We start from the raw sequence: 72089 nt of genomic DNA, 5'->3' as shown, positions 1-72089 counted from the left end.
AACAAAGCTTGTTACCCCTATAGAATTTATTCTTGATACACATGGATTACTGTCCCAAGTTCTCGATACTGCTGGTTCTTCGACTAGGTAATAGTTAAAGAACAGGGTTAGGGTTTGCTGGGGAGTCCAAAGCAACTATTTTATGTGCAGCAGTGACTTAATTTTCTATTTCCAACGTATAGGTTACTACAGTTCTATTTCATCTACGTAAAACAAAAATAGTTATTTTTCACGCTATGCAACTGTATATGTCTATTTACAGTAAGAAAGATCTCTTTAAATTGGAAAATGAGAAAAAAAAAGTTTGAATTAATTTTTATAAATTTGGCAAAGTACTTTAAAAATTACCATGTAAGAGTCCTATTGGACACTGTTCATTTAGTCGTCAATTAAAACTGACTCTAACATTGTACCATTATCCTAGTGGACACTGTTCAATGAGTCGCCAATAAAACTAACTCTTAACATTGTACAATTACTCCTTTAAATTTCCTGATTAAAAAAAAAAAAAAAAAATCTGAATTGCCGGTGGCCCCCTTCATGAAAGGAAGGGTCGTCTTAGATATCAAAGACAGGAAGCTTCGAAGTCATTTGTCACACAAGGAATAAGGAAAATAAATTCGCCAATACAAAACGCGGTTTTAGTTTAATTTGATGTCTCTTTTTCTGACTGTTCTTCTTCTTCCTCCTCCTATTTCTAGTCCTCTCAAGTCTTTTGCATTTATAACGTTTATAGTCACTGCAGTGTGGTGTGGTCTAAAGTCTGAACCCACAAAGCCAATAAGTTCAACATTATGGATTACTCTTTCATTATCCTCTTATTTTCACTCACTCCTAAGCGTGGGTGTATTGTATCCAATGAGAATTCTACTCAAAAGTGGGAGGAGATGATGGATTGTTGTGACCTTCAAGCAGGGTTTGGATTGGAGGGTTGAAGAGTGAGCAAAGAGAGCTTCATGGAAGCCAAAGAAATGGTACTTGTCGGAGAGTGAGCATCAAGAGTAAAAAATTTATATTAGGGAGTAGACGGAGCAGATGAAAGATGCTGCTGCAACATTTACAGGTCTCTTTCCATGGAGTGGGTGATTTGAACTGTTCTTCCTTTTTCTCCTTGTAGCAGTAATGTTAACCAAAACATTATTATTTATTATTATTTTTTTTTTCTTATGTTCAAATTAAAATTCTTATGAACAATTTCTACCATTTTCCTCGAAACTGTATAGAATGTGATTGATGTTAATTTCTAAGCCTTAATTGTCCTAGCAAGTTAGTGTGAATGTGTAAGCTTGTCGAGGAGATTTTCAGAAAGTTTCCATGTCTAGTAAAATTATCTAGCAGTCATTTAGACTTTGTTCCATTAACAGCTGAGAGGGAGAACTTGTAATGTCTGTGTCAATATATATATATATGTGCATATATGTATATATTTGCGTGTGTGGTGTGATTTAAAACAAAAAGAAAAAGGGAAAAGAAAAAGGAAAATGGGTGGGACCCACATGTACTTAAAATGGTCATGAGACCACTTTTTGTTCTAATTTTTTTCATTTTTCCCGTAAGCTTCTCTCTCATTCCAGAAGCTCTCTATTTTTTTTTTCTTTTTTTGGTTTCAATCTTCAAGGCTTGATTGCTCCCTCATCTCTTAGTATTTTTAAGTACCATTTGAGGCAAAACTAAGCCCACGATGAGCTCTACGCATCCATACCATCAATTTCAGTTTTTGTACACCCTTTGGATTTCGAAATTCAAGACCTACTTTTAAGGATTTTGTGCAAATTTGAGGTAGGGGCTCTTAATCCACAAGTTTCTTGCTCCTATGTGAATTACATCTTCTAATTTGATGCTAGACATGTTTACTTATGCTAGTTGTAGTTTAAAGAAATTATAGCATGTGTATGTGGTTATGTGAGAACTTGTTTTAAATGTTTTATGTGAAATTTTTTGCTTATGTGATGATTTATATATGTTCGTTGTGCTAGATACATTGTTATACAAGAGCATGTTATAATCCCTTGAGAAATTCTTGCGAAATTATGTCTTGCTTACTTAAATAGAGTGAATGTGAAATGATGATTAAATTCATGGTATTGATGCACTTATGCACTTACATTGGGCATGAAACGGGAAGAATGAGTTTGAAATGAAAAATGAGATTTTGGGAAAAATGATTTGATGAAACAGTTTTGAAAAAAGCCCGGTCGCCACGGGGGTACCAAAGGGCTGGAGTGTTAATATAGCCTAGAGGGGACTAGAGAGTCGCCCTAGCGTGGTTGAACTAGCTGGGCCCCATAATGACGCCGCGGGGGTATCAAGGGTCAGGGACACTAGCCAATCCTCCTCTCGTGTCGCTGCGGGGTCACCAAAGGGCGGGTTATATTAACAGTTTGAAAGTGATGTTTGAGAACAGAAAATGGGGAGTGACATTGGCATGCATTTGCATTTCATGGCATCGTGTGGGTTGTACTTGAGTTTAGTTGGAATGTTGTATTATTTCTCGACATTGTATGATCCTCATTTCCTATTGGCTTATTCTTTGTATGGATTCACAGGGACACAAGAAAAGTGTCTTAAGCGTCACCTACTGAGCATATTTGCTCACCCTACTATTTATATTATTTTTTTTTAGGTCTTGGAAATGAACCGGTGGACGACAATCCACCTCAAGCATGAAAGTTGTTAGAAGGTTGTTTGCTATTTTGTATTTTGACCGTTTTATGTATATTCATAGTTGTGGGGATGTAACTAAGTTAGTATTTATGACCTTGTAACTTAAGAACGAACTTATCTTTTGTTTGATGTAAATGAAACTAATGGAATTATGGTATATGTTTCCATGCAATTGTATCATGTAACGTTGTAAGACAGGGACTTTAAATATTAATCTTGTATTTTGGGACTGTAATTATGATAATTTAGATTAATTGGTGTGTGGATGTTCCACCATGAGAGGAACTTTGTTGAGGTGTAATGAACGGATGAATGGGATGCTGGATGATTTTATGTGTTTTGTGTATTGGGACAAGTTGTTGAAGGCCCATTTTTAGGGGAGGTTATGCCGAATTTTTTTTAAATTTTGGCATCAGCTAGGGTCGTTACAAATTTGGTATCAGAGCGACGGTTCGAATACCATTAAGACGACGGGTAGAGGCTTACCTAGGGTTATCTGGGAAGTCATTTGCATTGTTATTTCCTTGTTTGGAAAAGTGTTTTGCTATTTGAAAAATCATGCTTAACTACTTACTTGCTTACGTGCTTATGTGCTTATATGCCTATATTATTGTCTTCATTGCATAGTATTACATGCTAAATGTTTGTACAGTATCTTTTTGCGTTGGGTTGTTCACGGTTGGACCTTAGTGTTATTGTTATTAAATTGTTTCATTTGTTTTATAGAATGATGTCACGGCGTGAGGAAATCAGGGAAGTTGGCCCTAGACCGACTAGGGGTAATGTTGGCGAGAGCTCTAGCTCCAATCCGTAGGAGCTAAATGATGAGGACACACTTCTTAGGGACTTGATTCCCCTGAGAGTTGTCCCCACAAGGAGGGATAATGTTGAAGTACCCGTCGAAGTGGGTGAAGGTTCTGTGGCACTGGAGTTGAATCGTTTGTTGCAAAATGTCGTGAGGGCAACGATTGCTGCTCAGTCGCAGTTGGCACCATAACCTACAGTTTAAGTTGAGGAGACGCCAGCTCAGAAGCATCTCAAGATTATTAAGGGGTTTTCTCAGTTGATGCCAGTTATGTTTGAGGGCGGTGCAGATTCAATGATAGTAGATGACTACAAGGAGCAAGTTGAAACTCAATTGATTTCAATGGATGTGACGGAGGATCATTTGAAGATCATCCTAGCTACTTATAAGTTTGCTAAGGATGCCAAATTATGGTGGAAGTTGGTTACGAGCCGGTACAAGGTAGAAGAGATGAGTTGGGACAAGTTTAAGAAATTGTTTTATGAAAAGTACTTTTCGCTTTCCAAAAGATGGGAGTTACAAGACCAGTTTCATAACCTTATCCAAGGGAGCATGTCAGTGGCAGAATATGAAAACAAGTTCACTTCACTTTCTCGCTTTGCTCCAGAAATAGTGAAAGATAAAGTTAACAAGACTCGGAAGTTTGTTTCTGGTCTTAATGATCGGATGAGGCCGTTAATCACGGCACAGTTCATTAAGGTTTACTCTGAAGCAGTGGAAAGGGCTTTGATGCTGGAAGCTGATAATAAAGAGAAGGATGCAAAAAGAGAGTAGTTGAAGCAAAAGAGGGGTGCAGGGCCATCTTCAGAAGGATCTTCTTGGAAAAAGAACAGGGGCGGTCCATCTCAGTTTCAGGGACAGTAGTTTGCACGATCTGCTCCTACCACTCCGTTGCCATCTGGGATTGATAGGAGTGCAGTTGTTTGCTTTCAATGTCAGCAGCCTGGGCATTACAAGTCCAGTTGTCCCATGAGATTGACTTCAATTTCTTCAGCTCCGAAGGCTTGTTATGGGTGTGGCCAGTAGGGTCATTTGATTCGGGACTGTCCGAGTCAGGAAGCAGGCACCACTAGTGGCAGAGGGTCACGGCAAAGGCCGTCACAGTCGGCTACTGTTCAATCAGGTTTCAGACCACCGCCGTCACCACCACAGCTTGCCTTGTCTTCTCAAGGTTCACGACCAGTTAGGAGGGATACTCCTACTGTGTCGGTACAACAGTCTGGTGTTCAGATTAGTAATTCACAGGCACAGGCACCGCAGGGGCTTGTCTTTGCCCTTGCACCGACTGACGCATCTCCTGGATCTTCAGTTCTCTGAGGTATATTTCCAGTGTTTAGTTCTTGGGCCCGTGTTTTGTTTGATTCTGGTGTATCTCATTTTTTCATTTCATCATCATTTGCACTTGCATCGGGGTTAGAGGTTAGTTTTATGGATCGGGCGTTGTGTGTTGATACACCAGTTAGAGTTTCAGTGTCTTTGAGCCGAGTCGTGAGGGACTGTTCCATTGTGATAGCCGGGCGGACTTTTGTGTTTGACCTTATCCTCCTGGAGATGACTAGCTTTGATGTCATTCTCGGGATGGATTGGTTAGTTTCCTTTCATGTCACGATTGACTGTTACAGAGGAAGGGTTGCAGTTTGTACTCCCGAGGGAGACTGTTTCTTTATTTTGGGAGATCGGAGTGATTCCCACATTTCATCATTTTATGGAATTCGTGGACGGAGTCGTGGTGATTACTTTTTGGCTAGCCTTATAGCCGAAGAGGAAGATGTTGTGGAAGAATATTATCCTGCAGTTGTTTGTGATTTTCTGGATGTGTTTTCGGAGGATTTGACAGAGTTGCCTCCACATCGAGAAGTGGAGTTTACTATTGACTTGATGCCCGGTACCGCGCCGATTTCTATGGCACCGTATCGTATGGCACCAGTTGAATTGGAGGAATTAAAAAGACAGCTTGATGATTTGAGGATGAAAGGTTTCATCCGACCGAGTGTGTCACCATGGGGCGCACCGGTCTTGTTTGCTAAGAAGAAGGATGGTTCTTTGAGGTTGTGCATCGATTATCGGAAGTTGAATCGCGCCACCATCAAGAACAAGTATCCTTTGCCAAGGATAGATGATTTATTTGATCAGTTGAGGGGTGCCAGTTGTTTCTCCAAGATTGACTTGAGGTCTGACTATTATCAGTTGCGGGTTAGGGATGAGGATATCCCGAAGACAGCATTCCATACACGGTATAGACACTATGAGTTTCTTGTTATGCCTTTTGGCTTGACTAATGCTCCAGCGGCATTCATGGACTTAATGAACCGCGTCTTTCACGATTACTTAGACCAGTTTGTGGTAGTTTTCGTGGATGACATTCTTGTGTATTCATGATCTCGGGAGGAGCACGAGATCCATTTAAGTATTGTTTTACAGATTTTGCGGGAGCACCGGTTGTATGCCAGATATGAGAAATGTGAGTTTTGGCTACAAGAGGTGAAGTTTTTGGGACATGTTGTTTCAGAAGGCGGAGTGTCAGTTGATCCATCAAAGATTGAAGTTGTTTTGAATTGGGAGCAACCCAAGAATGTGTTTGAGATCCGTAGTTTTCTTGGTCTAGCGGGTTACTACTGGAGATTTGTGAAAGATTTCTCCCGTTTAGCAGCGTCTATGACCCGTTTAACCCGGAATGGGATTAAGTTTGCATGGAATGAAGCCTGTGAGTCATCTTTCCAGGAATTGAAGACAAGATTGACTACTGCTCCAGTGTTGGTGGTACCTGAGCGTGGCTTGGGTTATGTGATCTATTGTGATGCTTCACGTGATGGTTTAGGGTGTGTGTTGATACAGGATGGTAGAGTAGTGGCTTATGGGTCTCGACAGTTGAAGACTCATGAGTACAACTACCATACTCATGATTTGGAGTTGGAGGCAGTTGTGTTTGCTTTGAAGTGTTGGAGACACTACTTGTATGGTGAGAGATTCGAGATGTACTCGGATCATAAAAGTTTCAAGTACCTTTTCTCCTAAAAGGACTTGAACAATAGACAGAGAAGATGGGTTGAATTCTTGGAAGATTATAATTTTGACTTGTAGTATCATTCGGGCAAGGCAAATGTGGTAGCAGATGCCTTAAGCCGAAAATCTAGTGGAACTTTGGCCTGTCTGGCTATTTGGAAGTGGAAGATGCTTAAGGATTTGGCAGAGATGGGATTGTATTGTTTTGATGACGATGTTGACAGTAAACCAGCATTCTTGTTTAGTCTTGTGGCTTAGCTTACTCTTGTTGTACGAGTGATTGAGTCACAGAGACAGGACCCAGATTTAGATGCCATTCACGCTTTGATCTTCAGTGGTGAGACAGTGAAAGATTGAGCCTTGTATGCTGATGGGGTCTACGGTTCAAGAGTTTGTTGATGGTTGCTACGGTTTGTCGTGAGGACGTCTTACGGGAGTTTCACATTTCCCGCTTTGCAGTTCATCCAGGTGGTACCAAGATGTATCACAATTTGAGACGTTAGTATTGGTGGAACGGGATGAAGAAAGATGTTGCACAGTTTATGGCTAGATGATAAGTGCTTAAATGTTGCACATTTCAGCACCTAAGTTAGGGTATTTCAGTCTTTGCATCTATCTTAAGTTTATGTTTTAGTCCTAATTTATGTTTATGTGTATTTCAGGGCAATAAAGTTAAAATGAGCTAAGAACGGTCCAATTAAGCCTTTTTGGAGTTAAGCAAAGATTTTCAGAAAATGGCACAAAGCGGTCAATCTCGGGCCTTTGATGATGTTCCCAAAGATGGAGAAGCAAACCAAATAGCCCGGGGCAAAAATGGAGCTGAATAAGGCTTAAAGGAATTTTTCAACTCTGGGGGATCGATCCCCCAGGGTGGGGGATCAATCCCCCAGGACTTGGCAACATTGCATATTTTTATTTTAATGTTTGGGCTTATTTTGTAACCTAGTGGGCTTTAATAGGTTTATTACTTAAGCTCAGTGAGGCCCATTGTTTTTAGGGTTAGTATTTATTAGTTTAGTGATTTATTATTTCAGGAAGGATTAAGTTTTGATTAAGTTTTTTTAGTTTTCTGTACCGTGATATTACGCTCTCTCTGGGAAAGAGGAAAATCTAGGGTTTGAAGAACATTTTTACAGAGGCTTTGTCTACAATTGAAGGAAGAAGAAGAAGGAGCCAAAAGATGGAGATGAAGCTTTTTGACACCTGATCATCTTCTCCATGAGCTAGTTCTTCACTTAGGGCTTGGATGAGCCCTAAGTTCATGTAACCCTAACCTTTGTATTTCTTTTCTTGGGGAATTATTATGTTGTAATTAAATTATATGGCCTTGTGATTTCTTTATATATACATGCTTGATTTGATAAATTAGGGTTTGTATTGATGAATTCTTCCATTGAAATCTCCAATTGATTGTATGTCTATGTATGATTAATTAGGGATTTTATTCTTCATTAGATGATTAGAACTTAATTCTTTCATTAATTCTATATGTAATTTGCATGTCTATGTGTGATTACTTTAGGATTATATTCTACATTAAATACTTCTTGTAGTTGTGTTTAGTGATGGCCATAACATGATACTTATTTGATACAATTGTCAATTAATTTGATGGATAAAGGCTTAATCTTGATGGGTTATTCTACAAATTAGCTTTCTTGTTATTAGTTAATTGTAGTTAAGTAGGCAATTTGTGCTTGATTATGTTAATCCATGCTTCTAATTACAATTAGTATTATTCTCTTGATTGATGTGTGCTCTTATTTGATACATTTGTGAATGTGTATGGTGGGTTATGACGTAGTCTTGAATGGGTTCTACACTTTAGTTTAATTGTCATTAAGTAGACAACTCATTCTTGATGTTGATAATCTATGCTTACAATTGTGATTTGTGATGATAATGTGGCTACATCTATAATTACACTAATGAATTCCCCATTAATTGAAAGCATATGGTTAATTGCATGAGCTTAGTGGTGAATCCTAACCCTAAGGCTCTCTTCATATCTCTTTAATTATTAGTTGAATTTAATTTAATTTACTTGCATTGTCATTTCTATTTCCATGCTTTCAATTGAATTATAGTTTAATCACTCCACCAAAATCTTTTTGTCTCACACTCTTTCTCTCTCTTTTCTCTCTTTTACAATCTAATTAACTTTAAAACCAAGTTTAATCCCAACACGTGTTCAATCCCTTGGGTTCGATCCCTTCTCACTTCATACTACATAGTATAAGCGTCTAGCGGTTTATAAATGTAAACTATGATGCCCGCTTGATACCATTTCCAAAACCAAAGTGTTGTGCATTATTTTGTGCACATGCTTGCGTCGCATCACTAGATGCCTTACCTGTCAGCAGGTGAAGGCCGAGCATCAGAGACTAGCCGGTTTGTTGCAACCATTACCTGTAGCGCAATGGAAATGGGAGCATATTGTTATGGATTTTGTGATAGGTCTTCCAAGGTCACAAAGGGGCAATGAGTCCGTATGGGTCATCATTGACAGATTGACCAAGACGGCTCACTTTTTGCCTATTAAGGCAATAGATGATGTAGAGAAGCTTAGTGTACTTTATGTGAAGGAGATTGTAAGGTTGCATGGAGTTTCAGTAACCATTGTTTCAGATAGGGATGCTAAGTTCACTTCGAAGTTCTGGGAAGGACTTTAAGCAGCGTTTGGCTCAACGTTGCACCTGAGTACGGCATTCCATCCACAGACTGACGGTCAGTCGGAGCGTACTATCCAGATTTTGGAGGATATGCTTCGGGCATGTGTGCTTGACTTGGGTGGTAGTTGGGAGGATCACCTTCCACTTATTGAATTTGCCTACAACAACAGTTATCGGGTGAGCATTCAGATGGCTCCATTTGAGGCGTTGTATGGTAGACCTTGTAGGTCTCCTGTTTGTTGGACTGAGGTAGGCGAGACAGCCGCCTTAGGACCCGACATTGTACTCGAGACTACTAAGAAGATTAAGTTGATAAGACAGGGTTACTTACAGCTTAAAGTCGACAGAAGAGTTATGCGGATAAGCAGAGACGGCCGTTATCCTTTGAGGTGGGAGACCACGTTTTTCTTCGGATTTCTCCACGGAAGGGTTTGATGAGATTTGGGAAAAGTGGCATGTTGTCGCCACGATTCATTGGACCGTTTGAGATCTTAGACCGAGTAGGAGAGGTTGCCTACAGACTTGCTTTGCCACCACAGATGGACATAGTCCACAATGTTTTCCATGTATCGATGTTACGAAAGTACGAGCCAGATCCATCTCACATTTTGAGTTGGGTTGATGTAGACATTGATGAGGATGTTTCCTACGAGGAAGGACCAGTTCAGATTCTTGACACACAACAAAAGGTGTTGAGGAACAAGACGATACCAATGGTGAAAGTCCTTTGGAGACACCACGGAGTCGAGGAGGCTACTTGGGAGCTCGAACAGGAGGTTCGCTCTAAGTATCCAGAGTTATTTTTTTCCCTAGGTATGGCTTGATTTCAGGGACGAAATCTTTTGAAAGTTGGGGAGAATGTAATGTCTGTGTCAATATATATATATATATATATGTGTGTGTGTGTGTGTGTGTGTGTGTGTGTGTGTGTGTGCATATGTGTATATATTTGTGTGTGTGGTGTGATTTAAAACAAAAAGAAAAAGGGAAAAGAAAAAAGGAAAATGGGTGGGACCCACATATACATAAAATGGTCATGAGACCACTTTTTGTTCTAATTTTTTTCATTTTTCCCGTAAGCTTCTCTCTCGTTCCAGAAGCTCTCTGTTTTTTTTTTTTTTTTTTTTTTTTCTTTTTTTGGTTTCAATCTTCAAGGCTTGATTGCTCCCTCATCTCTTAGTATTTTTAAGTGCCGTTTGAGGCAAAACGAAGCCCACGATGAGCTCTACGCATCCATACCATCAATTTTAGTTTATGTACACCCTTTGGATTTCGAAATTCAAGACCTACTTTTAAGGATTTTGTGCAAATTTGAGGTAATCCACAAGTTTCTTGCTCCTATGTGAATTACATTTTCTAATTTGATGCTAGACATGTTTACTTATGCTAGTTGTAGTTTAAAGAAATTATAGCATGTGTATGTGGTTATGTGAGAACTTGTTTTAAATGTTTTATGGGAAAATTCTTGCTTATGTGATGATTTATATATGTTCGTTGTGCTAGATGCATTGTTGTACAAGAGCATGTTATAATCCCTTGAGAAATTCTTGCGAAATTATGTCTTGCTTACTTAAATAAAGTGAATGTGAAATGATGATTAAATTCATGGTATTGATGCACTCATGCACTTACATTGGGCATGAAACGGGAAAAATGAGTTTGAAATGAAAAATGAGATTTTGGGAAAAATTATTTGATGAAACGGTTTTGAAAAAAACCCGGTTGCCGCGGGGGTACCAAAGGGCCGGAGTGTTAATATAGCCTAGAGGGGACTAAGGAGTCGCCCTAGCGTGGTTGATCTAGCTGGGCCTCATAATGACGTCGCGGGGGTACCAAGGGTCAGGGACACTAGCCAATCCTCCTCTCGTGTCGCTGCGGGGTCACCAAAGGGCGGGTTATATTAACAGTTTGAAAGTGATGTTTGAGAACAGAAAATGGGGAGTGACATTGGCATGCATTTGCATTTCATGGCATCGTGTGGGTTGTACTTGAGTTTAGTTGGAATGTTGTATTATTTCTCGACATTGTATGATCCTCATTTCCTATTGGCCTATTCTTTGTATGGATTCACAGGGACACAAGAAAAGTGTCTTAAGCGTCATCTACTGAGCATATTTGCTCACCCTACTATTTATATTATTTTTTTTTAGGTCTTGGAAATGAACCGGTGGACGACAATCCACCTCAAGCTTGAAAGTTGTTAGAAGGTTGTTTGCTATTTTGTATTTTGACCGTTTTATGTATATTCATAGTTGTGGGGATGTAACTAAGTTAGTATCATGGCCTTGTAACTTAAGAACGAACTTATCTTTTGTTTGATGTAAATGAAACTAATGGAATTATGGTATATGTTTCCATACAATTGTATCATGTAACGTTGTAAGATAAGGATTTTAAATATTAATATTATATTTTGGGACTGTAATTATGATAATTTAGATTAATTGGTGTGTGGATGTTCCACCGTGAGAGGAACTATGTTGAGGTGTAATGAACGGATGAATGGGATGCTGGATGATTTTATGTGTTTTATGTATTGGGACAGGTTGTTGAAGGCCCATTTTTAGGGGAGGTTATGCCGATTTTTTTTTTAAATTTTAGCATCAGTTAGGATCGTTACAGAACTCATAGAAAACTAATAATAATAAAATGGGCATTATTCTGTGCCTAGTTGATAAAGCATTCAATTTTTTGAGCGAGTGTACCGTGTTCCAATACTCCTCCCTCTAATTTACATAAAAAAATAATAATAATAATAAAATCAAGTCTGGCATTAATAAAAAAAAAAATTAAGAATAATTAGTGGCACATTTGATGCTCATAAATATCATTTTTATTTATAAATCTATTATTTTTTTGTTGTAGAATTCATGCCATCCAGATTAACTAAAGATTGTCAAATAAATCGAGTTATTCAACATAATCGCTCCTTGGACGACCAGTACATGGTAGTGATGAATTATTTTTCCAGAAAGTTAGTTACTTGCGTCTCAGAAGAAATATCAAAGTGTAAAGACGTGTTTAAATGTCACACTAAAAATTTCATTGGGTAAAAACACGCTTTCTACTATTTTCCCTCCAAAATGTGAAGAATGTGAGCATGTCACTTTCATAAATCAATTCAGTGGAATCTGAAAGAATATTCAACCATAAAATTTTCCTCATTGTGGAAGGACATTTGTTGGTATTGAATTAGACAAAAAACTACCTAGACAAGTCCTGCAAGCTGCATTTGGAGAATGTTCAACTAGTGGACTTCGTCAATTATTGTTCCGCTGCCTTTGGAGACTCGTCATTGGATGTTTCTATTTCCAACATTTAGGCTACTCTATTTCTATTTCATTTACGTAAAAATAATAATAATAATTATTGTTATTTTTCATGCTATGCAACTGTATATTTGTATTTACAGTAAGATCTCTTTAAATTGGAAAATAGAAAAAAAGTCTGAATTAATTTTTATAAATTTGGCAAAGTACTTTAAAAATTACTGTGTAAGAGTCCTATTGGGCACTTTTCATTGAGTCCAGTCAATAAAAACTGACATTGTACCATTATCCTATTGGACACTGTTCAGTCTTTGAGTCGCCAATAGAAACTGACTCAACATTGTACCATTAGTCCTTTAAATTTCCTAATAAAGAAAGAAATCAAGCCTATTTGAATTGCGGGTTAGGTCATGTGGGTCGTCTTAGATATCAAAGAGGAAGCTTCAGTTTAATTTGATGTCTCTTTCTCTGACTCTGACCACACTGTTCTTCTTCCTCCTATTCCTATTCCTCTCAAGTCTTCTGCATTTATAACGTTTACAGTCACTGCCGTGTGGTGTGGTCTAAGGTCTGAACCCACAAAGCCAATAAGTTTAACATTATGGGTTACTCTTTCATTATCCTCTTATTTTCACTCACTCCTAAGCGTGGGTGTATTGTGTACAATGAGAATTCTACTCCTTTCATGGTTTTTCTTGATACCCTTATTCACAATCTTGTTTGGCATCAACGCGAACTTTGTTTCTGGCCGATGTCTCAACTATCAGCGATCGCTGTTGGTCCAATTAAAGAACAGCCTTCATTTCGATTCTTCATTTTCCACCAAGCTCATAAACTGGAATCAGAATCAGAGCACCGATTGCTGTGGTTGGAGTGGTGTGACTTGCGACAACGCTACTGGTCGTGTGATAGGTCTCGACCTCAGCAGCGAATCAATCTCTGGTGGAGTCGACAATTCCAGTGCTCTTTTTAGTTTTGAGTCTCTTCAGAGTCTCAATCTGGCTAATAACAGTTTCAACTTTACACAAATTCCACTGAGAAACCTCACCACTTTGACATACCTGAATTTGTCAAACGCCGGATTTGCTGGCCAAATTCCAATGGAACTTTCAAGCATGATGAGGTTGGTTACTCTCGACCTCTCAACCTTTTCCCCTGGTAGTGGTACTATTAGTCCTCTGAAACTTGAGAATCCAAATTTGTCAAGGCTTATTCAGAACCTCACCAAACTACTTGAACTTCATCTTAATGGTGTAAAGATATCGGCACAGGGAAAGGAGTGGTGCCAGGCTTTGTCATCATCGTTGCCCAATTTGCGGGTGTTGAGATTGTCCAATTGCAATCTTTCAGGCCCTTTCGATTCTAATCTCTCCAATCTACGCAATCTCTCAGTGATCCATCTGAGTGAGAACAATCTGTCGACCACAGTTCCAGATTTCTTCACAAATTTCACAAATTTAAGAGTGTTGCGTCTCAGCAATTGTAATTTGCAAGGAGTGTTCCCAGACAACATCTTCCAGGTACCAGCTCTACAGACGCTTGACTTATCAAACAATCAATTACTGAATGGTTCTTTGCCAGAAATTCACCAATATGGATCACTCCAAAATTTGGTTCTTAGCTATACGAATTTTTCAGGGAGATTACCAAACTCAATTGATAACTTTACGATACTGTCCAGGATAGAGCTTGTCAATTGCAACTTCAGTGGATCAATTCCAAATTCAATGTCAAACCTCACCCATCTTGTTTATTTGGATTTCTCTTCCAATAACTTCACTGGTCCAATCCCAACATTTCAGAAGTCGAAAAATCTCACCCACATAGACATGTCTCGCAATTATTTCACGGGTCTAATTCCTTCCACTCACTTCGATAGCCTCTTGAATCTTACATACATCGATTTGCGTTACAATTCACTCAATGGGAGTATTCCATCATCTTTGTTGACGCTCCCATCTCTGAAGAAAGTTCAGCTTTCATTTAATCAATTTGGTGGTCTACTTAATGGACTTCCAAATGCCTCGTCCTCTATATTGGATACACTCGATTTGAGCAGTAACAAATTATCAGGACCCATTCCCACATCTTTCTTTGAGCTGAAAAGGCTCAACATCCTCTTACTTTCGTCAAACAACTTCAGTGGCCCTATAAACCTGGAAAATTTTGCAAGGCTCCCTAATCTCACTGCACTTGACCTTTCATACAACAGCTTGTCAATTGATACAAGTGGCAGTAGTTCAACCTTGTCTTCCTTACCACAAATCTCCAAATTAAGATTGGCTTCTTGCAAATTGCAGAGTTTTCCTAACCTCAAGTACCAATCAAGACTTTATATATTGGATCTTTCAGACAATCAAATTCGTGGAGAAATACCAAACTGGATCTGGGAAGTTGGGATTGGAACTCTAGCTTATCTGAACCTCTCTTATAATCTACTAGTGGATGTGCAAAAGCCTTATAATGCTCCTATGAGTCTCACTGTCCTTGACCTACGCTCAAACCAGCTCCACGGAGAGATCCCAATACCACCTGGGTTTATTACCTATGTGGACTACTCGAGCAATAATTTCAACTCTTCTATTCCAGTTGATATTGGTAACAATCTTGCTTATTTCTTCTCTCTTTCGAATAATAGCCTTACTGGAGCCATCCCTCAATCAATATGCAATGCAATCTATCTCCAAGTTCTTGATTTGTCTAATAATGGTTTGAGTGGCACAATTCCTTCATGTTTGATTGAAAGCAGTAGCGTGACTCTTGGTGTATTGAATCTACGGAATAACAAACTTAGTGGCAATATATCAGGGACATTTCCAAGCAATTGTAATCTGAAGACTCTAGATCTCAATGGGAATCTTTTGGAAGGACAAATTCCCAAATCCTTGGCCAACTGCTCAATGTTAGAAGTTTTAAACCTTGGGAATAATGAGATAAATGATACCTTTCCGTGCTTCTTGAAAGATTCATCAAGTTTGCGTGTTCTAGTTTTGCGGTCCAACAAGTTCCAAGGAGGCCTTGACTGTTCAGGGTACAGCAATGGCAGTTGGCCAAATCTCCAAATAATTGATCTAGCTTTCAACAACTTCAGAGGTAATCTGTCACAAAGATGCTTCTTAAATTGGGGGGCAATGATGGTTGAAAAGGATGATGAACTACCAGAGCTCAGTCACTTGCGTTTTGAATTTCTACGACTCAATCACTTCTATTATCAGGACACAGTGACAGTTGTCAACAAAGGGTTAGAGATGGAGCTTGTGAAAATTCTAACCATCTTCACATCCATTGATTTATCGAGCAACAATTTCCAAGGAAGTATACCAGATATTGCTGGACAACTCACATCACTTTACGTTCTCAACTTGTCACACAACGCCCTCAGCGGCTCAATCCCAGCATCAATAGGAAACTTGAAACAGCTCGGATCATTAGACCTCTCGAATAACGTGCTGACTGGGAGGATCCCAACGCAGCTTGCAAGTCTTACATTCCTTTCAGTCTTGAATCTGTCATATAATCAATTGGTTGGACGGATCCCAGCAGGCTACCAATTGCAAACATTCTCTAACACCTCCTTTGAAGGAAACAAGGGATTGTGTGGGTCTCCTTTGAGCACAAATTGCAGTGAGGTACCATCACCATCATTACCAACGTTTAAAGATAAGCATTCATTTCCTGAATCTGAGGTATATGTAAGTGCTGAATTGGGATTTATTGTGGGCTTGGGAATTATCATCGGGCCACTTCTAATTTGTAGAAGATGGAGTTTTTGGTACTTCAATTATGTTGACCGAATTTTCTTGAGCAATATCATCCATCAGCAAGAGCAGAGAAGAAGAAAAAGAAGAGCTTACAGAAATCCAATTCAACCACTAAGGGCTGGTGAATAGAAGTAATGCAAGCAGAGTTCTGGTCATTATTTATTTATTTTCTTTCTTTTGTTCACTTTTTGGCTAAGACGGTTTCAAAACACATTGATAACTACAAATCTTTCTTAATTTCTTTTTCTTTTACATTTAATATCTCTAATCTATTTTATTTTTTATCTGGTCTGGCTAGGTGGAGACTGTTTTCTACAATGAAGAATACGGAGCACAACAAAGGCCTCCTACCATCTTTCTCCTCTATGATGCAATCTTCATACTGTCCAACAACGATTTATAGGGCTTATTTTGTGCATTTTGGATGCCTCATGGCAATAATAGAGATAACAGGAAAATGTTTGATTTCACATTTAAAATGCACTAGTTTTTCTACTTCAGAGTGAATAAATGGGTCGTTGTTTTTACTAGTTTTTCTACTTCAGAGTGAATAAAGATGAAAATGGGTGAAGGTACAAATGCTATGCATTGCTTATTTCTTCATTGTACTGTCAAATTTTAAATCCTGCTCCTACGATGTTAACACAATTAATATGTCATAACTTGAAATGAAAGATTTCAATAAAATGTAGGTCCACAATTAATATCTTGAAATCCTCACTAAGAACTTGCACAAAGCATTCACTTATTTGAAACTAGCCAAACATTTATTTAGTTAGTACATGCAACCAAAAGTTGCAGCTTTAAAAAAACTATTATACCATGTATAACCTATAATTAGTGAAATACTAAAAGAAAATCACTTCTTTGTTCAATATAAGGAAATATTCATTTCTCATTTTCTAAGTGTGTGTGTACATGTATTACAAAAGAAAATCTTAGTTAACAATGCAACTCTGGAAAGTTGAGCAATTCAAATAGTACAGTTGTGTATATATATATATATATGTATGTATCAAACAACAATCATGCAACATAAGTTAGAAAAAGATCTAATCTTGATTGATAAAATTAGAATGAACCCCATAAATAAGAAGAAAGTGAAATGAATGAAAGATCTAAATAAAACCCTAGAATCGACAGTATGCTTTGCAGATGATGGGGTCAAACAGAAGTGATGTGTCTAATTTTAGGGAAAATCCAATTACATTGCATGGAGATTCACTCGATATATACAGGCAGAGAACTGAGCTTAGTGAGGTAGCAAAATTAGCTTGTTATTCAAGCACCAAACAGACCCACACAAGTTGGATAAGTATTGATAAAGCTTTATACCCGAATTTCTTGACCAAGAAATATGAGTAGCTCCTGGTGCAACTTCAATGAATAAAATTGCTTCACAAGTTCCAAAGGCAGTTGCATGCAAGCTGTGGAAAGAAAATTCTATGTATGCATTAAATGAGAGCAAAGTGTCGTGAGACTTGCTGGTGCATTTTTTTCAAATGCTGGGCCAAAGGTGAGCTTCCTCCAAATCGAGAAATGAATTTGAGCCACAAAAATAATGTGAATGCATTAATTTGCATTTTCACTTTATTCAACATGAATCAATTTAAGTTTATCCACATAGAAAGAAGTATTTCTTCTCCCTTTCAAATAGTAGCCTCACTGGAGTCATCCCCGAATCTATATGCAATGACAGCTACCTTCAAGTTCTTGATTTGTCAAACAATTATTTGATTGGAGCAATACCATCATTTCTAGTCGAGATGAGTACCAAATCTCTTGGGGTACTGAATCTGCAGAATAATGAACTTAGTGGCAATATTTTAGGGTCATTCCCGCACAGTAGTGCTTTAAAGACTTTTGATCTTCATGGGAATCATTTGGAAGGGCGAGTTCCACAATCTCTGGCCAACTGCAATATGTTTGAGGTTTTAAACCTTGGGAACAACGACATTAGTGATTTCTTCCCCTGCTTTGTAATGTTTGTGTTATGCATATATATATATATATATATATGTAATTGTGTGTGTGTGTGTGGAGTGAATTTAAAGGCAAAAGATAAAGAGAAAAGAAAATAAAAGAATAGGTGGGACCCACCACCATCACCTTAAGCCCTTAAGACCACATTTGGTCTGTAGCTCTCTTCTCCCGCTGCTCTCTCTCTCACACCCTTTCTGTTTTTTTTTCTTTTCTTTTCCAATAAAATTTTAGAACTTAATTTCTCCCTCATTTCTTGGCGGATTAAGGTGCCGTTTGAGGCAAAACGAAGCCCACTACGAGCTCTACGCATCCATACGAACAATTCCAGATTTGGTGCCCTCCTTAGAGTTTGAAATTCAAGACCCATTTTAAGGGTTTTGTGCAAAAGTGAGGTACAGGTTCTTAATTCCCGTTTTTCTTGCTCCTATGTGAATTACTCCTCCTAATTTGTTGTAAAGCATGCTTGATTATGAATTAATTGTCTTGTGAATGATGTAGATGTTATATGAGAAGTTGTGATTAAATAGGCTATGTGAATTGTAGATGAACGTGTTTATTTGGTTAATTTCTTGTCTCATTGTTGATATAACATGCCTATATTGTTGTAAAATTTGTTAGAAATTATATGTGATGTCATGTGTAATTTTTCCTCAATATTTGTAGAGTATGTTCAAATGTGAAATATAAAATCCCTTAATTCTATGACATTGTGAAAGCAAGACATACATGCATACCATGGGTCATGATTGGGAAGATTGTTTAGAAATGAAAAAGGGGGATTTTGGGAAAGTGTTTGATGAAAAGTGTTTTATGAAAATCCGGTCGCTGCGGGGGTACCAAAGGGCCGGAATGTTAATATAGCCTAGAGGAAATTAGGGAGTCGCCCTAGCGTGGTTGAGCTAGCTGGGCCCATAATGACGCTGCGGGGGTACCAAGGGTCAGGGACACTAGCCAATCCTTCTCTCGTGTCGCTGCGGGGTCACCAAAGGGCGGGTTATATTAACAGTTTGAAAGTGATGATTTTTGAGATGTGAAAATGGGGAGCGACATCGACATGCATTGCATTCCCATTACATTATATTGTTTATATTTGAGTTGATTGTTATGTGATAAGATTCTGGCATAGTATGACCCCCATTCCCATTGCTCTATTCTTTGGTTGAATTCACTGGGACACAAGAGGCGTGTCTTAAGTGCTACCTATTGAGCTTTATGCTCACTCTATTATTTAATAAATTTTTTTCAGGAAACGGGAAAGAAGTAGCGGATGACTTTCTACCACAGGCCTAATTTGGATTGGAAGACTTTTTTTGCTATTTTTGTATTTAGTCCCATATTTTTGTAAAAACTTAGTTTGTTATATTCGGTATAGAGGTTTGTGGACTCTTGTTATTATACTTATACCTATAGGCTGTAACTTTTGTATGAGCTGTCTAAATGTTGTAAAATATGGACATTTGATATTAATCTTGTAGTTTGGGACTGTAAATATGTTATTTGGATGATATAGTATGTGGTTGTACCACTATGGAATGAACTAAGTTAAGGCATGATGAATGGATGAAAGGGATGTTGGAATGTATTATATGTTTATTGTGCTGGGACAGGTTTAAAATGCATTTAAATATGTTGTGGTAGGCCTATTTTTAGGAGAGGTCATGCCGAATTTTTTTTTAAATGGTATCAATTTAGGGTCGTTACAAATTTGGTATCAGAACGATGGTTCAAATACTATTAGGACGACGGGTAGAGGCTTACCTAGGGTTGTCTGGGAAGTCATTTGCATTGTTATTTCCTTATTTGCAAAAGTGTTTCGCTATGTGAAAAAGCATGCTTAACTGCTTACTTGTTTACATGCTTACTTGCTTATATGCTTATATTAATGTGTTTATTGCCTAGTCTTGCATGTTAAATGTTAGTATAGCATCCTTTTATGAGTTGTTCACGATTAGACCTTAGTGTTATCGTTATTGAAGCGTTTTATGTGTTTTTTTAGCACGATGTCATGGCGTGAGGAAACCAGGGAAGTTGGCCCTAGACCTACTAGGGGTGATGTTGGCGAGAGCTCCAGCTCCAATCCGGAGGAGCTAAATGATGAGGACACACTTCTTAGAGACTTGATTCCCCCGAGAGTTGTTCCCAAAAGAAGGGATAATGTTGAAGCACACGTAGAAGTGGGTGAAGGTTCTGTGGCACTGGAGTTGAATCGTTTGTTGCAAAATGCCGTGAAGGCAACGATTGTTGCTTAGTCGTAGTCGGCACCACAACCTACAGTTCAAGTTGAGGAGACGCCAGCTCAAAAGCGTCTTAAGATCATTAAGGGGTTTTCTCAGCTGATGCCGGTTATGTTTGAGGGCGGTGCGGATCCAATGGCAACAGATGACTACCTAGATCAAGTTGAGACTCAACTAATTTCTTTTCAGGAGTTGAAGACAAGGTTGACTACAGCTCCAGTGTTGGTGATACCTGAGCGTGGCTTGGGTTATGTGATTTATTGTGACACTTCACGTGATGGTTTGGGATGTGTGTTGATGCAGGATGATAGAGTAGTAGCTTATGGGTCTCGACAGTTGAAGACTCACGAGCTTAACTACCCTACTCATGATCTGGAGTTGGCGGTAGTTGTATTTGCCTTGAAGTATTGGAGACATTACTTGTATGGTGAGAGATTCGAGGTGTACTCGGATCATAAAAGTCTCAAGTACCTTTTCTCCCAAAAGGACTTGAACAATAGACAGAGAAGATGGGTTGAATTCTTAGAAGATTACAATTTTGACTTGCAGTATCATCCGAGCAAGGCAAATGTGGTAGCAGATGCCTTAAGCCGAAAATCTCGTGGAACTATGGCTTATTTAGCTATTCGAAAGTGGAAGATGCTTAAGGATTTGGCAGAGATGGGATTGTATTGTTTTGATGACGATGTTGACAGCGAGCTGGCATTCTTGTTTAGTCTTGTGGCCCAGCCTACTCTTATTGTATAAGTGATTGAGTCACAGAGACAGGATTCGAATTTGGACGCCATTCACGCTTTGATCTCCAGTGGTGAGACAGTGAAAGATTGGGCCTTGCATGCAGATGGGGGTTTACGGTTCAGGGGTTTGTTGGTAGTTTCCACAGGTTGTCGTGAGGACGTCTTACGGGAGTTTCACACTTCCCGCTTTGCAGTTCATCCAGGTGGTACCAAAATGTATCACAATTTGAGACGTCAGTATTGGTGGAACGGGATGAAGAAAGATGTTGCACAGTTTGTGGCTAGATGCCTTACTTGTCAGCAGGTGAAGGCCGAGCATCAGAGACCAGCCGGTTTATTGCAACCATTGCCTGTAGCGCAGTGGAAATAGGAACATACCGCTATGGATTTTGTGACAGGTCTTCCAAGGTCACGGAGGGGCAATGAGGCCGTATGGGTCATCATTGACAGATTGACCAAAACGACTCACATTTTGCCTATTAAGCTAACAGATGAGGCAGAGAAGCTTGGGGTTCTTTATGTGAAGGAGATTGTAAGGTTGCATGGAGTTCCAGTAACCATTGTTTCAGATAGGGATGCCAAGTTCACTTCGAAGTTTTGGGAAGGATTTCAAGCAGCGTTTGGCTTAGTGTTGCATCTGAGTACGGCATTCCATCCACAGACTGACGGTCAGTCGGAATGTACTATCCAGATTTTAGAGGATATGCTTCGGGCATGTGTGCTTGATTTGGGTGGTAGTTAGGAGGATCACCTTCCACTTATTGAGTTTGCCTACAACAATAGTTATCAGGCGAGCATTCAGATGGCTCCATTTGAGGCGTTGTATGGTAGACCTTGTAAGTCTCCTATTTGTTGGACTGAGGTAGGCGAGACAGCCGCCTTAGGACCCGACATTGTACTCGAGACTACTGAGAAGATTAAGTTGATAAGACAGAGGTTACTTACAGCTCAGAGCAGACAGAAGAGTTATGCGGATAAGCGAAGACGGCCGTTATCCTTTAAGGTGGGAGACCATGTTTTTCTACGGGTTTCTCCATGGAAGGGATTGATGAGATTCGGGAAAAGTGGCAAGTTGTCACCACGATTCATTGGACCGTTTGAGATTTTGGACCGTGTAGGAGAGGTTACCTACAGACTTGCTTTGCCGCCATAGTTGGACAGGGTCCACAATATTTTCCATGTATCGATGTTACGGAAGTACGAGCCGAATCCATCTCATATTTTGAGTTGGGTTGATGTAGACATTGATGAGGATGTTTCCTACGAGGAAGGACCAGTTTAAATTCTTGACACACAACAGAAGGTGTTACGGAACAAGACGATACCAATGGTGAAAGTTCTTTGGAGACACCACGGAGTCGAAGAGACTACTTTGGAGCTTGAACAGGAGGTTCGCTCCGAGTACCCAGCGTTATTTTCTTCCTCAGGTATGTCTTGATTTCGGAGACGAAATCTTTTAAAGTTAGGGAGAATGTAATGTTTGTGTTATGCATATATATATATATATATATGTAATTGTGTGTGTGTGTGGAGTGAATTTAAAAGCAAAAGAAAAAGAGAAAAGAAAATAAAAGAATAGGTGGGACCCACCACCATCACCTTAAGCCCTTAAGACCACATTTGGTCTGTAGCTCTCTTCTCCGCTGCTTTCTCTCTCACGCCCTTTCTGTTTTTTTTTTTTCTTTTCTTTTTCAATCAAATTTTAGAACTTAATTTCTCCCTCATTTCTTGGCGGATTAAGGTGCCGTTTGAGGCAAAACGAAGCCCACTATGAGCTCTATACATCCATACGAACAATTCCAGATTTGGTGCCCTCCTTGGAGTTCAAAATTCAAGACCCATTTTAAGGGTTTTGTGCAAAAGTGAGGTAGGGGTTCTTAATTCCAGTTTTTCTTGCTCCTATGTGAATTACTCCTCCTAATTTGTTGTAAAGTATGCTTGATTATGAATTAATTGTCTTGTGAATGATGTAGATGTTATATGAGAAGTTGTGATTAAATAGGCTATGTGAATTGTAGGTGAACGTGTTTATTTGGTTAATTTCTTGTCTCATTGTTGATATAACATGCCTATATTGTTGTAAAATTTGTTAGAAATGATATGTGATGGCATGTGTAATTTTTCCTCAATATTTGTAGAGTATGTTCAAATGTGAAATATAAAATCCTTTAATTCTATGGCATTGTGAAAGCAAGACATACATGCATACCATGAGTCATGATTGGGAAGATTGTTTGGAAATGAAAAAGGGGGATTTTGGGAAAGTGTTTGATGAAAAGTGTTTTATGAAAACCCGGTCGCCGCGGGGGTACCAAAGGGCCGGAGTGTTAATATAGCCTAGAGGGAACTAGGGAGTCGCCCTAGCGTGGTTGAGCCAGCTGGGCCCCTTAATGACGCCGCGGGGGTACCAAGGGTCAGGGACACTAGCCAATCCTTCTCTCGTGTCGCTGCAGGGTCACCAAAGGGCGGGTTATATTAACAGTTTGAAAGTAATGATTTTTGAGATGTGAAAATGGGGAGCGACATCGACATGCATTGCATTCCCATTAAATTATATTGTTTATAGTTGAGTTGATTGTTATGTGATATGATCCCGGCATAGTATGACCCTCATTCCCATTGCTCTATTCTTTGGTTGAATTCACTGGGACACAAGAGGCGTGTCTTAAATGCTACCTACTAAGCTTTATGCTCACCCTATTATTTAATAAATTTTTTTCAAGAAACGGGAAAAAAGTGGCGGATGACTTTCTACCACAGGCCTAATTTGGATTAAAAGACTTTTTTTGCTATTTTTGTATTAAGTCCCATATTTTTGTAAAATCTTAGTTTGTTTTATTCGGTATAGAGGTTTGTGGACTCTTATTATTATAATTATACCTATGGGCTGTAACTTTTGTATGAGTTGTCTAAATGTTGTAAAATATGGACATTTGATATTAATCTTGTAGTTTGGGATTGTAAATATGTTATTTGGATGATATAGTATGTGGTTGTATCATTATGGAATGAATTAAGATAAGGCATGATGAATGGATGAAAGGGATGTTGGAATGTATTATATGTTTATTGTGCTAGGACAGGTTTAAAATGCATTTAAACAGGTTGCGGTAGGCCCATTTTTAGGAGAGGTCATGCCGAATTTTTTTTTAAATGGTATCAGTTTAGGGTCGTTACATGCTTCTTACAGAACTCATCCAGTTTGCGCATTCTTGATTTATGTACCAACAGGTTCCAAGGAGACATTCGCTGTCGAGGGGGTGACAACAATAGTTGGGCAAATCTCCAAATTATTGACCTAGCTTCCAACTACTTCAGTGGTAATCTGCCAATAAAATCCTTCATGACCTGGAGAACAAAGATGGTTGACAAAAATGATACACAATCGAAGCTCAATCACCTGCATTTTGAATTCCTACAACTCAATAACTTCTATTATCAAGATATAGTGAGAGTTACCAACAAGGGACTAGAAATGGAGCTTGTGAAAATTCTAACTATCTTCACATCCATTGATTTTTCAACCAACAGATTCCAATGGATGATACCAGAAACAGTTGGAAATCTCACATCACTTTATGTTCTCAACTTATCACACAACGCTCTCACTGGCCCGATCCCAACATCAATAGGAAACTTGAAACAGCTTAGATCATTAGATCTCTCCGTGAATAAGCTAAATGGTTTCATTCCGACACAGCTTGCTACTCCTACATTCCTTTCATTCTTGAATCTGTCATATAATCTACTGGTTGGATAGATCTCGGCAAGCCCAAAAATTCAAACATTCTCTAAAACCTTTTTTGAAGGAAACAAGGTATTATGTGGACCTCCTTTGAAGACAAATTACAGCAAGGCAGTGATATCACCATCATCACCAACATTTAAAGATAAACTGTAATGTTTCTGTTTTTCGCCATTTCATTTTTCGGAATTTTCTGATTTTTTTAGGATATTTTTGTCTTTTCTCGTTTTGCGTGCCGGACATCGTGGGGTGTGCCGAGTGTGTCTGAGAGTTGAGTGGGACATTTCCTTGGGTTCAGGACTCTTGGAAATGCACCGGTTGCCATTTCAACATTTTTTCGTTTTCGGGCCGGAAGGTTTCAGGTGGGACCTGCTACCGGGGTTGTTTCTCGGATCCATTGCATTTCATGTATTGTAATTTTATGCATAATTTTATGGTGGTGCGTTAAATTGAGTGGTTGTAGTTTAATTTATATAAATGTATATATTTATATAATAATGTTAAAAAAAAAAAAACAGAAGTGGGATTTTTACTCATTGGTAGGACCCACCACCAATTAACCATTTTAATTGGCCAAGAGGCCATTTCATGACCTCAGTTTCTCTCTCTATCTCACGCCTTTCTCTCTCATTCTCTTCTCTCATTTTTCTTTTTCTTTTTACTCAAATTTCAAGCTTTGTTCTAGAGTTCGTTATTGAGAATTTGATAGTGCCATTTGAGGCAAAGTTAAAGAGCTCGTCAGAATCTTCGTTTTGATCGGAGCAAATCACCATTTGGCCAACCTTAGGGATTTCAAATTTGGGGCATAAATTGGGGCTTTTCTTCTTGCTTTGAGGTAGGGGTTTCTAATATACAATCTCTTTGGTTTTTGTGAGTTAATTCCTCAAAATTTGTGGTTTAACATGCTTAATTTGTGAAAATTTCATGCAATATTACTTATGCGTTGTGCAAAATATGTGATTATGTGTTATTTGGTATATGATGATGAAGCATGCCTAATTGATGATAATTTTATGCTCTGTGTGCCTTAATGTTAAATTTTGTGATTAGAAAGTATGAAATATATTTTAAAAATTTTTGAAAAGCCTGAGTAGGGTTGGATGTTGACTTGAAAGGCATGAATTTCTCTATTTACACGACATTGAAATATATGAGACATTCATGCATGACATTGGGTAATGAAATGGGGAAATTTGAATTGAAATGGAAAGAAAATGGTTTTGGGAAAAGTTTTGATGAAAGGTTTGCGAAAAACCCAGTCGCCTAAGAGTTGCCTAGGGTCCGTGGCGTTAGTGCGACCTAGAGGGGATTAGGGAGACTGCCCTAGCGTGATTTTGCCATTTTCCAATTTTTGGAATTTTCTGATTTTTCGAGAGCATTTTCGCTTTTTGCTATTTTGCGTACCAGACACCGTGGAGTGTGTCAGTTGTGTCCGGGAGTTGGTTGGGGCATTTCATTGAGTCCAGAACTCTTTGAAATGCAAGGTTTGTCATTTTTACTTTTTTCCATTTTTAGGGTCGGACGGTCCCGTGTGGGACCCGCTACCGGAACTGTTGCATACGGGGATTTTAGTTGGGTTCATTGGCATCTTATGCATTTTATTTGATGTATTTTATGTGGGTCTTATATAGTTGGTGTGTGTGTGTGTGTGTGTATATATATATATATATATATATATATATATGTATGGTGTAAAGAAAATGAAAAGAAATGAAAATAAAATAAAAGAAAAATGGTGGGGCCCACATGTCTTTTAAAATAAGGCCAAAAGGCCATTTGATCACACAATCTCTCTCTCTTTTCCTGTCTCCCGCAACCCTCTCCCTCTCTTTCCTCTTCTAGATTTTTCTTTTTTCTTTTTGTCTCAAACTTCCAAACTTGATTTCTCTTTCAATATTTGGATATTTTGAGTGCCGTTTGCGGCAAATTAAAGATCACAGCGAGATCTATAAGTTGATCGGAGCAATTTCGTGTTTGGTGCACTCTAGGAGATTTGGGATCTAGGGCACAAATTGGGGCTTTTTGCATATCTTAAGGTAGGGGTTCCTAATCCATGAAATTCTTGTTCCTTTGTGAATTTTTTCTTGTTAATTATAGCTAAGCGTGCTTCATTTGAGATGATTGCCTCTAAAATGATTTAGTTGTTGTATATGAAGTTCATGATTATGTGTATAAGTTGATTTGTGTGAAAAACATGCTCAATTGTTGATTTTATATGCTTATGTGATCGATAACTTGCTAGAACTTGCTATATGGATATATGTTGATAATATGAAATTATGAAGTTCCTTATTGTCATAGCATTGAAAAGTATGTGATAATTATGCATGACATTGGGCATGAGAAAGGGCAAAATGAATTGATAAGAATGAAAAAGGGATTTTTGGGGAGAATTTGATAAAACGGTTTTGAGAAAACCCGGTCGCCATGGAGTCACCAAAGGGCCGGTGTATTAATGTAACCTAGAGGGAACTAGGCAGATCGCCCTAGCGTGGTTGAGCTAGCTGGGACCCAAATGACGTCGTGGGGGTACCAAGGGTCAGGGATAGTAGCCAATCCTTCTCTCGCGTCGCTACGGTGTCACTAACGAATGGGTTATATTAACAGTTTGAAAAGTGATGGATTTGGATTTTGAAAATGGGGAGCGACATACATGGCATCGCATTTCATGGCACGGCATTATTTATTTTGAAATTGAACTTGATGTTGTATTCTTTCCCGGCTTAGCATGACCCCTATCCTCTATTCCTATTCAATATTAGGATTCACGGGGCTATAAGAGGTGTGTCTTAGGCACCACCTACTGAGAAATTTGCTCACCCCATTATATTTAACATTTTTTAGGGCTCGGGAAAGAAGTGGCGGACGACAATCCACCACCATCTTAGTAAAGTTGACGGACTTGGACTCTTTTGTGTTCAATGTGTATATTAACCCATTTTGTTGTAAATGATATTAGAGGACATTTTGTATCTTCTACATGTTTGGAAATGGTCTTGAGACCATTCAGTTGTATTTTGTGGTCTCATTATGATTTCAACATTCATATAAGGCCTTAAGGCCATATTCTTGATGTATGACGTTTTCGCTTAATTTTAATAGTGTATCGGACTCATGTATGGTCTTATTTGATTTTAGTATTACTTAGTTGTGTTAGTTTTGTCATCAAATGAAAGAATTGGGACAGGTTTGGGCTTTGTGTAAGGTCACCAAAGGACCAAAGTGCTGCCAAGGAGCATAAGACTTCAATTTTAGGTTGCATGGGTCGAATTTGAGGTTCTGGGCATCTTGAACCAGTTCAAGGGGGGTCTTTGGGTTCAAGAATGATCATTTTGTCCATCTTGAACCGGTTTAAGATTCTTGAACCGGTTCAAGTCCCCCAGTGCACTGTGTTGCCTTCTTCAATTGATAGCTTGGAACGTTTGACTTCGGACGGTCATAACTTATTCGTTCAGAACCCAAATAGGGTTAATCTTGAGCCCATTTTCAAGAATTTTAAGTTAGCTTTCCAATGAAATCAACCTCATCCTTAAATTCAATTCATGTTAAGAGTTATGGTTGTTTTAGTGGGACAGTGTCGGAATTCCCTTTGAACTGGGAAAGGGTGATTTTGGGAATTTTTACCCGATGACCGTAGAACCTCACCGAGCATTATGGAATGTCTAAAATGATTATTTTAAACCTCATTTGATTAGTTTAAAGTTGGATTACCCTTTCACATTGTAAAATGACCAATTTGCCCTTAGTGTGGGTTTGGTTAAGGACCTGGTTAGCGATCCGGACCCCCGGTTTGGGTCGTTACAAGCCAATCCTTCTCTCATGCCGCCATGGAGTTGCCATGGGACGGGTTACACTAACGGTTTGGAAATGATGACGGAAAAAGTTTTGAAAATGAGGAGCGACATTACATAATATTGCATTCCATACCATGGCATGGCTTCTTTACGACTTGGACTTTTTGTTGTTGAGCTTTTCCCCGGTATGGCATGATTCCGTCCTCTTTATTTTCTATTTGTTGTATAGATTCACGGGGACATAAGATGTGTGTCTTAGGCACCTCCTACTGAGCAGTTGGCTCACCCCTTATATTTTTATCACTTTCAGGACACGAAAAGGAAGTGGCGGACGATGCTCCTCCACAGACTTAAACGGGATTAGAAGGCTATTTTAAAATTTTTTGTAAGCAAGACTCATTTTGTATAGACTTAGCTTGACATGTATAAACTTTATAACTTGGGACCTTGTAATTGTAATTATAATCTTTTGTATTATTTTGATGAAACTTAAGGCATTGTGATGGCCATTGAAGTTGTAACAAACTTATGTTGTATATTTTGGATGAATAGGATGATTATGGACTCTTTTGAACGGTTGTATTAATGTTGGTGATTATGGGACTTTATATCATGATTGTCATGAGTTGGGACAGCTTTAGAACTTGTTTGAGGTTACCCTTGATGCCACGGGGGCATCCGGTGCCTTAGATACCCAAAAACAGACTAATTTTCACCTCACAGGAAGCGTCAACCGGTTGGTGGTGTGTCGTTGGACCAAAGCCTAAAAATGTACTAAGAATGTGAATGTGCAATGTCGCCAAGTTTTAAATTTATAAATGCCACTATTACCTCTAACTAAAAATATAGCTAGGGTTAGTAGGGATCGTCCTAAGGGATTGTGGGCGTGTTTGCAATGGAAATAATATATAGGGTTAGTAAGTCGAGTGATCAAAAGATGGTTTGTTTAGTTGATTAAATTACAATGCAACTGAAATTAAAGCAAGTAAAAGGTAACAATTTAGAAAGTAGGGAAAAAGATATAGAAGAGAGGACTTGGGGTACTAGAGCTCACCACTAAGCTTGACTTCACTAGATACTAGCAATTGTATATCAATGGGGAATTGAATTGTAACTTGTGTGTGTGTGACATTAATTAAAACTAGGCATGGATGACAAATAAGTATAAATTGTCTAGCCAATTCAAATGGAAAGTACAACCTATCAAATGAGACCAAAATTCATTCAATGAAATCACAATTTATACACACACAACTACCTAGAAACATATACCCTTTGTATTCATAAGTATGGAACACCAAAGAATAAGAATAGATTGTCCACCTATCTATGAATCTAAAGCAACTACACTAAAGACATGGAAATTAAACTAAGTAAGCTAAAGGTGTGGCACAATCCATTAAGAACCAAGTGTGAACCATCAAATAAATTACAAGAGTGTTCAATTAAGCACTATGTTTTGATCATCACTAGATTAACTTCATCCATACACATAAACATGCATAAATTCCATTAAATCTAGAGAAAAGCACATGAATCATCCATTCTAGCATACATAGACATATGATTAGAAATAGATAATCAATTGAAAGCATTAATCCATACACATCAAGTAGAAACCACAAGATATATATATAAATCCAAGATCAAAACATTTGTTACAAGTAAATCCCCAAAAATATACAAAGCACTAGGTCTAGGAAGCAAACTTAGGGGCTACTCTAGCCCCAAGTAGATGTCTAGCCACTCATTGAAGTAATCATCCAACCCTCAAGGGCTATCTCCATGGTAGGAATGACCTCCTTCTTGATGGAAACCCTAGAAGAATAGAAGAACTCCCAAAATGTGTAAAACTCTCTCTAGTCTCTAGCCTCCTCTCCAAGATATGTGATATGAGATGTGTAAGTATGATGAATGTTGCTCTTAAAATGATTCCAAATCCTTATATAGGAGGCTCAAGTGTCACACCTAATGGTCTGGACTCGTGCACTAGGGCCCTTGCAATGATTGCACCACGAGCCAACTTTTAATGAACTGGAATTTGTTTTATTTCGGACTTGAGGAGGTTCGATCGATCGAACTGTGGTGAGATCGCTTGAACTTAGGTGAGATCCATTGAATGCTGCAGAGATCGATCATCTTTGGCAGCGCCTTTTTGAATAAAGACAAATCTCTGAGATATTTTGAGATATTTTGGGAAAAAGACAAAAGTGGTAGATAGGGTGGTAGGTGAGGATAAGATCAAACAATTTCGATCGATCTGAGGAAAGTTGGATCGATCGAAAGTGGTGGAATTTTTTAGATAAGGACAAAGGCTTGGATTCATCTTGAAATGTCTAGATCGATCACCTCCAGATCGATCGAAGAATTGTTGAGATCGATCGAACTTGCTGTTTTTCCACCACTTTGCTTCCACTTTGCTCCTTTCTTCCATTCAGCTTGAGATAGCTTCTTTAATGCTCTTATTTGGTTGAATTAACTTATTTTTGGGATAAGTGCTTGAAAAGGGCAATAACATGAAATTAGTCTAAGACGGGAAAATAAGATAGATAAAGGTCCTAGAATACCTAAGGTGAAGGGGTTTAAATGCGTACTTTTCAGCACTCATCAGCTGGTGACTCACACCAACCGACCGACAGCCCATTTTGGCCAAACCAGAGAGTCACCATGGCTGGGGAGTTATTTTAGCCGGCTGGCCATCTCTGTCGGCCGGCTGATGCCTGCTGCGCACCAAGATTTTTAGGCCGATTTCAAACTGTCATATCTCCCTCATTTGACTCCAAATTGGGTCAAATTTGAGTCTATTTTCAAGGTTTTTAAGTTAGCTTTCCAATGAAACAAACCTTACTCAAAAATTCCAACCGTAGAGGAAGTTATGGCCATTTTAGTGCGGACTGCTCCGAAAATCTTTCAAACCGTAAAGGTCTAAAATTGTGAAATTGTTGCCTTGGCGTCTAGAACCTTACCAAATGAGTTTGTATGGATATAATGGCCTAGTATGACACCCATTGACTTATTTAGAGTCAGGATATTTCTTTCTCTCACTTTGAAATTACCTTTATACCCTCGGGCTGTGTCGGATCGGGCTAGGACCTGGTTAGTGTCTCGGACCTTCCGGTTTGGGTTGTTACACAAACATTCATTTCCTAAATCTGAGGTATATGTAAGTGCTGAATTGGGATTTATTGTGGGCTCAGGGATTATCATCGGGCCACTACTGTTTTATAAAAGATGGAGTTTTTGGTACTTCAAGTATGTTGATCGAATTTTCTTGAGGAATATTATCCATCAGCAAGAGCAGAGAAGAAGAAAAAGAAGAGCTTACAGAAATTCGATTCAACCACTAAGGGCTGGTGACTAGAAGTAATGCAAGCAAAGTTCTGGTGATTATTTCTTTTTCTTCATTTGTTTACTTTTTGGCTAACACAGTTCCAAAACACAATGACAACTACAAATCTTTCTTAATTTCTTAATCTTTGACTTTTAATATTTCTAATCTATTTTTTATCTAGCTTGGATAGGTGAGAGTGTGTTTTCTACAATGAAGAAGATGGAGCACAACAAAAACCTCCTACCATCTTTCTCCTTTATGATGCAATCTTCATACTGCCCAACAACCATGTTATAGAGGTTATCTTGCGCATTTTGGATGTCTTGTGGCAATAATAGTGAAAAATGTTTGATTTGACATTTAATGGACTAGTTCTTCTATATGGGAGTGAATAAATGGGTCACTGTTTTAGTAGAGAAATATCAAGATGAAAATGGGTGAAGGAACGAATGATATGCATTTTAGTTCTTCATTGTGTACCGTCAAAAGTTTGTCAATTTTAAATCCTGTCACATTTGAATTATAGTATATCCCAACTTGAAATGAAGGATTTCAATAAATGGTAGATCCACAATTAATATCTTGAAATCCTCACTAAGAACTTGCACAAGACATTTGCTTTTTTGAAACTAGCCAAAAACAATCTCAGGTTATACAACTTACTGAATACTAGCATATTACGATTATACTCGTTTTTAGAGGAAGATTACAATTTTTTATATATATATTTTTATTTTGTTGACGACTTAGCATGCAGTGACTAAGAACTTAACAATTTTCATTTGTCACATACTCAAAGATCTAAAGTTCAAATTTTATGATAGTATGAGTCTAAAACAAGTTGTCTCCTCAATTTCTGCTTCTTTCCTAAATTTTCCAACAAAAAGTTTTGAGTATCTCTTGCAAGTCATAACTCTTAAAGAGCTACTGATTTACCCTTAACAGCCAAGACAAAAAGTCCATTGAGTCTTGAGACAATAATTGGCGAGAGAAATTTCATGGTTTACATATTGGGTGGGACTGGAAAATGTTAAAAATAGAAGGTGTTATTTGCCAGTTTGTTACTGGTTAATTGGAAAAACACCTTTTGAATACAGCAAACAAGTAAAATGGTAAAATCCTACTATTACCAATACTGAATAATTTTTCAGAATGCTCTATCAAGTTGTTTGTAATTTAGACTGAAGGAGGGGGACAAAAATTGAGAGAGAGGAAAGAATTCATTTGTAGGTTCTGGGGACAAGTTTTATTATATATATATATACACACACACGCACGCATATATTGAATAATTACACCAACCTCCCCTCTAGATAAAACAAACTGACATCTCCTAAGTTTTGGAAAATCAGTGTCCTCTGTGTAACTATAATTAACACTTAAAAACAAACTACCCCTGCAGTCATTCTCACTAAGGCTAAACGCAGTCAATGTTGATGACATCACTTTATCAACCCTAAAATGACTATTTTGCCCTTCAAATGTGTGTGGAGACACTTTTGTCCGTTGAAGATGACGTGAAAAGACATCCGTACCCTCAGTTACAGAAAATGCATGGACCGAATACATGTTCTGACTTCTGAGTCTAGCAAACTCCTCCATAGCAGCAAGATTTATGCAAAATAATCTTTCATTTACATTAGGGCTTTAAGAACCGTAAGTGTCAAAATCTTCCATCTATCTCCCTTACATTGTATGCAATTAGGGTTTTTAGTTGTTAAAGTTTTTGAAAGTTCTGCCATTGTTAGAAACAGTCGGAACCCATTGATTTGTTGCTAGAGGAACATGGTGAATCATTCAAATAACAAGATATTTAAATTGAAGTACCCAACCAAACTGCTGAAATTAGCATATGGGAATTAAAAGAACAGAAGTTTATTAGATCACGCGATTAGTTCAGAGCAATCCAAAAAGCATAAACATTGGCACACAAATATATATATATCACATATTGTTTATTAACGAATTGTATCGAAAATCAAAAGATGAAAGAAGATGAGTCTCACCAGGCACGTGACGCAGTACGGTAGTTCTTGGGATGAGAGTTCCAAACGTTGGAGTGGCCCATTCTTCATCGCTGATTAGATCCTAAGCTTCTTGATTCAGAGGCCGAAGAAAAAGGGTTACCTCAAGACGAAGATTGTCCACGTACAAAAGCCCCAAATTGCAGTATGCATCAGTATACCAAATCATTGCTACGCTTGGAAAAAATGTACTCCCTTCGTCTCTGTCTCATCAAAATAAAAAAATACTCTGTATAATAATAATAATAATAATTCCATTTTTTGAAACTAACTTTTTAAATTGTAATTTTTAATATATTTTTATTATAATAGTAGGAAATAAATTTTCAAATATATACTTTCATATAAAAAAGTAGGAATAAAAATAAAATAATACATTAAATTTTATATTAAGACAAAAATTTTGAAACATCTAAAAATAAAAAAATTGGATAATTTTTTTATTGTGGGATAGAAGGAATATATCATATTTAATTATCTCATTTACTTACAGGAAAAAAAATGAATATAGTTGGGTCAAACCCATTCATCTATAAGATCAAAAGATTGGATCTAAATAGCTTGGTTTTATAATCAATTTATTTTTTTATTTATTTTTTTTAAAATAATCATTTTAACAATTTGATATGGTGTATTACTGTATTTTGATCACGTGAGGCTAATAACACCGACCAATACCTTCTCAGAAAATAAAGGAAAGCTGAAAATCCTTTTGACACATAAATGCGTACATCATTTGCATTCTATATAATTATATATTCAAGACGAGAATATTGTACAATGATCAAAGAATTTCATACATGGGTGATGGGTTTATGAACCAATAAAGTGTTTATGTTAGTGTTTATCTGTTGCTTTTTTTATTTAATTATTTTTAGGGTTAGGACAAACACATTTTAGTCTATCCTAATGGGAAATTGGACTCTACTTCTTTTTTTGTAGGTTAAGATACACTTCGAACTAATGCTTGGTAATAATTACTGCTAAAACTTCTTGGTCCGCCCCCCTCAAGTTATTAGTCGAGGCTGTTCAGCTTTCATGATGCTTTCAATAGCACCCTATCAAAACATTCAAAGAGCATTTCTCGATAATCACTGATAGGTTAACAAGCTTATTCTATATATAAATATATATATATATATATAATTGATACCATTCCAACCAAGCAAAACAGACAGGACATTAAAGGTTTTAAAACATGTTCAGGGCTTTTAGAAAATGACTTTTCTTAATTAATTTGTTGGTATATAAACAAAAATTTGATAACAAACTTGTTATGCCATTATATTCGGCTCTTTAAATTTAGGTCTTCAGTCAAATCATAGTCAAGGTGATAGGGATCATCAACTAAATTTAAACCACTAAGTTATGAGTGTACAACAACTAATCAGATTTCGAAGAGAAGCTTTGGAACCACAATCAATATATATATATAACGAATACAGGCAAAATAAATAAGTTGGTTGTAACGAGTTGATTAGATTGGGTCAAATTGAGTTCGGTTTAACTCATCATTACCCAATAAACCTTTCTTTCTTTTATTCAGACACACATGAAAATTATTTTTAAATTGGAATAATTTAATCATTACATTCACGCACCCCTTCACAAAAATTGTTTGCCCAGATATAAGAACCCAAAACTTAATGCTTCATGAAGTATCAGGTCCAACTTCTCAACTGCTAGGTCAATTCTTTGGGCTAATTCAATCATTACATTTGGATGAGTAAAAAAAAAAATGAGGGATTAAAATATGTTAGTATCCCAATAAAAAATAAGGAAAAAAATTAGTTAGAAACTTATATTAATTGTGCCAGCCAAGTTGAAAGGGGTTGGTCAAAATAACACAAATCCAATAACTTTTTTGGAAATTTTTAACAAATTGCTGGTGGAGATACTTGGACGGTTTGACCCAAAATTTTGCTATATTTAATCAGTGCTCTAATACCAAATTAGAATACCAATTCTCTCCAAAACTTAAATACTTAAATTGTTGGATGCATCTAAAAATTTTAATCAAACTCTTTAACATTCTAATTATTCAACAATTATTATTATTATTATTCTTCTTTTAGCAGCGTCTATATCCAATTTTGGATGGACGACATATCCTTCCTGTGTCCAATTATAAGTATAAAATATACTTTGGGTTTTGAGTTTTGCGGGGTCTTCACGATGGCATATGAAGCTATGACCGTTAGATTGGGTGAATTACAAGGGGCCTAATTTTCTGATCTTAAATTAATACTTCCGAATTTCAATGTGATTGGGATGGGTTGATTAGTTTGGACTGGAAATCTATATTCTAGATGACGAATATCTGTATCATCCTTACCGGCCACTTTCAACCATTGGAGGTGGTCCCATCCCATGTGCGTGAAAACATCCTATATATGCTACCTTTTTCCTTCAAAGATATTCAAATCAAATTAATTCGGTAGGTTTTGAATACCTACATGTGTTTATGGCTTTATTTACTCTACTTTGATTCTCTTCTACAAATTATTATTATTATTTTTTTATTATTATTATTATTATTATTATTATTATTATATATATATATATATATTTTATCATTATAATAGTATGATTCCCACTAATCGAGGTGTCAAAGTAGATTAAATACAAACGTGAAGTTATTTTTATTTAAGTAAATGACCATATCATATTCTACTAACTCACCATTTCAGATTTGGATATCAAACTATTTAATTGTACTTTATGGTAAAATAGTCACTTGCAAAAGTCGTTAGGCATTATGGTTCACATTAACTAGAAGGGACATATTTGATACAAACTTTCATACCTAAACTCTCCTGCTATTTTACCAACTACATATTCACTTCTGCTGCATATATATAACTAGAAACACCCTATTTACAAGATACCAACACTTGAAGCTCGCGACACTGGGTTGGACATTAGAGGTATACTTTTAATTTTTGATGTGGGCTGTCGAGGAGGAAGAATCAAACGTTTGGTGTGGGCAGTCATGCATGGTTGATTTGTTTGGTCTAAGTCAATGCTTTTGGACACACACACACACACACATATATATATATATAACGGTAGAAGTCCATTGGAGTGAAACGTGGTTCCCAACCCTTCCCACTACACGGAGGACTCTTCTACACGCCCTTAACTTGAGACCTTAGAATTTTCACTAACACACACTTTGACGCCCTATCAGATTGACCAAGGCATCTATACACTTCAACACGGTTTGAATGCATCTTTAGATTAGTTATTTAATTTTAATAATGCTATGCAAATAAATTTTCTATTAGAGATTAAGTAGTCAATAAGATTTGTTTAAGAGTGGGATGCTATTTTATTTATGTATGTATCACAGTCTTTTATCGTTATAGACACAATTTATTCGGTCAAAAGTGTGTTTTATCGACTTTTTTCAGTTTATTTTTTTGAAAAAAATATTTTTTTATGAATTTTGAAAATAATAGTAATAATAATAATTTTAAAGAAATTATAAGAAAATCAGTTATCTAAATCATAACTTTTGTCTAGCTCAAAATACTCTCAACTAAAGAGTTCTCAAGCTAGTTTATGTTTTTCAATCTCTTAAAATAGAAAATTGTAACTAAAAAAATTGATAAGCAAACCCAAAAGAGACGCTTCTTCATTTAATCCCAAACCCTAGAGACTCAAGAGTTACTAGTGGTGCTAATTGCACTGCTCTCTTTGTATATGGTCCATTTCTTTGTACACACTATATATATAAGCACTTACATACATGCATACACATATACATATATATATAAGTCTCACAATCTGGAATTTTGAGTAGTCGAAGCCCATACAAATGGCAAAGCACGGCAAATGGCAAATGGCAAATGTCATATATATCCTTTAGAACAACGACATGAGTAAAATGACTGTTACATCGTTAGTGCGGTTGACAGGTCACACCAAAGTCTAGTGCCATTTTTCTATGCCTAATAACAGTGATGTGCTTGGAGCATTCCAAAAGTCCTCTCTCTCTCTCTCTCTCTCTAAGCTACATATAATTTCTTCATGAATAACTAGAACTTAATTAGCTCTTATGTACATACAAGTCTCCAACTCCCAAAATTTAACTCCATGGCTGCACCCATGTTCTTAGCTTTTCTTCTCTTCATTTTAGCTATTGTTGTGCCTTCTCAATCCATTAATTTCATCTACAATGGATTCAACCAAACAAACCTTACCCTAGAAGGAGCTACCATCATCAAATCAAGTGGAGCTCTTAGGCTTACTAACAAATCTTCTAATGTCATAGGCCATGCATTCTATCCCTCCCCAATACAATTGTTCACCAAAAATTCTTCTTCTGTTAACTCTTCTAATTCCTTTAGTACATACTTTGCTTTTGCAATAGTCCCCAAACGTGTCAACCGAGGCGGCTATGGCCTCGCCTTCACTTTATCTCCTTCGCGGCAATTCCCTGGTGCTGAAGGCGATCACTTCCTCGGAATTTTCAATTCAACAAATGATGGAAACCCCTCAAACCACATCTTTGCTGTTGAATTTGACACGGTGAATGGGCACAAAGAGATGTCGGACAGCGAAGGCAACCATATTGGGATCAACAACAATAGCATGACCTCAGTTGCATCCAAGCCGGCTTCTTATCTAGTTAATGATACTGCTGTAGAGGAAGAAGTGAGGTTGGAGAGTGGAAATCCAATCCAAGCTTGGATAGAGTATGATGGTGTAAAAGGAGTTGTGAATGTAACCATTTGGCCTGAATCAGTACAAAAACCAACCAGACCACTCATCTCCCATCCCATCAACCTATCTGCTGTTCTTAAGGAGGATGTGTACATTGGATTCTCCGCTGCCACGGGAAAAAAATCAAGTTCTCATTACATCCTCGGATGGAGTTTTTGTATGAATGGAAGGGCTGATGAACTTGATCTTTCTCGGCTTCCTAGACCGCCAAATGAAGGAAAGTCTTCTACTTTTAAACCCCAAACCAAGGTCATTCTCGCTATTTTATCCATTGTGGTCATTTTCTTGACGGGCGTTTTGATTCTTGTTGTGATATACAGAAGGAGAAGGCGGTTCTTTGATAGTATTGAGGAATGGGAGTTGGACTGTCCTCACAGGTTTCGATATAAAGATCTATACGCAGCCACCAAGGGATTCAAAGAGAGTTTGAAACTTGGAGAAGGAGGTTTTGGTGTAGTGTACAAGGGTGTGTTACCCACTACAGGAGCTGAGGTTGCGGTGAAGAAGATATCAAATGATTCAATACAAGGAATCAGAGAATTTGCCGCGGAGATTGAAAGCTTGGGAAGGCTAAGGCACAAGAACCTTGTGAACCTTCAAGGTTGGTGCAAGAGGAAGAAAGATCTCATCTTAGTCTATGACTATGTCCCAAATGGAAGTCTTGGTTCTTTGCTATTCAAGCCTGGAAGTAAGTTCCTACTCAGCTGGGACCAAAGATACAATATCCTCAAAGGCATAGCCAGTGGACTACTGTATCTCCATGAAGAGTGGGAGAAAGTTGTGATACATCGCGACGTGAAGTCTAGCAATGTTCTGATTGATGCTGAGATGAATGGTCGCTTAGGAGATTTTGGACTAGCAAGATTGTATGATCATGGAAAAGTCTCACACACTACCAATATTGTGGGTACAATAGGGTATATTGCACCTGAATTGGCTCAAACAGGCAAGGCGTCTACTAGCTCTGATGTGTTTGCATATGGTGTTCTGCTCCTTGAAGTGGCTTCTGGTAGAGGACCTATTGTTACTGATGCACATGGGGAGAGCTTTACATTGGTGGATTGGGTGATTGAATGTCTTCAAATGGGTCGAATTCTGGATGCTGCTGATCCCAAGTTGAGCTCCAATTTTGTGGTTGAAGAGATGGAATTGGTTTTGAGGCTTGGCCTAATTTGCTGTCACCCAAAGCCAGAGGCTAGGCCTACCATGAGGCAGGTCACGCGCTACCTTGCCGGGGAGGAACCACTTCCATTCTTAGATAATTTGAGCTCCTTTGGTTCTCAACAGGCTGATGAATTCACATCCAAATTTCTGGAAGTGATTTCAACTGATACAATCACAAAATCATATAGTTCATTATGAATAAGGAAGTTAGATGTCTTTAATTAGTTCTTTACAAACTGGAAGAGTGAGTTTCAAACTCTTTATTTATTCCTTCAGATTTGGTCATTTGGTTCTGTTTGGGATTGAATCAACTTTCATTTGTGAAGGTTATCTTCCCATCTGATTTTGTTTGTAAATGTATAATCATGAAGGACTCTTTGTTCATTAGTGTTGCCATTTTTCTTTCAGCCATCTCCAATTGTTTGGAACAGCAACTAGTAGTAATCTCTATCACACGTATGATATCTCATGGAGGTGTCCATATTTTAGAATAATAACACAATCTAGATATTTGGTTGAGACATTCTAGATACTTGATTAACACATATTACACTCTCAAATACAAATCATATAAAATATGAACATATAACAATGCTGAAAAAAATAGGAATATGTTCAAATTGTCCATCATCTTTTCATGTAACCACACTCCTCAATGTGACAAAACTATAATTACAATGACATGGCGCAAGAGCGATAATATATAGTATATCCCATAGTTCTCTCATCTAAATTATAAAATTATAAATAATGTGTTCAGTTTTGTTTAATAAAATTATAAATAATAATTTATATTTATATTACCAGTGTTTGGTGTCCTAATTTATCCGTGTCATAGTGTTTGCCTTTTATATTTATATATATATATATAGATAGTAATTTGTCAAACTTGAGAGCTTGTTTGGTTCATAAATTAAACTAAACAGTCCTGTATGTCCAAAAATTGAAATATCTTTTGAAATGTTTCGTATTGAAAAGACCAGCACAAAACTGATTTTCCAAGACCCGCCAAACAACAGTAGAACACGGGCGTTTATCTAAGCCACAACCACCACGGCAAAACTTGTACCACAAGGCTCAAAGACTGCCTTTATATTCTCCACCTTGATTTCACGTTGTCCAACTTCAACGCGTTCATTTTCTTTTGTCCAACTTCATTGACGTGGCTTTATTTGAGCCGCAATATAAGTCCTATGTCTTCGGAGTTTCTTTCAATTTGGAGGTTACCAAATGATAAAAGTGCGTTGTTCTCAGACCTCACATTCTTTGTTTGACCAAAAATTTGGAACTAAAGATATAAGGTTACCGTTTGCAGGGCAGCAACAACTTACTTTCTTTTGTCAATGCTTTTTTTTGCATACCCGGAAATGAAGCTTGACTTCTGTATTTATTTATTTATTATTATTATTTTTTTTATGGTAATTAAGATTAAGAATTTACCATGGAGATGCTCAAGTGGTATAATCTCTCCAACCCACCTGAAAGGGAAGGAAATGATTTGATCGTGTGTCATTAAAAAAAATGTGTGCGCAAGTGAATTTGTAAATGTATTACTTGATGAGGTATTTTTTTTTTTTATCTGAAAAAAAAAATTTAAAAAAAAGGAAAAAAACAAAACAAGTACAAGCAAGGAGCATGTAACCAGTCTGGCAGTCTCGGTAGATGAACCCTTTGCCCCTTCGTTACTCTCTCTATGCTTTCAACTGTATTTGGATTTTAGATCAGAGGTCACTGCTACAAGGCTGCGGCTTCATCAAGTTTGCGGATCCTTCAGGTTCTTGATCATGAGCACACAGCAAAATGGTGAGTCTCCATCCATCAATCAGCACTCATTGTTAATTTCGTTCAATTATAGGCATTTATAATTTTTTTTTTTTTTTTTTTTTTTTTTTTTTTAATGTTCATCTATATATAATGGCCTATTTGTCTTGATTTTCTGATGGTGTAACTTTAGGGTTTATTATGGTGTGTTTTTTTTTTTTTTTTTTTTTTTTTTAAATCAATGTATAAGCCCAACAAACTTGGCAAACCAAAAATGGGACAAAGATCAATTACAGCCCAAACAAAAAGATAAACCTTAATAAACCATAACAGTAGCATAGCCCAGAAGGTAGGCCCAAACACTAAACACAGGAGATTGAATCTTTGAACCGTAAACAGTGGCTATTCTGAAACATTCGGGGGACTAGCCTTCAACGGCAAGGTGGAGTGATGATTGTTGTAACTTTAGGGTTTATTATGGTGTTTTTTTTTTTTTTTTTTTTTTTTTTTTTTTTTTTTTTTTTTTTTTAAATCAATGTATAAGCCCAACAAACTTGGCAAACCAAAAATGGGACAAAGATCAATTACAGCCCAAACAAAAAGATAAACCTTAATAAACCATAACAGTAGCATAGCCCAGAAGGTAGGCCCAAACACTAAACACAGGAGATTGAATCTTTGAACCGTAAACAGTGGCTATTCTGAAACATTCGGGGGACTAGCCTTCAACGGCAAGGTGGAGTGATGATTGTTGTGCACTCCGCCACATCCGATCAGTCAGAGGCATCGGTGGTGGTCGATTTCTGGCCGGGGAGAGGGACCATTCAGTTGCAAGGTCAGAGAAGGAAGCTCTGTTTGGTGATCTCAATGTTCCAGCAATGGAGGAATCAATCAACCTTAAGACTACGCGTACTGTGATGAAGGTGAGTTCCTGAAAATTCAATTATTCCTTTCCTGCCATATGGAAGTACACCAATGATGCTAGAGCCAATCTGCAGACCCCAAACCTTGGAGTATCTTGGTTCCAATGTTGACATGTCCAATTCACAAATTGATTCCAACTGCCACTTAATGTGTAGAATCTGCATCTATCTTGTATGAATCTCTAAATAGGTAGACAAATTCACATTCAAAGAAAAGATATGAGTGGGTTTCAGGTTGGTGCTGAGCATAGGAGGGTTTTATTAGAATCAAGGCTTGACATACATTTGCTGTCAATTGTAGTAGCTTAGATTGAATTGCAATCCAGAGAATCATCCTTTGCATCGGGATGTCAATTGATTTCCAAACCAGTTTGAACCAGTAACATGAGCAGATGGAGGGGGTAGGTGGTTTATTGTGTGTTTGAGGGTGTATTTACTAGCTTGGCCTGCAGTCCAAGTGATTGAGTCATCTGAACTTAGGTAAACAATAGTGGGATTTGAAATGGGTTCTAACCCGACAACCTGTTGAGAACGGGTCTGATTCAATATTATATTTTTAGGCCATGCCATATATTAGGACCAACTCGGTTCTGATAGGGCAGGACTTGAGTATTGTCCAAAAATGGGTACTTTTATAAATTATTGTGTGATGCTCTTAATAAGTTTTCAAGAGAAGTGCAGTTGACTTAAAGTTGCATCACTTCACATATTAAATAAAGATGTCTAGATTCTCAGCTGTAGCAGGTTTTAGATTCAATCAAACAGAAATGTTACATTCTTTGGTGATCAAGGCAAACAACCAAAATGGCCAACAATTCCACTCTAAGTCAATCTGCTTAGACTCTATAGCCTTCCTGCTCAGTTCATGGGCTACCATATTACATTCTCTAGGAGTCCAACCTAGCTTAATAATAGTATTACAAAAAAGATATGTCCTCTAAAATAAAACCAGTAAGAAAGCTTGAAGGTTGCATTCGCATCACAGAAGCACAATCCCCTTCAATATCCACATTCAAGTATCCCCAATGATGCAATAGTTTCACCCCCTCACGAAGAACTCTGCCTTTAGCAAATGTAGCATCTGCAATCTCATTGAAGAACTCTGCCTTTAGCAAATGTAGCATCTGCAATCTCATTGAAGAACTCTGCCTTTAGCAAATGTAGCATCTGCAATCTCATTGAAAAACTCTGTAGCTACTCTATAAACAACCCACAATCATTCCTAATCACAATTCCACCACCACAAATCTTAGAAGAATTAATGAAAGATGCATCAATGTTAAGTTTCAGCCTTCCATCTACTGGAGGAATCCATCTCTTTTGGATTATTGGATTCAATGGTACCCTTTGAGATCTCTGCACTATTTTTAATTGATCGAAACTCGTAACATAAGCATACTACTTCATCCAAAATCCTTTCTGGATTCATCGCCATCCCTTTAAAAACCAAACTATTTCGAGCTTTCCACAAATGCCAACATAAAAAAACAGCCATGCTTTGACATTCAACTCTCTTATCTCCATCTTTCCATATCCCATTTAGCCACTGCCATCTTAGAAACCATGTACGGGGGACTAAGTCTCCAAACTGTTGTTGCTACTGGACAATCAAAAAGCAAATGCACAGTAGACTCAGCCTCACTTCCACATGACTTGCATCTAGGGTCTTCCACAACTCTCCTTCGATGAAGATTTTGCATTACCGGAATCCTTTCGTAGCAGCACTGCCATAAGCAGAACTGTAGCTTTCTAGGAGTCTTCAATTCCCAGATCTCTTTCAAACACTACTACATGAGCTGCTGCTTGCTTGATTATAATTCCTATTCTCCACAGCTTAAAGTCTCAGAGCGAACTTATAAGCAGACTTAACAGAAAATTATCCCTTTGCTGTTTGGCCCCATTTTTTGCAGTTCTCTTCACCATGTTCTATAATAGGGAGTTGACGAATTAGCTCACTATCCCGAGGGTTGAAACATCTTCAAATCAGATCAGCTTTCTATGATCTTCAACTGTGATTAATAAGATCTGAGATCATTTGAATTTGTGGATCCACATTTCTTGTGATAGCAGGTTCATCAGAAAGCCAATTGTCAGTTCTTACATAAACTTTTTCCCCATTAGCTATCCTCCATCGCATCCCTCACTGTATAATTTGTCTAGCTGTGACAATTGGGAATCTAAAAAAGATTCCTGAGGAAAATACTTAAAACACTCTGTAGAACAAAGAGTTCTCCGCCACTTCTAACCTCCATGCAAGTTTAGATAGTAATGCAACATTAAAAGCTTCCAAGTCCTTAAAACTTAATCCACCCACAGCTTTATCTTCACACATGTTATCCCATTTTATCCATTTGATTTTTGATGGATTATCAGATTCACTCCACCAAAAATTCACAATATGCTAATCAAAGACTTACAAAAGATTTAATTGTAGCAGGTTTAGTGTGCAGTAATTTTTCAACGCAATTAAATCTATTTTCAACATGTTAAAATAAGATGTTGAAAATAGTGTTGAGCGCACCTACAGCATGGTGCAGTGCCCGGTAGAGGATAACCATAAAGAGATTGTGTTAGAGAGTTTTGAAATGATTGATAGTCCTCAGTGCGCAGGACATGCTTGAGTTTACCCTTTTTTATTGAATAAGTGTGTACGTCTCCATAGTATCCTCGATCGCCACTCTGACATTTTGGGATGACATAAGCATACGATATGGCAAAATTTCAATAGCCTTTCACTGCTTTGTGACCATCTGTAGCACGTCCTATTAAGGGATTTACAAGGGAAGAGGATGATAGTATGACTTCTATGAAAAAATAAAAATAAAAGAAAGCAGTTTAGATTAGCTTTATATGTGAGCATATTAAGGTCTTTATATAGCAGATTCGTCTAGAAGACTAATCTTAGCTGAAGAGTCAGCAGGCCTGGGAAGTATGTCTTCTGAGTTATGATTCTTTCTATAAGCTCCTGTCACCAGATGGCCATTGCACTTCCCGTCAAAGGGTGCAAGTGAATGTCTTGACTTTTGAGCCATTTCCTTCTTTCTTGAATATATGGAGGTGCTCTATATATATATATATATTTTATCACTATATTCTCAATCTACTGCATTAGTATCATTCAGGTACAAATCCAATGGTTAGGCCATATCTACTTCAGTCCCTAATCTGCCGGTGTTGAGCTCTTCCCTTAAGAATCTTCAGGCTCTTTCGAAAGCAATCTGAGTTAAAACTTAAAACAAGTTGTCTAGTCATATGATTTGGCATTTCTCACATTTATTAACTTATAGAAAATTCAGTATAATTCATTTGATGCGAACTTTGGCTTTTAATTGCAATGTGGGGCTTCCACACATGCGGAGGGAGAGGAGTAGGAGACATTTTTATGCCATTTATAAGGGTAGCCAAGGATTTGCTAGCCTATAATTCATATTGTATTATTAGTATATGGAGCATATATTACCAAGCCTTAAAATAGAATCACTGAAATTGAGTATTCCAATTCATCTTGAAGGAGCAAGAATTGCCGCGGAATGTCTCTTTGTGGCTCCTTTTGTCTCTCCTCTTACATGGATTCAGAAGTGGAAGTGAGATGAAGGAATGCTGTGATATTCAATCAGGGTTTTGGTTGGAGGGTTAACAAGCGAGCAAAGATAGCTTAATGGAAGCCAAAGAAATGGTAAGCATGTTAGGAAGGCCTAGATATCTGCCTCTTTTATAGGCATGAAGTCAACAAGAAGAACGATTGAGAGAGCATGTAGTGTCAATTGAGAGATCTCCCCAGACTAATGGGTTTAGGTCGTCTGTTGTTACATATGCATAGATAGAACTCCAGCCTTGGTGATACTTAATATTACACTGCGCTCCCTCGAAAGGAAAGAGAAGGGGAGAATCTGAAGGGGGTTGTGGTTGAAGGTGAAAATTCAACAAGATGATCCTTGAATGGAGAGAAACTTCATTAGTCAAACCTTTTTTGAGATTTTTTTTTTTTTTTAATTCCTTTTCTTCATATTAATATATTTCTTTATCTTTGTCAGGAAAAAAAAAATGGTAATCAAGCTTGTTAACGAAATATTGATAATGCAGCAGTACTCAAGGCCTGAAGCAAAAATACAGGAACGTTATGGTTTTAAAACATGTTGTGGGTTGTTGGAAAATGACTTGGCTTGATTGGTATATAAACTGTGTAAATACTACAGTGATTGATCGACTGATTTTTGTACCTAGAAAACAAGATTATAGATGATAAAGATCTGTATCATTGTTTGCGGGCTCTTTCAAACCATTGGTTACGGTGGAAACTCTCAAGTCTCAATCCAATGTGAGTGAGTGAGAGCATCCTACTGTATTCTGTATATTAGCTTTTAGGCAGTCAAGACAGTCAAAATAAGATTTAGGTAAATTTTTGGATACCAAAAATTATTATTATTATTATTATTTTTAAAGCAATAAGTGTTAAAAGTTAAATTAGTAGATATAGAGGGTGGAAGCCTGACACTTCAAGAAGTGTTTATGGTGACTTTCTTTACCAAGATTCATTTTTACATTTTTCTTTTCTTTGCCATCATAATCGTGTGATTCTCACTAATCAATGGTGCCAAGGGTAGATTAAATACAAACATAAATTTTGATATTATTTGTATAGAGAGAATGTTCTGGTCATACTTTAACTCACCTTTCTCACGTTTACGCACTGTAATTCTCGTTAATGAAGGTGTTATATTTGATACAAACCTAACTTCAACACTACTGTATTTACGCCGAGTGAGTACTTTCATACCTAAACTTTACTACGATTATTATTTTATCAACATTAAACCACAAATTCACTTTGCTGCATAACTAAAAAGACCTATTTACAAGATATCTGGAAGTCCAAACTCAACCTCACCACATTCACATTAGAGGAAGACTTCCGGCCTTGTTTGGTATTTGTTTTGCTTCATGTGTTTTTGTTGCAGGCCTGCTACAGTTGTAATTTTTTAGCCCAAAACATGTTTGGTTCGGTCTGCTTTGTTGCCAATAGTGTCAAAACAGATTCAATATTTGGGCCAAAACTTGAAACACCATTTTGGTGTTTTACCGTGTTTTGGGTACTGTTGGCCCAAATAATCACTGTAGCGGAGGAAGTAAAAACACTCACTTACAAGAAGCAAGATAGTTTAATCTCTCTTTTGTTCAGATGGCTTCACTGCAAGATAGTTTAAACAGATGCAAGAAGCAGCAAGAGACCAACACTTGAAGGTGATTGTGATTTGTGGCATTGTTCGCTTACTTGCTTCAATGTCGAATTGCAGTTTGTTTTACTTTTTCATTATTGCTTCATCTCTTTCACAAGTTTGTCAGTATTCATATCTGTTGTTCCATGAATAAGTTTGGAATTGGCAGCCTTTGCCGGTTAAATATAGTCCAATGTGTTACAGAGAAGAATGGGTATTTCTTGGAGTTGGGGAATTTCATGTCTCAATTTTTCACCAGTGTGTTTGAAGTGAGAAAGATATGACCTTTAATGTCATGAAGCTCCTCTAAGAATTTTGCTGTCAACTCCTTTTGCTGGAGTAATTTTTCTTTCCCTTTGTTTTGTTTATAAATTCTTTTATGGCTTGGCACTAACGTCCATCAAATTGAATCACGTGCATCCCCAAGTCTAACTGATGTTTAAACGAGGAATCTAGATGCTGTTGCTGCTCGAAATTATAAAATGGCAAGGTATATCTTTAGGTTAAAATATTCATTCATTTTGGAGAACTGGGAAATTTGTGGGCAATTCCTTTACTCCTCAAGCTCAAGTCTTTGAGTTTATCTTGTTGAATAGACAGAGTAGTTATCTGTGAATAGGTTACAGAATTACAATATAAGTTTAATTTTAGGATAGCAGAATAATGGATATTAACTATACATTTCATTTAAAAAGAAATTGGGGATATTTTTGTAAGAACTCTCTCTCTCTCTCTCTATATATATATAAGTAAGATTGATTGAATGGAGTGCATGGTTAATGCAATACAGAACCATCAAGGGTCTCACAGACTTAGCAGGAAAGACTTTATCCACTGGGATAGGTGATATGTATACTGAATTTGCTTCAGTAAATTCATTTCTTGTTGATTCTGTGTACTTAAGTAAGACAATGTTGTACTTGTTGTAGCATGGCCAATATATATATTTTTTCCCCTGAATGTTGTTGATTTTATTAACACATAAACCAATGAAGTACTGAGAGAAAAGTGATCAAGAGAAAAGACCAATAAGAAAACTAGTCAAGGGTATACCCCAGACTAGAAGAAACAAACTGAATTGGAAGTAGCAGAGCTAAAACAGCAAATTCAAATCAGCTAATGGCCAGTGTATTTTATACCAACTACTCTAGGCTTTAATTTGTAGTTCATTCATTTCTTAATTCCTACCCACCTCTCATTTACTTTGATCTCTCTCTGCCAACAAACCAGTGGATAAGAACATGATTCAATATGGATATATATATATATACACACACACACATACATACTTTGGCAAGTTGAACTAGTGTGCCTGTCTATTTTTTCTTATAAGTGGTGATTCCAACTTTTGCCGATGTACACACACACATACAAACATGTTTTGTTTTCAAAATTCTTGGAACGCATGGCTTACCAAACATGTTTTGCATGTTTCTGTTTTTGACATTTTCACAACAAAACATTGTTCCCAAATGTGCTTTCGATTTTTGCCAAAACACTCCTATAACAAAACACTGTTTCTGTTTTAGCCAAAAACAAAACACCTAAAACAAAACGCATGCCAAGCGGGCCCTCAATGTTTGATGTGAGTAGTGATGGATGGTTGATATTGATAGGTTTGGTCTTACCAATGCAATTGGACATAGTGTGTATAAAGATATAGGTCAACCGAGACACGTAGTTCCTACTTTGTTGCTTCGTTCCCTCGCAATACATGAATTTTTCGGCACACTTTTTGAGAGCTTAGAATTTTCACTAATTAATACACAAGTATATGTGTTAATTTTATTCAAGAATATTTTTGTGTGACACATCTGATTAATTGATAATACTATTAATTATATTTAGATTAGCTATTTAATAATGCTATGAAAATAAAAGGAAAATAAAATTTAAATAGGAGATTAAAGTAGTTGAGGAGGAACTTTTTGAGGTTGTAGATATTATTTATGCATGAATCACACTAGTTTATTGCACAACACACGTTTAGCATTCAACTCTCCAAGTAAACGTTGATTCTACAGACTTATTTGATTTATTTATTTGAAAATTATTTTCAAGAATTTGGAAAATAATAAACAGTTTTTAAAGAATTATAGAAAATAATGATCTAAAGGCTTTGTTTGAACTAAAATTTCAAAGAAAAGAGTATTTTTTTAAAAATACAAATCTCAATCAAAATAGAAAATCATTATTAAAAAATTGAACCAAGTAGACCCAGAACTTTTCCATTTTAGTCCCAATCCTATATTAAATGCTCTCTCATTTATGGTCCATTTCATTATATATATAAGCGCACATATGTGTCTCTCTCTCTCTATATATATATATATATATATATATAATAAAAAAAAAAATTTAATTTTTTTATTGGAAAGAATAATTTTAGAGAATCTCATGGTTAATCAACACTACAATTAAATGATAGTTAAAAAGTTTCCCAATCTGGAATTTTGAAAAGTTTAAACCCACAAAAATGAGAAAGCACGGCAAAACGGCACGATATGACCATTACATCTTTAGTGCAGTTGAAAGGTCGCACCAAAGCCATTTTTCTATGCCTAATTTCATTTGATTTGACCACTCGATCACAAAAAGTCTTTATATCTCTCTCTCTCTTTTTAATCTACGTCTAGTTGTTCATGATAAACTGAGTTAGCTCTTATGTACAAGTCTCCAACTCCCAAAAATCAACTCCATGGCTGCACCCATGTTCTTAGCTTTTCTTCTCTTCATTTTTGGTATTGTTGTGCCTTCTCAATCCATTGATTTCATCTACGATGGATTCAACCAAACAAACCTTATTCTAGATGGATTTGCTAGAATCATCCCATCAAGTGGAGCTCTTGAGCTTACTAACAAATCTTCTGCTAATGTCATAGGTCATGCATTCTATCCCGGCCCAATACACTTGTTCACCAAAAATTCTTCTTCTGTTAACTCTTCTAATTCCTTTAGTACGTACTTTGTTTTTGCAATAGTTCCCAAAGATGTCAACCACGGAGGCGGCTATGGCTTCGCCTTCACTATATCTCCTTCACCGCAATTTCCTGGTGCTGAAGGGGATCACTTCCTCGGAATTTTCAACTCAACAAATGATGGGAACCCCTCAAACCACATCTTTGCTATTGATTTCGACACTGTTGATGGGCACAAAGAGGCACCAGATACCCAAGGCAACCATGTTGGAATCAACATCAATAGCATGGCCTCAGTTGCATCCGAGCCGGCTTCTTATCGTTTTAGTCCTACACCTATAAAGGAAGACGTGTGGTTGGAGAGTGGAAATCCAATCCAAGCCTGGATAGAGTATGATGGTGAAAAAGGAGTTGTGAATGTAACCATTTGGCCTGAATCAGTACCAAAACCAACTACACCACTCATCTCTTATCCCACCAACCTATCTGCTGTTCTTAAGGAGAATGTGTACATTGGATTCTCCGCGGCCACTGGAAATAGATCGAGTTCTCATTACATCCTCGGATGGAGTTTTCGTTTGAATGGAAGGGCTGATGAACTTGATCTTTCTTGGCTTCCTAGACCGCCAAATGAAGGAAAGTCTTCCTCTTTCAAACCCCAAATTAAGGCACTCATTGCTATTACCTCCACTGTGATCATTTTCCCGTTGGGGGTTTTGATTCTTGTTGTGATATACCGAAGGAGAAGGCAGTACTCTGAAAGTATTGAGGATTGGGAGTTGGAGTGTCCTCACAGATTTCGATATAAAGATCTATATGAAGCCACCAAGGGATTTAAAGAGAGTGGGATACTAGGAGTTGGAGGCTTTGGTGCTGTGTACAAGGGTGTGTTACCCACTACAGGAGCTGAGGTTGCAATAAAAAAGATATCAAATGATTCAGTACAAGGAGTAAGAGAATTTGCCGCGGAGATTGAAAGCTTGGGAAGGCTAAGGCACAAGAACCTTGTGAACCTTCAAGGTTGGTGCAAAAGAAAGAAAGATCTCCTCCTAGTCTATGACTATGTCCCAAATGGAAGTCTTGGTTCTTTGCTATTCAACCCTGAAACCAACTTCCTACTCAGCTGGGACCAAAGATACAATATCCTTAAAGGCATAGCCAGTGGACTATTGTATCTCCATGAAGAGTGGGAGAAAGTTGTCATACATCGCGACGTGAAGTCCAGTAATGTTCTGATTGATGCTGAGATGAATGGTCGCTTGGGAGATTTTGGACTAGCAAGATTGTGTGATGGTGGAATACTCTCACACACTACCAGTGTTGTGGGTACCATAGGGTATATTGCACCTGAATTGGCTCAAACTGGCAAGGCCTCTACGAGCTCTGATGTCTATGCATATGGTGTTCTGCTCCTTGAAGTAGCTTCTGGTAGAGGACGTATTGTTAGTGATCCAGATGGGGATAGCTTGACATTGGCGGATTGGGTGATTGAATGTCTTCAAATGGGTAGAATTCTTGATGCTGCTGATCCTAAGTTGAGCTCCAAATTTGTGGTTGAAGAGATGGAAATGGTTTTGAGACTTGGCCTAGTTTGTTCTCACCTAAAAGCAGAGGCTAGACCTACCATGAGAGAAGTCACGCGCTACCTTGCTGGGGAGGAATCCCTTCCAATATTAGATAAATTGACCTCCTTTGGTTCTCGACAGGCTAATGAATATGCATCCACATTTCTGGAAGTGATTTCAACTGATACAAGCATAACATCACATTGTTCATCATCATAAATAAGAAGGTTAGATGTCTTCTAATTCTTTAGAAACTGGAAGAGTTTGTTTCAAACTCCTTTTTCCTTCAACTTTGTTTATTTGGTTCTTGTTGGGATTGAATCAACTTTCATTTGTGAAGATTATCTCCCATTCTGATTCTGTTTGTAAATGTATAATCTCTTTGTTCATTAGTGTTGTCAGTTTTCTTTCAGGCTTTCCAATTGTTTGAGTCAGCATTTAGCAACGAGTTGTAATTTGTTAGACTTACGGGGCCTGTTTGGTTCATAAACTAAACCAAACAGTCCTACTTGTCCAAAAACTGGAATATCTTTTGAAATGTCTCAAATTGAAAGGAACATATAAATACAGTGTTGTGAGGGCATCATTTTTTTCTTTTACAAAATTGAATTGACCTCCTAGACTTTCCGAGACTGGCCAAACAACAAGTGGAACACGCACATTTCAACCTAGAATTTTCAAATGTGTTTGAATATAAATTGGGTTTGAATATAAAGAGAGGATTTTTGGGGTTATCAAATGATACACGGTGCAATACGGTGCATCATTTGAAAATTGGGTTTGAATATAAAGAGAGGATTTTTGGGGTTATCAAACCATACACGGTGTAATACAGTCAAAACAAGGTATTATAATAAAATAAAAAATGAATTATTACATGTAAATTGTCTAAATAACAACAGAGATCTCTAGTTTAGTTTCAAATATAATAATAACCTCTCTTCTAATTCAGATTTGCATAAAATTGACACAAACTGTAATAAAATTTCGCACTCTTGTCTGTTGATGTCATACTCAATATTTATTTAAAATTCAAAAATACCTTAGAAAGTTTGAAAAAAATAATTTTGTCCATAAAATTTCTCTACCTCCCAAAGCAAATGGTGAAGATTCGAGCATCCAAAGTAGCAAAGTGAATATGTTAGTAGTGTGTGTGGATTTCTTGTCAATAAAAAAACAAAATAATTCTATAACGAAACATATAGTTTACATTAAAAAAACAATTAAAAAAATATAATGAGTATAATACCTACGGATCAAAACCAAGACTAGCATTGGAGACCGGTTTTATTTGAAACTATAGGGAGATCCTTTTTCTAATTATTCCATAAAAAAATAAATGTATAGTATAAAGTTCTCCTGTTCCCTCTCTCTCTTCGAGTCTAAATAGCACTATTCCACGAAATATTCTTCGAAAATTCGTTAGTATAACTAACTGCAGTATTTTGAGAAACTTATGTAGAAATAACTTCTTATCTAGTACTTATGAAAATAAAAGAAAAAAGTAAAGAAGAAAACATAACCTAAGTAACCTTCTCGTAAGTCATGATCACATCTTAATCTCCCGCCAGAAGGATAGCAAAAGCTTTGTTTATGGGATTAACAAAACATGAAATGAACTCTCATTTCCCTTTCCTTAATCAAACGCTCCTATAATCTGTGAAGGGACCAAATACCCAATGTGCCAGTTCCATATTAGGTATTTCAAAATTTCAACAAGGACGCAAGCCCGCACATGTGCATAGTAATTATTGTGTTCCAAGAAATCAGAAGCAAAATGTCCATAGAACCATATATCAAGTATCAACGATGGAGCAAAAATTTCAATCAATAATTGTAAACCATGGAGCTATGAAGGACTTTTGAAAGCATATAAAAAGATGAAGATTATAAAAGTAACCAAACAATCCAATGATTACTGGATGCATAAAATTAAGCAGAGTTCCATAAGAATAGCAGCTCACCCCCTCTATCTAACGGCCTCAATGCCAAAGCTAACAAGAACCTTTCCATCCCACTACAAAGCAGATATATATAAAACATTTCAGAAATTCTGAAACTTATACCTGCAATACAAAAGACAACAAGGATGTATGACCTCAACTCTCATTTAGTACCTCGGCACCCTTGATCTCTATCAAAACAAAGAAAAAGTTTAACCCATTTCATAAACAAAGACCATCCACAGGTAAGATATAACATCTTCTATTCACACGGAAAATACACGCCCAATCATCCCTTGGGTCCAGGCTGCTGTCTCCTTGAGCTGTTCATCATCAGATTGAAAACACTCACCCAATAACTCAGTACAGAACACACGGTCTTTGAATAGGATCTTTACATTTGAACCGAGTGCATCTGCAAGGTCGCCCAATGCTGCGACTGCTGCTTTTGTCACACTCTCCTCCCTATAAAGCACCATGTTTTCGTATGTTAGAATGTAGTAGTATAATCATAGTCTGTAACCCCATAAAAATAACAATTCTGTTCATAGGAACAAAGAAGATTTATTCTATACTCGATAAGCACCAATACGCAGTGGGGGGTTGATATCATTTCCTACAAACGAATACGTCCATACTTGTTCATCATTGGAAAGACCTATTTTTAATAATTTTCCTTTATTCATTCTGTCTTCCTTTATGAATTTTTCTAATTTATGGCTAAAATATGATAAAGACACATATTATAAAGACAATAAACACATTGTTATGTTTCCACAATATATATATATGCAATCAAAAATACCTTTGTTCATCTCTGGAAACTACTTCTATGAACTGCAAGAGATGAGTAGCATGAGGCAGCATCAAATCAGGCTTTGAATTCTTAAATCCCTGAAGAATTCCAGAATAAGCTTCAAAAATGCTACGCCTGAGCTGGTTACCATATTCCACCATCTCTTCGTCATTGTTGTCCATCTGGGCACAGACCTCAGCAGCTCCTTGCATCATTGGTATTGCATAAGGAAGGTACTTCTCAAAGTGTTCTCCAATCGCAAGAGCAACATCCCCAAAGCATGAGAATATTGGAGGTTTAACAGACCGGTGAAGTTCGCCACTGGAAAGATCCTTGAGAAGGTGCGTCATAATTCCATCACAGTATGGTAAGACCTTGTCATCCAAAGCACGGCAAATGTCACCAACCACCCCAACTGAGATAGCACAGACCTGATATTCTTCAAAATTCTGTAAACCCATCTCCAGATACTTGTAAAACTCTTGCATATACTTTCCAAACTCTGGTCCAGTGGCATAAGCCAGAGCACCAATAGTAAGCATTGCTTCTTCATGCACTGTAGAGCTACGGCAAGCAAAAACCTTGAGCAACAATATCATAATCTGATCGGCAGCCTGAAGAATTATGGGTTTTGTCTCATCAGTACTGCTAAGTTTCTGGATGATTACCTGGAGAACTCCACAAAGAAGAGCTTGCAGATCTCCTTGCTTTTCCCTATCATCCGATGAAACAATCTGAAGCTCTACAGTCTGCCCTAACTTATTCATGATGACAGGTAGAAGTTGTGTTATGATATGAGATGTTTCTGTGAGATTGGAACACCTAACCACCTCATTCAAGGTTTCATATCCAGAAGACCTGAGCTTGGAGTCACTACAATCTGTTCGATCAGCAGTTGCAATAAGACAAGTTATAATGTCTGGAAGGTATGGAGTGAGGAGAGAGGAGCTTGTACCAGCATCCTCATACCCTTGTGCAAGGTAATAAATAGCTCCACAGACCTTCTCAGCGACATGGGGCGCATCCTTAATGCCATCCAACAAAACCCCCACAACCCGTTGGAAGTTGGCAGGAGAAATTACAGAAAACCCATTTGATGGAGTGTGCAATAACTCAAAAATACGACTAAGAGTCCAAGCAGTTGTGTCCTTCACATGGCTATTTTCATCCTTCATTGCATTAAGCAGAAAATCCAAGCCTGCATGGACCATTGGGGAGAGCTTCTCGATGCTCGGGCCTTCAAGGATTGAACCGAATGCATATGTGGCCGCCTCACGAGATCGCCAATCTGTCTTCAATATATTAGCCTCCACAAAAGGCATCACAAGGGGCACGACTGCATCCCCAACAGTCCTAGCAACAAGACCTAGACATGTACCACCAGCCATTGACAAATTCCAAATCCCATCTTCCTGATCCTGATCCTCTTCCTGCTTCAGTAAAGTCTCTAGCAGCAAAGGGACTAAAGATGATAAAGCCTTTTCAATAAAGCGTGAATGCGGAGGGTCAGAATCCCCACTCTCAGGGACCTCAAAGTCTTGAAGCTCTATCTCCTCATCACAGATGGAGCTCCAGAACTCAATTGCTTGAAGGGCAACAACCTCTTCATCACCTTTAACGGCAGTTGAGGTAAGCTCAAAGATGGTCTGCATATAAGGTTCAAGCACTTCATAGTATGTTGATGCTATTGAAACAAGGCATTCGAGAGCTGCTTGTCTAATCTCTGCCTCTTTTGCCATGGATGTCTCACAGACCATCTTCATAATGTAATTCCGCTCCATCTCATTCTCAAAATTGGTCTGCGCAAAAATAAGGGCATTATTTAAAGCCCTAGTTGCTGCAAGGCGGACTTCAGTGCTGTGCTCAGTAACATTCATGCCCTGGACAACAGCAGTGAGGACAGAGTTAACTTCATCCTGCACAAGATCCTGGTGAGATATCTCCTCACAAACATATCCAAGAGTTTCCAAGGTTGCCTGTTTAAGTGAAGAAGGCCCATCTTGCTGGGTCATATTCACAAGCAGCGATCCAATGAGTTCAGGCCACTCCTTCCGAGGAATTTCAATCGAAGCAATTTTGGCAATCACTTGGGCAGAAGTGTGCCTTGCCTCAGACACGGAAGACCCAAGTGTCCTCAAAAGCAGGTCTTTGATCTGGGATTTGATAGAAATGCCAATTGCCACCCACTGTTGAACGAGATTTTCCTTCCGAACAGCATCTTTAGCATCTAATGAATTTTTTAGCATAATACCAGCCAATCTTCGGGATTCAATCGGTTTGTCATTGTTCGCGAGCTCAAATGACAAGGATAGAAGAAAAGATGGTAAGTTTTGCTCTTGGAACTGCCTAAGGTTACCCTCTGCATCGGTCCGGACCTTTGCATCCATTGATTGAGCGGATAACAGAATTTGAGTGATCTCCATGGCCATTTTTTCCTGAACTACAATGCAGAAAATGATTACAATAGTTACATTCCACATGTTAAAAACAAGAAATGCATTAACACCATGGATGGCGCAACAAAATCCAAAACCTTAACAAAGACATGAAAATGTTAAGATGAAAAGCTAACAAAAGATGCCATGATGGCTCCATCTGGCACAGAGAAAATGAAGATTATAACGATGGTATGAAATCACCACAGAAACTGAGATTGCAGCAGAAGAATATAGGTATTTCACAGGTATCCTCTCAAAACAAACTTCACAATAATGGTATAAGTGGACTGCCATCTCTGGGGTTTGGGGAAGGCAATATCCACTGCATGTGCTGGACAAAAAATATTACTGTTCTCTGCTAATCTTCAATGAAATAGCTCATCAATATCTGTGTCTTTCAACAGAACGGGTACTTTTCTGCTCATGATGTTTCTAATTGAAACAAAGAAAGCCTACCTCGACAGCATCACAAAGAGCAGTTTAAAACATTTGGGAATAGACAAATTCACAAAAGATCAGTTTGCTTCAATAGAAAATTGTTTCGAGAAAAGGTTTTGCTTGAGTCATTAATTTTTTCTTTTTTTCTTTTTTCTTTTTTTTTTTTTTTTGAAACTCAAAACATCCATCTAATGGAATAAACTTAGTAGAAAATTTACTAGAACTATTATCTGTTGAAACAAACAGTAGAACGAACAAAAGGTGAAGAAAAAGAGAACTATTACAGAAACCCCCAAACCACAACTAGTGAATAAAAGATTGAAAAATAACACGCAATAAGATCTTCAGATTCAAGCATAGAAACATATCAAAGACACAAACCCCAATCACCGTCTATTTCACTATAGAAACCCCAATCACCGTCTATTTCACTATCCTAAAATGTAAAACCCTAGAACACAATCATAACTAAAAACAAGCAAAAAATAAATAAATAAATAGATCTGTTCGCAAAATTAAAATATAAAGTACTCAGTTAATATTAGAGATAGATGTTTACCTTATTTTAAAATCCGATAAACTTCCGATGCTACCCAGAGGAAGGAACCAGAGCTACTAGGGTTTCTCTCTCTCTGAACTTTCTCTCTCCACTCTGTCTTTCTGTGCTTACTTGGGCTCTCTGGGTTTTGGCAAGCGACTCAAGCGAGAGATCGATTAGTACTCCTTACCTGAATCGAATACATACAACCACTATATATATTGTATATATACACACACATAACTTTCGAATGCTTTGAAGAAGCGGGAGGACAGAGAGGTATAGCAGCAAGCGAAAACCCTAATTTTTTAAAAAAAATTCGCACGTGTGAACAGTTGTCGTTTCTATACTTTGTTGGGCCATGAACAAAGTGGCTTTTAATTTTTAAGAACCCAATGGGCCATTTAGTTGGGGACCAGCCTCTATCTTATTTTTACGTTCAATCTCACCATTCACATCCATTTAACCTCTTTTGTTTGGGCTTGGAACATGATGCCTTTCTTTTTTTTGGATATAAAAAATTAAAATTTAGATGACAATGAAATCATTTTTCATTGTCACCTGAGAAATATTAATGTTTTTAATATTAGCCAAAACATTGTATAGATCAGATAATAAAAATTGTGTTAAAAAAAAAAAAAAAATTGAGATGTGATGTTTGTCAAGATAAAATATGTTCGGATGATTTGATTTCACGTATAAATATATTTTAAAAAAAAAAAAAATTGCTCATTAGAAGTGTGCGAGTCATTTTTGAATAACTTTATCCAAATAATAAACTCTTGTAAACAATAGCTATTTGCAACAAACAACTGCTTCTGATTTCTCATCATCTGCTAGTCGCTTGTCAATGGGGCAAGCATCTCATCATCTTTTTTATCTTCATCGTCGATTATTCTCGTTTTGGTTCATCATCGTGGACCACGAAGGGTTTTTGAAAATCTTTTATATGAAAAACTTTTTACAAACTAAGAAATAGTTTACATTGATTTCAGAAGGGAAAAAAAATTATAAAATATTTTTCAAAAAATACTGTTGAGGTGTTTCAGTGTTTGGCAACTTAAAAATTGAGTAAAATATTTTTTTTGTAAAACATTTTTTTTCCGTGGTAAAAATGATGTAAGTTTTAAAAGTGTGGAAGTCATTTTCTGAAAACTTAATCTAAATAATAAACTATTATAAATAACAACCACCTACAACAAACAACATCTTCTAATTCTTCATCATCTAATAGTCGTTCGTCATTGGACCAACCATCCCATCATTTTCTTCATCTTCGTCGTCACACTATCACTTCTGGTTTATTGCTGTCTACCTCGAAGTTTCCATAGTCTCACCGAACACTGTTGTCACTTGAATTTGGCCGTTGAAAAAGCTTGATTTGATGGTGGACTTGTGTGATTACCAAATTTATAAATAAAAATAAATAAATAAAAGTGTGTTTGTTATAAATATATACACGACTGTGTTTGTTTATTTGAAAAAAAAAAAAAAAAAACATTTTTTTTCACGTGTCCGGATTTATGTAAGTTAATATTTCCTTTTTTTAATAAAAAAAAATATATAGTTTCAGAATTTAGCCAAACACTTGAAAATGTTTTCTAAAATTTTTTTTCCATGAAAATCCTTTTACAAAATAAAAAATAATTTACATCGATTTACAAGAAACTAAGCTTAACTAATTAGGATATTGCATCAGAAAAAAGAAAAATTTAAAAAAAAAATTAGGATATTGCATCTCAGCTACAATGCAAGCATGAATTAGTTAGCATGAGGTGTTGAACAGATGGCGGGTGATGGTTCTTTATTATTCTTATTATAATTGTTTACAATTTAAATTAATTGTTGTTGTAACTTGTAACATGGCGGGTCATACCTCTTTTATTGTTATTATTGTTGCAATGGTGTTATATCAATATTATTATCATCAAAACTTTTTTTTACGGACAATTAATGAATACATTAGAGTATCTCCAATCGTTGTTGTGTATATTTTTTTGTGTAAATCTGATGTATTATGATTGATTTACGCAAAAAATTTAAATTATTTATTTTTAACTTCAGCGATTGTTTCATACATCTTATGTAAAAATATATCCCCCAATAACAACCAACAACTTTTCATATCAGGAGTTCACATAACTTTTACAAATCTACATAATATATGTTTTATTCTTTAATGAAATGAGAAAGATTGAGGAAAAAGAAAACATGTTGATGTGGCTGTATAAAAAAATTATGTAAAATACATAAATTTTACACATTGATAACGTAGTAGTGTATTTTAACCGATTGCTGAAAATTAGAAAAAAAATTACACATCATACGTGACAATATATATTTTACACAAAATAATATTTTAACATATTAGTGGAAATGCTCTTATATTACTTGGATTTTTAACACATCCCTAATATATTTTTTCACTAGTTAAAGGACTTATGAATGCTTCACACAATGTGGGAATTTTCTTTCTTATTCGAATTTTAAAAATGGAGCCATTTTCATCCAACTTTCTTTATTAAAAAATCATTTGTTTTTTTTCCCCCCAGTTTTGTTGTCAGATAGAAAATGAGTCAGATTAAATCAATGAAGACTTAATTTTTGCATTAATTGTATAAAGTGGTTCCCTTATATTCCCACAATACAAAAATAAAATGATAAAAAACAAAAAGGAATTTTTATCAGTACACCAAGCAAATGTTTCAATTTTAATATTCACACTAGCATTAGAATTGATTAAGAAATCATGGGATCATCTCAATTTCAGCAATTCATATATCATAATGAAAATGTTCAGAGATTGAGAAAATGGAAAGAACAGTGAAAAAAAGTGGTACAACTTTATTGAATCTAAATCATTACTTATATCACACACATTATGTATACTTACAATCTGCAGAATTGAAACTTCATACTTTTTTATCATAAGCCAAATGAACACACTGACGAAGTTGTTGTCTGATTCTATATTTGATGACAAAGTAACCAACAAACCTTCACATTGAATAAACTAAATACATCTTCACTGCATCACCATCAGCCACAACCAGAGACTTGATGTGTTGGCTGCTTGCTTGGATGAATTTACACACACGACACTTTTGTGTGTGTGTTTGTGTAAGGGCCATTACTAAATGTGGCTCTAACTCCAGCAACACAACTTTGTACCACTCATTGCAAAATCAACCTCTAGCTTACACTGAATTATATGCCAATTATAGAAACAATCATTACAATTCCACCATGTATATGTGGCCAATGTGGGCTTAAATTCAGCTAGTTATGACTATCAATTCTGCTTTTTCCTTGTGCTCCATTGAGGTTTCACATTAGAAGACACTTGCCTGACTGGGCTCTTCACACCACATGGCTTCATCCTCCAAGGGAAGAATATGTCCAAGCCACAGCCTTTCGATGAAGGATATGATCTACTAACTCTTCGCGTAAATTGCTCAGGAAAATTGCTCGGAGAAGGAAGCTTCCTGTTCATAGCAGAGGAAGCAGCCAGAGCAGTGGCATCAGGAAGAAATCTCCTAAGCATGAAGCTAGGAGACTGATGAGTACTCCTATACTCCTCTATTTCTAGATTTGCACCCCCCAAGCCATTCACTTTCTCAGCAAAGTCTACTGACTCGGCTAGTGAAAATATGTCCATGGCATCAGAGAAATCATCATCATTATTGTCATAGTCGTTGTCATTGAAATTATCATCATCATCAATATCACCATCGCAGCCATCATCATCAGGATTATCGCGAAGTTGATCTTCTTTAGGCATATGCCACCGGCCTGGTGGGAGTTTCGGGGGAGGCACCACCATATCATCATGGGTGTCCGCGTCCTTGGGCTTGCCCGGGGCTAGCTCCCACAAAAATGGCACCCTGTCACATATGCCTCGCGAAGTGCCTAGCGAGTCAGTACGTGACATTTCTGCACTAGTAGTGATGACACCAGTGGCGCGCCTAGTTGATAGAAGTGGTGCGTTGAAGTCTAGCTTTCTTGGACATTTCCTATCCATGATGGTTGCTTCTTCTTGAACCTCCATGTGCACAATCTATAATGGAACTATGAATCGAATGCTGGGGATGAATGGAAGAGAACATTCAAATTTGGAAGTAAAAGGTAGTTGGGAGGCTATAATGGCGTAGCAGTTGGGACTATGGGCATCTCGTGCAGTTAATTAAAACCTTTTATATCACTTTAACGGCTCACAGGTGAGCTACCGATTAACCATTCTACTTCAAATGGCTTTGAGATGGACTTGATTAAAGGGGCATAGTAGCATAACAACTACTAAAACGGCTATTATTTATTGCTATTTTCAGTTTTTCACTAGTTTATAGAGATTGGAACCATCGATATACAACAAAGGAAATACACCTAATCTTCAATGTTTTCACATTTCACAATTTGAACTAAGGCTTACCTATTCAAACATAAATTTTCTCATCCTTCATTTAACAAAATTTGAAGGACAATTCAATTTTTGACAAGCCCAATATTCATAAAATTGTAAGAGAACAGCCACCAAATAGAATAAATTGAAAAAGAAAGAAAAATGACAACTTTTTGTCTTTTATTTTTTTGGTCTTTTTCATTTTTTCCACTTTTCAGGTACCCTTTTCTCTTCCATGAGGGAAATTGTGCAGCTTAACAATACAAAGGTAACATGGAAAATGTTACAATACATTGCACACCACATACTGGACAGAACATCACAACCCGCCACTTCTCATATCTATGCTTCAGTTGATTGTTTAACTTTTATAGCTCATGTCCCTCTGCGCAGCTGTCGTCCAATGATATATATATACAAGTACAGGCCATCTTGATCTGCATTTTCCTTTTTGTTTGTAATAAATTTCCTCAATTTCATCTTCCTCATAGGCCAAGGACAATCTGCACCCAATCTTTCTAGAGACGAAAACCTAAAAACAATCGCGCCGACTAGTACTGACTTTGTCCGGACCAAAAAACATGGAGTAGGGATGATTGGATTGTCCATTTAAAGATTATGAAAGACAAACACAAAATATGCCCCACAACTGACCCCCTTACTTGTGTTGTTGCTCATTAGCACGTTCTTGTGCTTTATGATAAAGCTCTAGCGTATCTGTGTGGTTGGGATCAAGAGAAAGGGCTGCCTCACAATCTTGGACAGTGGAAGCGTAATTACCCATCGAGTCATGGAATGCTGCTCGAAGATGGAGCAGCTGTAGGTCAGGCTTGAAAGCTATGGCTTTTGTAAGCTCCTTTATGGCTTCATCTTCCTTGTGGTCATCCATTAGAACTGAAAGGTGGTATAGTTCCAATATTAGTTTCCACGTATGAACACAGAAGCAACAGCATGCACACACAACATACTAACAGAGTAGCAATAAATTAGAACTATCTCATAGTCATGATGCAAGGACAACCCAAAGGCTTATGAAACCAAAGAATGACAAGTGCAGCTTAAAGATTTTGAAAAACAAGCAGTTGCGACTGCCACAATTTTAGGACAGGGAATCAATGGAAGCCCATCCCCTTGTGCATACTTTTAGGCCAAACAGAGTGCAGACTTCTATATAATAGTTGCCAGGCCTCAATCATCCAACCATTTAGTAACTGGTAACAGAATGGAGTCTCTTGTCAAACCAACAGCCAACTTCCATCACCTTGATGTGTGCTAAATTTGGCATAAAATAGGTTTTTCCATAGTGTTTATTTCTTTTATCTATATATCGGAAAAAATTCAATTTATCCATGAGAGAAGTCACTTAGTAATCATCTATTTCGTATGACAAACATGAAGTATGCAATTACATCAATAGCCACCAGTAGCAGAACAGCTTCTTAATCATCTATCCCTTGTTGAGCTATCAATAAATACTAGAAAAGAAAATAAATAAATAAAAAGGAAAAAGAAAAAAAGTATACCAATGGAAATTAAGTTAAAACTTGGGGATCTCAGATACCAGGAAAAAGCCTGCGTATTGCTCAATAGGGAGTATGCAAGGCTTGGCAAACTTTGATGGACCACTAAATCCATCTATGATGTGACCAATCCTTATTAAACACAGCAAGACAAAAAAATGGATGAACTGGAAGCACCCATTTGGGAGAATGGATCTTCTTACCAAGTAATGAAGATTGCATAATAGATCAAAATTTGACAAACCTCAATTAAACAATAAAGCAATATTATTGATTACAATTTAAAAGCAATAGCTAAGTGCCATATATTAACATTTGGAAACACCATGAAATATGCAAGTCAAATCTACAGAATATTAAGACAGAATGATCCATTTCGTAAATTAAGGAGGCCTGAAATACAAAAACTTGACCAACTCAATAACTTGTCTTTTTCAATCACCCCATCCCACAAACGCAAGGTTCTGGGAGGAGTGTATTGGATAAAAACCTAGGACGGATTAAGGATTTACCTTAAGTTTGTGCAGTCAATAGTTAACAATCCATATCAGTTTTTAATTTTATTAAAGCTACAGCATGGTCAACCTTACTGCAACACAACGTTATAATGTCTTCCTTTTAAATCATAACATTTATTTCCTATAAAATTAACAGAAGTGATGAAAATAAAACAAGTGATGGGAAGAAAAACCTCAAACTAGAAAATCAATCTAATATAAATAAGAAAACAAAAAGCATATTATCTCCAAAAACAATTTAGAGGTATTGAAACAAAAGCCAGATGGTAACTTCAAAAAAGGGGGGGAAAAGGCATGGCATCTTGAACTCAATTTAACTTTCAGCTAGTTGATAAAATTTTCCTATCACAAAAGAGATGGCAAATAGAGAATAATAAAACAACTAATATTCAAAATAATGGGGGAAAAGCCTACATATCTTGGTCATTTTATACTCCAATTTGATTTAATTGAATTTCATAATAGAATTTAAATTTGTAATCAAGGCCAGTGAGGAAGTGATTATAAAGGTGGATAGAAGGAAATGAGCCACATGGTGACACAAGTGAATATAATATATGAATTTTCATTTAAATAATAAAATATTGGCATTAAAAAGAATTGGAGATTCTTGATGACTGAAGACATGACTCAACTCCAGGAAGTAAAATCTAATTTGGTACTAGGAAAAAGACGGAGGTACATAAAAGAAAAGGAAAATTAACTAAAAAGTGACTGAATTCACCCATCCAAGAAAAAGATGGAGCTACATACAAGAAAAGGCATTAAAAAGATTTGGAGATTCTTTTTATTTTTTATTTTTTTATTATATACCTATAAAATTTTAAAATTGCCCCCATTGAAATTACCAAAAAGCTCCACTATTGCCCCCACAGCGTTTTTTATCTTCTTGTTGTCGAAGGCCACCCCCACTCACCTAATTTTCTGGGTCCGTCCTTGACTACACAATAATTAACGATTAACTAAATGTGGGTTGACGGGGTTTAAAGTTCCAACTATAACTAAATTGCACGAACAAATTAAAACTGAAGGGTCATGTATCTTACCCGCCGCCCTGTATCTGTATGGGTATGATCTCAGAGGATCTAGTTTTGTTGCCATACTAAGATCACTCTTTGCCGTGTCACGGTCACAGTATTCTGAGCGTTTCTCATAAGCTGATGCACATTTCCGGGCCTTATCTACCAGCTTTGTCATCTCATCATACGCAGCTTTGCGCTGATTTTTAAGATAATATACGCGTGCCAAACCTTGATGTGCTCGTGTATGTTTAATGTTGAGTGCATTCGTGTAGCAGTCAGCAGCAAGATCCAGCTTATCACAGTCTACATAGACACTTCCAAGATTGTTTAATGCCTGAAGAGGAACACAGTTAATCAAATAGTATTCTGGTGCAAAGTACTTAAATGCAACAATCTAGCTCACTTCTGAAAAAAAATTACTTACTTGTCCTTTTCTAAGGCCATCTGAGGGGCATCTAAGAGCTTCCTCCAGAAGTTGGACAACATATAATGCAGAGTCAGGATCATGATTTGAATCGGCTAAAGCATATGCTTTTAGGAAAAATGCTTCAAATGATCGCTGGATTGAGATGGAGTCTTCAGCTTTAGCTAATGCTTCTTCACGATGGCCTGTGTCATATAAAATCCATCCTTCATAGACAAGCCTTTCATGCTCAGAGGTGGTATTATTTCGAGCTAACCGCAGACAACGCATTGCAGCCTTCTGACTGTTCAACCTAGTAACAATCGGAAACATAAGGTAATTTGTTACAATACAAAAAGTATTACAACTGATGATGACCAAGAAAAATTCCTTGTGTATCTTTAGACTGGAAAAGAACCACACCATCCACACTCCATACAATGGGAAGCTAAGGTTTTTGAGAGGAAAAAAATTATAGAGATTAAATTATTATCATGACCATAAAAATTCTATAATGGGCAATGAATACAGCAAAAGATATTTAGGGAAAAAAAAATACAGCAAAAGATGAAAATTTTATTTGGTGATCAAACCTTAATAAGCAAGCACATTAAATAAACTAAATGCTCTAGATGGCAGGCAATAAATTTAAGTTTTCTTCAATTGCCGCAGGATCAAGATAGCTTGGGTTGCACAAAGCTTTCAGTGGATAATTTTCTTTTGGACTCCCGTGGTTAGCAGAAGGGGAAGTAAAAGAAGCAGGAAAGGACAAGAGAAACAGAAGCAAGAAAAGGGAAAGTGGATCAAATTAAAAAACTGTAAGGAGAAGCCTAGTGTAATACTGATATTGAACACTGAAAGTTATATGGTAAACTTAAGTGTAAACTTAGGGAAGAATTGTCTATTTTTGTAAGTAAGAATATCAATGGAAAAAAAAAAGGCTTAGAGGGCATAGAAATATATAAATAAAAAAATGGTAAGATTGTTTCTTGCAAGTTTCTCCATAATTTCACAGGCATAGTTGAAAAGTATCCTATGAGTTTCTAAAATGAAATATCCTATGAGTTTCTAAAATGAAAATTTTCAGTAGTTCCATTAGAGTTTTTGTTAAAGTGGGTTTCCCCTCAAAAATGAAGTTTCCCGGCAACTCTTAACTCCTCCTCATCCCATTAGTTTAGTGCCTCTGCACGAATATCACAACACAAATTCAAAGAAGAAATACACTAAAAGTTTTCTTTTTTTCTTCTTGATTTTTTTTTTTTTTGGTTTTGTTTGTGGATCCACAAAACCCAAGAGAGTTGACCTCAAACTTCCATCTTGGTTTCTGTACTCATCTGAGAGGAGAAATCTTAAAACAGCTGGGGATTTTTGGAACATCCAATAGACAATCTTTTGGCACCAAGTGAAGTCATATGGATAAAAATGGGTAAACACACTTATCATAAGTCATCGATTGTGCCATACGATAAACATAGCAATTTGAATTTAGCGAAGCCATCAATATAATATATGTCGTGAGGTTAGATCATCTCGCTTTTGCAATAGCGACAACAAATAATGCATTTAAAGTTAGCCAAATACCAGCTGAAAGGCATCTAGAGATTCATGTTCAAGCACTTATTATGTTGAGCTGGTCATTGTTTTATGACCTGCTAATAGCCATTGTCTTTTCAGATCCTATCATTTTAGTTCTTTCTTTGTTTATTAGCATAGACGTTATCACTTTTGTGCATATGGGTTTAAATCTTTAATTATAAAAAGCAATATATTAGCTGAGGAAAAATATGCACATACCCGTTGGTCATAGTTCAGTCAGCAGAAGTAGTTCACTCCACTAATCACTTTGGTCACTTCCGGGGTGGGGGAAGAGGAATATAAAGACATCTCTCATTAATAATTGAACATTATTCATGCTACACTGGTTTAAACAAAGACCATGCACAGTGGAACATCAAATTTCTCAAACTAATCTATATCCATTAGTGTGGAATGAAATCAAATGTTCAGAAGTCCACCAGTATGCTTTAAAGCTGATTCTAATATGTTCCCCAGAAAGAGATACCAAATAAGTTATACGTATTAAGGTCCCATCTAAGTTAAAGCATCCCACTGCCAAGGGATACAAGTTATTGACCTACAAGCATTAAAACATAAGATCTTCCAGTAACAATCTTACACTGGAAGCTTATTACAAATGCAAAGAATTTAAAATGGCAAGAAAGAACCAGATCTAACTAAAAGGTGAGTGAATGTAACTGACCGTAAGAGTAGAAGAGATTGTCGGAACCAGAGGAGGCTCTTCCCGGGGTCATTTGCCAACATATGTTGAATAACAGCTAGAGAGCCAATATCATCAACAGAGGACCATCGGTCATAGAGCTGCATCCAGCAATCAGCCTGACTCCATTGCGGAACATTATGGCGAAGTAGTTCTACCAGGTTGTCCCCGCGCAACATCCCATTGAACATCATGTAATTGGGGTCGAAAGACAAAAGTGCCCTGATATCTTTTAGAGCTCCTTCATAATCCTCCAGGGAAATTGAAAACCAAGCACGCAGTTCAAGGCAGTCAGGAGTCACCTTGAAACCAATTATTCTGCTGATCTCTGAGATGGCTGCTCTAATCTTGGTCTCCTCAAACATAGAAACAGCCCTGTACTTGTATGGATATGAAAGAGAAGGGTCCAATTCAGTAGCTGTATCCAAATCCATCGTCTTCTCTTTCCCATTACTGTATAGAGATCTTTCCTGATACATCCATCCAGCTTGTGTATAATCAGAAATGAGAGAGTTCATCATCTTGTATGCCAAATACTTGTGACCGCGCTTGTACCTGGTCCTTGCAACACCTACAAATGAGTAGATGTGACCCGCCTCAACCGCTGCCTCAAAACACTTCTGTGCATCCTTATACTCATTCCTCTCAAGCATCACACAACCCAACTGGTGATATGCGAGCTGTTTCTGCCAACCTTCAGATGCACACTCTCGCAGCCTCTCCAACAGCATTACTGTCGTGTTTGATTTCATGTCATCCTCCATAGCAATCAGGCTCAAGAAATTGTACAATAGAAAGGAACTATGCCCTACCAAAGCCAATCTTTCCCTAGCATCCGAACTACAAAAGTATTTCATCACATTTGGATTATGCAATGAGCTCGGGAATTCTCTCAAAAGTACCTGCAAGCAAGCAGCCACTAGAAAATATGCGGTTTCCTCCAATCCGTATTCAATAAGTATCATAGCTCTCTCCAAGTCACAAACCAAAGATGCTAGATACAAATCGCAAGCAGACTTCATCTCGTCACAACAGAACTTGCTCGCCATTGAGAGAAGCTCCAAAACAACATCATGGTCAAAAGAATCTACAGCTTTTATCCTGCTAAATATCTCAGCAGCTCTCATTGCCTTTGCAGATATCCCATTTTGCGAAAAATTAATCTTCTCTCTCCGCGACTCCACAAAACTACCATACAACAATGTTTTAAACGGTCTAGAAAGCGAGGCAATACTGTACCTGTTAAACCTCACCTCATCCTCACCAATAAAAAATGACATATCACAATCTTCTTCCGAAGTCGAACATTCCTCATTTCTCACATAAAATTCAGAATCACCATCCTCTATAGGGTTTCGAGAGCACATACAGGGATCATAGACAGATTCCGGATTATACCCAGATACCAGAGAAGCCTTTGGGCATTCAATATTTCGTCCATAACAGTCCATTGCTGATACCCCAACTAGCTCATCTTCTCTCCTCTCATATCGTAACCATGCTGAAAGGATAATCTTAGAGTGAACATCAACAGCATGCTGCCTCGCCAACCGGAGGCTTCGTCGGAAGGGTTTTGGATCAGATAACCCACGGAACATAGCACATTGCTCAAGATAAATCCCTGACTTCTCAAATTGGGAACAATCTCCAAATCTACGATAAATTTCAGCAATGGTTTCTATGAAATTAACGGGTTTAAGGCAAGGTTCAATTTGGGGCTCGAGGAGATCAGTTTGGGGGAGGCCATAGGTCGCAAGAGCTTCGGCCAAAAGGGCTTCAGCCACAACACTCTGATTGTTGGTATGGAAGCTACTAGCTTGAAAAGTTCGAATCGATTTTGACCTAATTGAATTGACCCTTATATGGTCCTGGAGGTGGTGAAGGAACTTTTCACCAACACCACCGCCATCGGCATTGCCACCGCCGCCGGGGGCGCCGCCGGAAGGATTAAGAGCATAAACTTGTGTGCCCTTACATCCCTCCATTATCTTCAAACTACGGGTACTAAATATATTCTGCATCTTTGCCCCAATTTTGCGGTCCTCCAAATTGAACCCTTCTAGATGTGTGTATATAAAAGCATATATCTATATATACATATATAATTCTGTTCGGATCGAAAAATCTGAATTTAAGAATAAATCAACAAATGAAAAGGGAATCGAAAAGAAGGAATCAAGTTACCTTTTCCTCCAGCCAACATGAAGACACCGATTTAGAGAGAGAAAGCTAGGGAGAGAGAATTGAAGCTGGTGAGACTCAACAATGATGATGTCTTTATTTTTATTTTTTAATTTCTGATGAAAATTGAGGAGGAAAAAAAAAAAAAAAAAGAAAGAAAAAAAGAGAGAGAGAAAATATGTGAATATAGGTTGTGAAAGAAATGGGGTTTTCTGGGAATTGGGATGTTGTTGGCCTCCAACCAGATGTGACGGAGATGGTGGCCGTAAGAACGGCCACTCTCTCCCCCTTTCTCTCTCTATATATCTATATTTCTCTCTCTCTCCTCTCTCTATTACTCTTTTTTTTTATTTTTTTTTTCTCTCTCTATATCCTCTGGTATTGTCCGAGTGCAAAATTCCGTTAGAAATGGAGGACCGCAGAACTACGCCATCATGTATGTAGTTATCTCTCTCTCTCATATTTTCATACCCGCATCTGTCGCAGTTATCCCAAACCATAAGTTTCACGTAGTCGATGCGCGTATATACACCTCCGAATAGGATTGGATGGTTGGAGTGATTTGCCTTGAAGGCGCGTGGAAGTGGATCTTCACTCGACAATAAATAAAGTCCTCTGATTTTGTACTGATACGCCAAAAGTATATATAATGTTGATGATTGATCGTTTGTGATGAATTTATATATCTATATAGTTATATACATATGTGGCCCAGCAGTACCATATTAAGGCCCAGCAAATTTGTAGATTCTACTTTATCCAACATATATCTTATTGGAAAATGCTATATTATTGGAAAATGCTATATAGTAAACTTCACTGAATTTTAGATTTGTGATTTTTTTTTTTAAATTAGGTAGCTGTTTATTTGTTTGACTATTTTGTATATTTTAAAAGTAATTTTTTTAATATAGGAAAGGGAGAAAAAATAATAATTATTCATTCTTTCCTTTTCCTTCAATTGACAATTCCTCTAATTAAAATAAGAAACACAAATACATAAAAGGATACAATATAATATGTATTAAATTAGAGAACATTAATGTCTTTTTAACTATTACCACATCAAATTCAAATTCAAATTTAGAATTTTAATTTGAGAGGTCTAGCAAACAAAGGGGATTTTATTGAAATTGAAATTGAAATATGAAATGTGTAATGTGTAATGTGTAATGCCCTTGTAACGAGTAAACACAATCCAATTTAATTTATATACTAACATGATTTTAACTACAAAATATTCAATGTTTAAAGGGAATTAATTTTATTCTAATGTTAGAAGTTAGCGTTTAGATGAGAGGAGGCAGATGCAAGGCTT

The 72089-nt window shown here is 37.1% G+C and overlaps 6 protein-coding genes across 8 annotated transcripts; 3 read left to right on the top strand and 3 right to left on the bottom strand.

Annotated features, from left to right (window-relative positions):
• Window positions 1-13063: 13063 nt before the first annotated feature.
• LOC132313341 (receptor-like protein 7) lies at window positions 13064-16691 on the top strand. Its single transcript, XM_059812063.1, has 2 exons — window positions 13064-16305; window positions 16473-16691. Exon 1 carries the CDS (start codon window positions 13079-13081, stop codon window positions 16301-16303), a length of 3225 nt encoding a protein of 1074 aa, XP_059668046.1. The 5' UTR covers window positions 13064-13078; the 3' UTR covers window positions 16304-16305; window positions 16473-16691.
• Window positions 16692-38017: 21326 nt separating this feature from the next.
• Window positions 38018-40325, top strand: LOC132313340 (lectin-domain containing receptor kinase VI.3-like). The gene has a single exon (XM_059812062.1). The coding sequence runs from the start codon at window positions 38121-38123 to the stop codon at window positions 40110-40112; it is 1992 nt and encodes a 663-aa protein (XP_059668045.1). The 5' UTR covers window positions 38018-38120; the 3' UTR covers window positions 40113-40325.
• Window positions 40326-50401: 10076 nt separating this feature from the next.
• On the top strand, window positions 50402-52849 carry LOC132313339 (lectin-domain containing receptor kinase VI.3-like). Its single transcript, XM_059812061.1, has one exon. It carries the CDS (start codon window positions 50513-50515, stop codon window positions 52514-52516), a length of 2004 nt encoding a protein of 667 aa, XP_059668044.1. The 5' UTR covers window positions 50402-50512; the 3' UTR covers window positions 52517-52849.
• Window positions 52850-54193: 1344 nt separating this feature from the next.
• LOC132313338 (importin subunit beta-1-like) lies at window positions 54194-58724 on the bottom strand. Of its 2 annotated transcripts, none has more exons than XM_059812059.1 (3): window positions 58472-58724; window positions 55046-57476; window positions 54194-54705 (listed from the first exon to the last, which is right to left on the bottom strand). In XM_059812059.1, the coding sequence occupies exons 2-3, from the start codon at window positions 57463-57465 to the stop codon at window positions 54507-54509; spliced, it is 2619 nt and encodes an 872-aa protein (XP_059668042.1). In that variant the 5' UTR covers window positions 57466-57476; window positions 58472-58724; the 3' UTR covers window positions 54194-54506. The 2 variants fall into 2 exon arrangements, with proteins under 2 accessions (XP_059668042.1, XP_059668043.1); XM_059812060.1 differs by having other exon boundaries at window positions 55046-57471.
• A 2672-nt stretch (window positions 58725-61396) lies between these two features.
• Window positions 61397-62880, bottom strand: LOC132313337 (uncharacterized). The gene has a single exon (XM_059812058.1). The coding sequence runs from the start codon at window positions 62496-62498 to the stop codon at window positions 61743-61745; it is 756 nt and encodes a 251-aa protein (XP_059668041.1). The 5' UTR covers window positions 62499-62880; the 3' UTR covers window positions 61397-61742.
• A 114-nt stretch (window positions 62881-62994) lies between these two features.
• Window positions 62995-71208, bottom strand: LOC132313336 (ethylene-overproduction protein 1-like). 2 transcript variants are annotated; one of them, XM_059812056.1, is made up of 4 exons: window positions 68573-71208; window positions 66334-66616; window positions 65934-66243; window positions 62995-63743 (listed from the first exon to the last, which is right to left on the bottom strand). In XM_059812056.1, the coding sequence occupies exons 1-4, from the start codon at window positions 70609-70611 to the stop codon at window positions 63508-63510; spliced, it is 2868 nt and encodes a 955-aa protein (XP_059668039.1). In that variant the 5' UTR covers window positions 70612-71208; the 3' UTR covers window positions 62995-63507. The 2 variants fall into 2 exon arrangements, with proteins under 2 accessions (XP_059668039.1, XP_059668038.1); XM_059812055.1 differs by having other exon boundaries at window positions 66334-66625; window positions 68573-71207.
• Between the last annotated feature and the right edge of the window lie 881 nt (window positions 71209-72089).

This window comes from Cornus florida, unplaced genomic scaffold (genome assembly GCF_030987335.1).
Source record: "Cornus florida cultivar Cherokee Brave unplaced genomic scaffold, ASM3098733v1 CherokeeBrave_3.0.0_Hap2_Chr06, whole genome shotgun sequence".
NCBI classification, from domain to species: Eukaryota; Viridiplantae; Streptophyta; class Magnoliopsida; order Cornales; family Cornaceae; genus Cornus; species Cornus florida.
Note: the sequence above shows the minus strand (reverse complement) of the source record. Positions and strands in the feature narration are given on the sequence as shown.

What these genes read in the sequence shown, in the direction of transcription:
- LOC132313341 (XM_059812063.1), top strand. Translation starts at nt 13,079, where the DNA reads ATGAGAATTCTACTCCTTTCATGGTTTTTCTTGATACCCTTATTCACA.
- LOC132313340 (XM_059812062.1), top strand. Translation starts at nt 38,121, where the DNA reads ATGGCTGCACCCATGTTCTTAGCTTTTCTTCTCTTCATTTTAGCTATT.
- LOC132313339 (XM_059812061.1), top strand. Translation starts at nt 50,513, where the DNA reads ATGGCTGCACCCATGTTCTTAGCTTTTCTTCTCTTCATTTTTGGTATT.
- LOC132313338 (XM_059812059.1), bottom strand. Translation starts at nt 57,465, where the DNA reads ATGGCCATGGAGATCACTCAAATTCTGTTATCCGCTCAATCAATGGAT. An exon ending in GTTTCCAGAGATGAACAAAG is followed by an intron (nt 54,706 to 55,045) that starts GTATTTTTGATT and finishes GGTGCTTTATAG; the next exon opens with GGAGGAGAGTGTGACAAAAG.
- LOC132313337 (XM_059812058.1), bottom strand. Translation starts at nt 62,498, where the DNA reads ATGGAGGTTCAAGAAGAAGCAACCATCATGGATAGGAAATGTCCAAGA.
- LOC132313336 (XM_059812055.1), bottom strand. Translation starts at nt 70,611, where the DNA reads ATGCAGAATATATTTAGTACCCGTAGTTTGAAGATAATGGAGGGATGT. An exon ending in CAATCTCTTCTACTCTTACG is followed by an intron (nt 66,626 to 68,572) that starts GTCAGTTACATT and finishes GATTGTTACTAG; the next exon opens with GTTGAACAGTCAGAAGGCTG. An exon ending in ATACAGATACAGGGCGGCGG is followed by an intron (nt 63,744 to 65,933) that starts GTAAGATACATG and finishes ACCACCTTTCAG; the next exon opens with TTCTAATGGATGACCACAAG.